General features: G+C 34.9%; 3 protein-coding genes across 6 annotated transcripts; 1 reads left to right on the forward strand and 2 right to left on the reverse strand.

Annotated features, from left to right (window-relative positions):
• The first annotated feature begins 14,010 nt into the window (after window positions 1-14,010).
• On the forward strand, window positions 14,011-17,011 carry LOC122300290 (vesicle-associated membrane protein 722). The gene is made up of 5 exons (XM_043110818.1): window positions 14,011-14,404; window positions 15,538-15,679; window positions 15,757-15,877; window positions 16,090-16,152; window positions 16,639-17,011. Exons 1-5 carry the CDS (start codon window positions 14,215-14,217, stop codon window positions 16,780-16,782), a joined length of 660 nt encoding a protein of 219 aa, XP_042966752.1. The 5' UTR covers window positions 14,011-14,214; the 3' UTR covers window positions 16,783-17,011.
• Window positions 17,012-36,226: 19,215 nt separating this feature from the next.
• LOC122300291 (ubiquinone biosynthesis monooxygenase COQ6, mitochondrial) lies at window positions 36,227-51,481 on the reverse strand. Of its 4 annotated transcripts, none has more exons than XM_043110819.1 (10): window positions 51,329-51,481; window positions 50,642-50,756; window positions 50,219-50,318; window positions 49,616-49,759; window positions 48,536-48,594; window positions 47,264-47,331; window positions 47,101-47,152; window positions 37,908-38,081; window positions 37,117-37,716; window positions 36,227-36,564 (listed from the first exon to the last, which is right to left on the reverse strand). In XM_043110819.1, exons 1-10 carry the CDS (start codon window positions 51,334-51,336, stop codon window positions 36,349-36,351), a joined length of 1,536 nt encoding a protein of 511 aa, XP_042966753.1. In that variant the 5' UTR covers window positions 51,337-51,481; the 3' UTR covers window positions 36,227-36,348. The 4 variants fall into 4 exon arrangements, with proteins under 4 accessions (XP_042966753.1, XP_042966754.1, XP_042966756.1 ...); XM_043110820.1 differs by having other exon boundaries at window positions 51,224-51,330; XM_043110822.1 differs by having other exon boundaries at window positions 50,215-50,318; window positions 51,224-51,330.
• A 10,167-nt stretch (window positions 51,482-61,648) lies between these two features.
• LOC122300292 (chalcone synthase 2-like) lies at window positions 61,649-63,804 on the reverse strand. The gene is made up of 2 exons (XM_043110823.1): window positions 63,488-63,804; window positions 61,649-62,902 (listed from the first exon to the last, which is right to left on the reverse strand). Exons 1-2 carry the CDS (start codon window positions 63,663-63,665, stop codon window positions 61,911-61,913), a joined length of 1,170 nt encoding a protein of 389 aa, XP_042966757.1. The 5' UTR covers window positions 63,666-63,804; the 3' UTR covers window positions 61,649-61,910.
• Between the last annotated feature and the right edge of the window lie 8,285 nt (window positions 63,805-72,089).

The raw sequence follows: 72,089 nt of genomic DNA on the forward strand, positions 1-72,089 counted from the left end.
CCCTCCCTCATCTCTGACAAAACTCTAAACCCAAGCAATTTGTTTCCGTTTCAAATAGATTCGCTTACTGCCATTTTAACCCAAAGCTCATAAACAAAACCTCCATTGATTCAAATGAAGAACTCAAATGCTCAACCTTAATACCCTTTTGTTATGAACCCCACATAGAGAAGAACATTACAAACAAATGGAAATGAGAATTATAATCAATAAGAGACATTGATAGAGATAAAATTGAAGAAGATGGGTTTTCAGTGAAATTACCTAAGGTTTGGGATGTTCGAGGCTCCTAATTCATCCACTAATTTCACACAACATACATTCCAGAATAATCCCCTCAAAACAACTCCATTCAATACATATGCTAAAATGCCATAAGGCCCTAGGCCGACAAACAAAAAGGCCGAAGGCTTGTTCTAAAATATCATACCTACTACACATAGACTAAAACGCTAAAAGACTACATAATATGAGCCCATCCGCTTGGCCCATTACGGAATTCCTCCAGCTCCAGTATTTGACTTAGGTCAAATCCAATTAGTTGGTTCATTGAATCATTACACCTTTTCTGAAAGAGCTAATCAAACCCTAAAACTAAGAGGAAAAAAATAACCAAATTGGAGAAAAAATTAAGAGCAGACTACTCTGTCGCCTGAGTAACACCGCTCTAATTGATAATTAATTATTTTTTTGACATTTTTAATATATTTAATTATTTTTAAAAAATAAAAAACACATTAATATTTTTAAAATTACTTCCTTAATTACTAAGTAACAAAAAATTTACTGAGCAATATATTTGATCGGTACACATTGCGAGCCACACTAGTTTTTTTTTTCAAAAAAGCATACAAGGTAGCCTGCATTGTGACCACGAGAGAGAACTCGATAATGACATCGATGAGCAAAAATTTCAGTTTAATTCAAGGAAGAAGATGGCGCCAGAGAAAATAAAAGCTAAAATGAAATTAGGCAAAACAAAAGCATTGGTAAAAGATAAACAGGAGGAAGGAGCAATGAATTAAAAATAATTTAGAGATCTGAATAATATCAGCTAGATGTATCGGGATCAATGTAGCTACTCGAAAAATAAAGATAAAATACATAATCGATTGGTCGACATTTTTGAGTTATTTTTTTAAAATTTTACAGAAATATAGGTTTTTATATAACCCATTGGCCCTTCAAATAAAAAAATTACATAATCCTTTGAGAATACTCTAAGATTTATATGTAGAATTTCTCTATACATATGTTATCTAAATTCTTTAATTGAATAATTGTTATTCAGGAATTGTCAACTAGGAGTCTTGGTCTTGGATGCAACCAACGACTTTAATTGAGCTCTGTTAAAAATTTGAACTTCTAGAAGGAATATTTTTCCAATAAGAATGCCAATACATAATTTCCTGAAAGCTTTTCACGATATTTTTATGATACAAAGAATATAATTTATTTGTACAGTTCATCCTTATTGTCCAAAAAAATTGTTTGTCCCTCTTGTCTTGGTGAATAGTAAAAAAAATTGTTATTCTTCCTATAAGAGGAGTTTAACTCCAAATCCGTTATGGTGTTAATAGGGGATTTACACCCACCAGTAATCAGCTAACACGTCATCGTTTTAAAGAGAAAAAAATATAACCGACCTCACTCAAACAGCCATCGATTTCAAGAGAAAAATTACAATTCATCCCGCGTACTAGGCTCATCTTTCTCCTCCCGCCCTCTCTCACCAAACCAAAATCCTTGGAGGCATGCCCTCTTTCTCGCCAAAAGGTTTAAATAATATTATTATCGGTCAAAATGGCTCTTTAGATGCCAAGAAACTCTAGGTACAACACTTGGGCACAACTTGCAATTTCAAAGCAGTTTTTTTTTTTTTTAAGAAATTTACAGAATAAAAATTAAAAAAATCCCTTGGAGCTTGCTATCATTCCGAAAAGATTATCCAAATCAGTTCAAAATAAATTAAAACGCTTCTTGAGATGGTTGGAGTAAATAAAAACATATCTTGGCCCAAACGTAGAGGAAGTGCATGTTTGGAATTACAGTGAAAAATATAACTTATAACTTAAGTAATAAGTTCTATTATTAAAAAATTATTTACTGTTTGGTAACCATATATTTAAAACACTTTCAAACATGTTACGTTTATTTGAAAATAAATAAATAAATAAAAATTTACTAGATAGAAATGATGATAATTTAAATTTTTAAATATTATAATCATATCTTTGAAATTTTGAAAATTATAATTATCTTAAAGTTATATGGATATTTTCGTCCATTAACAGTCTTTTTAAAATTCGAATTACGTTCTGCATTATCCAAAAAAGCACGTTTGAGAAAAAACATCAAAATGATTTTTTCTTCAAACATATTTTATTTTATTTTATTTGAGATTAAAAATATATTAATATGTAACACTCAAATAACTTAATTTTTTTATTGAAAAGCTTTCGAGAATACTTAAATATTTTTTAGACTCTTACGCAATTTCAAACAGGATCGAATAATCACAATGATTTTAGATAGAGAGGGGAGAAAAAAATGGAGAGAGAGGAGAGAAAGATGAAGCCGGTATGCACGTGGGAGTGGAATGATTGAGTGAGACCACTTATATTTTGTTATAGAATGATGACGTGTCAATCAGTTATTAGAGGGCGATTTTCACCAGAATTAATTCCTACGTCTCTCTTTGTAAGAAGACTCTGCGAGGGAAATAAATGAGTTTTTAATATATTTTTAGTGGGATTTATTTTATTTTTTTTATAAAAGACTTGCATATTTGTGTATTTGAAATTTGTAGATATCTTTTTTTTTTAACCCCACCCATAGTGCTAATTAATAATTATATTGATTAATTTGAACATAAACCATCAATCACATGTTTAGAAAATTAGAGGAAATGTGGAAATAAGTTGAGTTTGATTCTATTTTCAAAAAATCGGAAATACTAAACCCACCAATATGGGTTTCAAATTTGTGTCTTGATTCTCTTTTTTTACATAATGATTAAAGAATTATTTTTTAATAATATTAAGAATTTTTTTATTTTTTAAAAAATACTTAAAAATATATAAAAAAAGAATAAAAAAATTACTTTTCTCGAAACCAAGTTCATGCTACATCTTGGTGCACGTAGCACTGCTCCCAAAAAATAAATATGATTTATTTATTAATCGTCCTGTGCGATTAGTTCACGATAAGAATGTAGGGGTGTGCTCCGATTCCGACTAAGTCGGAATCGGAACCCCGACTTCCGATTCCGACTTTTGTCGGAATCGAAATCGAGCTCCGATTCCGATTCCGACTGGAATCGGAGTCCGCCTCTGTTCGGAAGTCGGAATTCCGACTACCGATGAGTCGGAATTCCGACTGGAGTCGGAATTCTGAATTCCGATCGGTAGTCGGAATTCCGACTTCCGACTTCTTTAGTATGATAGGTTTTATCTTATTTTAAATTTAATTATATACTAATTTATGTATTAGTTTAATGTGATTAATCAAAAAGTAAATTTTAACTTGAAATAATATTAATTTAAATTTATGATTAATTTACTAATTAATCAAACTTGCATTATGAGAGATATAGTACTTATATATATATAGATATCTGTGTGTGTGTGTATATATATAGGCGGCTCATGATCTAGTTAGCTCCCTTCGCATTTTCGGCTCATGAGTTTTATTACATACAAATGAATTTGCATACCGATCTGCGTATTAATATTATTATCTTACAATTCAAAATTTAGATTGATATAATTTTCATTAAAAGTCTGACTATATATTTCCTTTATAGCTAGCTAGGAGCTAATTATACATAATTCAGAAGATCATAAACAATGAATAATAGAAATAACAGCCGAGTTCAAAGTTTGATTAAACAGTCCATAAGAACAAACATTTTGATTCAAACAAAAAAGAAACATCATTTGCAGCATCGTAGTTGGTCATTTGAAGTACTTGAAATTAAGATAAAAAAAAATTCAATCAATAAATGTAACCAAATATTGATTCAGAAAATTGAAACGGAATTAAAAGTAAAATTTAATTACCATTAATACCAAGGACGGAATAAGTTAATTCTGATATCAACTTATCTTTATCCATACTCCATCAGTCATCAGCAACTATACTGGGGTTCACAATTACATCTGTGAAATGATAAAAAAATATAAATTAAATAAATTAGTATAATCATAAAAACAATTAAAATAATCAATAATAAAAAAACAAGTAAAATATGGTTACCATCTTCAAGCCTATAGCTCTCATCGTCAATGCCAATGCTATCTAGTCCAAGGGGTGTATCACTGATCCAGTTCTGTGTGCAAACGAGGGCCTCCACAGTTGACGGTGACAAAGAACTCCGGAAAGCATCCAACACTCGACCTCCAGTGCTAAACGCCGACTTAGATGCAACCGTCGTAATAGGAATGGCTAGCACATCTCGGGCAATACCGGAAAGGACTGGATACTTGACGGAATTAGCCTTCCACCAAATGCATATCTCAAATGCAGGACTAGGTGCCTCGACCTCTTCCATAAAATACCGTTCAACCTCTGAAGTACACCCCATAATATTCTTCGACGCAACAAGCTGATGATACTCATTCATGATGTCGTAATTCCTACGGCGTCGAGGCAATGCACCTACTGGGCTAAAGTCATCAGAGGGAGGTGTCGGAGTCACGTGTGAGGTACCCGCTGAAGATGAAGGCTGTCCACTATTTTTGTAATGGAAGTACAAGTCATCGAGATCAGTTTTAAGCGATGTAACAAACGATGCAGCCTTCATTGCCCCAAGGACGGAATTTGCCCAATATTCTATCACGGCCAACTTGAATCGGGGGTCAAGGATCACAGCCACAAAGAGTAATCTATTTATCTTCTCAACTTGCCCCCAATATTTATTATATTTGGACAGCATCCTCTGAGCCATACCAGATAGAAGTCCGCTAGGGTCATCACAACCATCTTCCAAGTGGTGGTGTAGTGTCGAGATCTGACTGAACCACAAGTTTGCAGTCGTGTATGCGGATCCAGATATTTTCATTGTAATATCATAAAAAATCTGTAAAAATGTGACAAAAAATCCTACACTCGTCCAATCATGTGTGTCCGGCGGACCGAGCCCCTTTCCGGCAGGCTCCAGCAAAGCATACTTAAGGCCCCCATCTTCCACCTCCATCCGCTCAAATACTTTCTGGTACCTCTGTGCCACATCTAACATCATATATGTAGAGTTCCATCGAGTGGGAACGTCCAAGCACAGCGTCCGTGAATGTTTTATCCCAAGTTGTTCTTCTATTGCCCTGAATTTTTTCAGCCGTTGGGGAGAAGCCCTCACATACCGCACAATGTTGCGGACTTTTGTAATGGAATCATCAACCTCTTTTAAGCCCTCAGTCACAATCAGGTTGATTATGTGAGCACAACAACGAACATGGATAAACTCATGGTCCCGGATGACATCATCTCTCACTCTCGTATTCCGCTTGAACCATTCAATTGCAGTATCATTGGCACTAGCATTGTCAACTGTAATGCACAAAACTTTCTGAATTCCCCAATCTTTCAAGCAATCATTCATTGCCGCCCCAATTGATGCACCCTTATGATCACTGATTTCTTTGAATCCAATAATCCGTTTTTTTAAAATCCATGAACTGTCAATGTAGTGTGCTGTAATACACATGTATGAAACATTCTGTATAGACGTCCATGTGTCAGTCGTAAATGAGACTCTCTGGCCAGTCCTCACAAACATTTGCCTCATCTCAGCCTTCTCTTTTAAATGTCTTTTCATACAATCCCGCATCACTGTATACCGTGACGGCATTGGGAATCGTGGCTCAATGAGTTTGACAAACTTTCGGAACCCTCTTCTTTCAACTGTCATAAAAGGCATCTCATCTTCAATGATCATCTCGGCAAGCGCATCTCTCAACAACTTCTCACTGTATTGAGGGATGGTCATTTTCTTAACTTGCGTACCATCAGTCGCAGTAGAAGTTTCATAACTCAGCGTTGTCTGATCTTTGGCCGCTAATCCCTTCGCTATCTTATACCTCTGGCAACCATTTAGATGTGATATCAATCCAGTAGTGCCTTGTTTCTTTGAATGACATCCAACTTCTTGGCCACAATGGTTGCACGCCGCGTGCGGTTCCGAGGGATCACCGTCAACCTTGGTGAAATGTTCCCACGTCCACGATCTTTTTTTATTTGATCGTGGACGTGGTGGCTTGGCACTCGCGGATGGAGGTGGTACATCCGACTCATCCCCAATACCCATCTCAGCCTCCTCATTAAATGTATCTTCATCTTCTATATTTACCGGCATTGGGAATCGACTACTTGCACATGAAGTTTGTGTTCTGGAAGAGGGTCTCGATCTCGGTGTTGGGGACGGCATTGTGGCATCCTGATCCTGTTCTGGGGTCTCATATGGTTCTTCCTCCATAGCTTCAAATCTGTCACATATATAGAAAACCAAATTAATAAGCATGGTTTATCGTCTTACATTCAGATACCCAAAAAAACCATGCTGCCAAGTGACATAGAAGCCAAAAATGAATGAAGAATTGTGAGAAAGAATGAAGAATGAAACTCCATAGAATGAAGAATGAAGAATGAAGATACATCAAATTGGTGTGTATATATACATATATATATATACATATATATATATATATATATATTCAACATTCATATATATATATATATTGGTTGAGAAATATCCACGATGGAAAGTTCTACAGAAGTTTGTAATGAAAACGAGGCTACCATTAAGATTTGACTATATTTTACTTTTATTTTAAGTTAAACGGAAGCAAGTCAACGTGAGCTTAAACTAATTTAATTTGCAGTTATTTGGAGCAAAGACAGGCTGTTAAGTGGGTAGGCTGCCTGCCTTTGAGCATTTAAGATTGAACTTATATTTTGTTTTTCTTGGATTCTTGTGAAGAAAGTTTTGACCATCCTTGCTTCTTGCTACAAACAATGAAAATACAAGTATGTGCATACCCTTTATCAATCCCATTAACATGAATTTTGGATCTAAATGGAGGCTTGAAAAACCCTATTTATTTGAATATTCAAAACAGCTGGAGATTGAAATGTTTGAAACATCATTCTATTTTTCTCTATTTTATATTTGAGTTATACCTGGCATCCCTTGATTCAAAATCCTAGTTCTGTCATCTTGGCAGTCCCCCATTGAGCAACTGAAAGGCTATCCATGGTTACATTCTTAAAACAAAAGCAAGATCATGTCAAGTTGGAGCTAAAAGCAATTGAACTATAAAGGGGGCCATTTTGTCTATTGAACCATGATGAAACTTGGAGACAAGATTAGACTTTCAAAAATAACTTAATTATATACACATTTTATTATTAAGATCCTCACAATCTTCCAATGGACCATCCACAAGAACATCATTAATTCCCATTTGAATGTCACATGAGGGGGTTTCACACCAATGCAAATCTGTTAGCCACATATTCCTTGTGGAATTTACACTAACACCAATAGGATTTGGAGAAGCATTCATGTGCTATGAGTTAAGTAACTTTCCTTGAAATTAATAATCTTGCAATTTGATGACGGTTGTCGTCGTTTCCTTTATAAAAGATATCTAGAGATCAAATTCTCAATATTTTCAACTCTTTAATTACAAATTGAAAAAAAATAAGTCATGGGTTTAGAAAAGAATTATAAAAGAACATAATTGCCACAATGTTTATATCCTTCATTATCACGCTTCAAATTTCCTAATGAGACTACGAATATGTAAACAAAAAAATCGTTTCTTTGTGTAAAAGTATTTTTTAGCTAATGTATTATCAAAGCCCCAATTCACACAGTAAAATTTCTTCATATTAAGCCTATTTCGTTTCTTTGTGACATTTCCACAAATAGGTTGCCTTCAATGGCCAAAATCACAAACAAATAAAATACTAAAAATGAAAAACGGTTCCTCAATACATAATCATTTCACAACTCAGTTCACCATTCACAGAAAAATTCCATACATCCAATCTAATCCATTTAAAATTTTAAATTCGGAATACACATTACAATTTACACAAGTCACCAGTTTTTACCTTTTGGAGAAAACTGGTCGGATTCGGCGGACGGAGTCACGGTGGGGGGCGGCGATGGCAGTCTACGGCGGACGGAGTCACCGTGGGGGGCGGCGGCTTCGTGTGGCGTGCGGCGTGAGAGCACTGAGAGGTCTGTGAAGCAAAATGGTTTAATGGAGATCGGCAAAATGGAGGTCTGTGAGGCGTGAGCTGTGTCCGGAGTCCGGACTGAGGTAAGTCATAAGTGGTTCCTCAAAACGGCGTCGTTCCCATTTAAATGGAACGACGCCATTCCGTTTTACTTGCACAAATATTCCAGTTGCAAAACGACGTCGTTTTGCAGCTGGAATATTTTTTTTTTAAAAAGTCGGAAGTCGGAATTCGGAACCAACTGGGTACCGATTCCGATTCCGACTTCCGAATCGGAATCGGTAGTCTTCCGATTCCGATCCCAAGTACCGAATATTCCGACTCCGTCGGAGTCGGAATCGGAGCGAAAATCGGTCGGAATCGGAAGTCCCGGAATTTTGAACACCCCTATAAGAATGGATGCTTGTAAGCTTGTTTTTAGAACAACCGCTTGCCACCTCCCTTCTCCACCTCTTTTTTTTTTTTAAACCTTTCGTTTTTTAAAAAATTAAAAACAAATGCTATTTCCGACATAACAACCTTATAGACGGCCCTATGTTTCTCATTAATAGAAATGTTTTGGATCTCAACTTTTTGTCTGGAAAGATTTTTTTTTTATTTATTTAATGATTCAGAAAGTATTATTTTAATGATATTATGATTTTTTTTAAAAAAATATTTAAGAATATAAAAAAAATTAAATAAAAAAATAAAAAATATAAAACAAAATTTGCTTTCTTTGATAGTTATTCTACATCTCTCGAGATGTTTCTCATTAATTAGAGTGTACTAAATTAATAACGAACGAGACTTTTCCAAAATTAACTTTAAACTCGACCACTCTTCAAGGGAAGTTGCCTTCCAATTTTTTCCAAAAAAAAAAATGGACAGTTTTTCAAATGGATTATTTCAATGGTTGAAAGTCAAACAAGATTTGAGTATTTAATGACTGGTTTGCACATTCGGACTATTTTAAAATTTTGTAAATCGGTAAAATGGTTTAAATTATGATGTTTTATTGAATTTTAGAGAAAACTAAAGTAAAAAAATTAAATAAAATTAAAATTATTCTATTATCAAATCAGTGTATAGAATACTAGAACATACTATCCACATTAATTAAATACTAAAATTAAATTTATAAGATTTAAATTTTAAGATTTTTTTTCAAATTAAATTATGTTATGTAAGTATTTTACTATCTGTGTTATCAATATCAACTTGAGAATATAATTTTTCATAAAAATATATTAAAGTTAAAAATTTATTTGAATATTATTTTTATTTTGAAGTTTGAAAAAATTGTATTGATTTTTGTATTTTATTTTGAAATTTATGAAAATTATAATGATTACAAAATTAAAAATATGAAAGAAATTTATTTTGTATTTGAGTGATATTTAAAAAATAAAATTGTGAGAAATTCGTTTCATTTTGTTACCAAACATGACGTTGTTGTTCTTCGATGCTTATTAATCGAATCATCCTCAATCAAATCCCAAAGCAAAAAACCCCTCCCTCACTTCCTGGGTTTTCCCTACGAAAAAGCAATTCAATGAGAACAAAATCAACCGAACAAATCATTTTAACAAACCATTTGTGGATCACTCCTCAATTCCATCTCATGATTATAAGGGTTGAACGTTTAATCAAATTAATATCCAACAATCTTAAAACTTTTATATCAATAATTGGATTATAACAATTAGTATAAGAGCAAAGGCCACGTCACGAGTTCACGTCACGGAGGGGACGACCTATAGGTCGGATTAAAATGTCTTAATGTTATATATGGATATAATGTTAAGTCATTAAATATTGATAGATGAGTGAAATTATCAAAAAGGACTACCTCCAGGTCAGTGTCGATAGAGTAGATCTTTGTGGATGTCATTGTCAAGCCTTTTCTTCCTTGAATATCCATGATTGGCGATGCGAAACAAGCTATACAAAAGAGGGATATCAAGCAGTTAAGTATGAAAAACTAGCCAATTAATCTTGGTCTTGCATGATAACACTTGCATGAAAAATGTTATTCTTCAAAATTTGTATGTTATTTTCAAATTAACTCACTTCACTCATGTCAAAATTTTAGTGGGGTCACAAGCAGAATGAGAATAGAGTACATTTGGGAAGTTGGTTTAAAATGAAAAAAAAAAAAAAAAATTAGGCTTAGGTTTCAGGGATATTGAATGCTTAAACAAGGCTATGTTTGCAAAGTAACGTTGAAGAATGTTAAAACAACCTCAATCCCTGCTTGCCACAATTATGAAGGATAAATATATCAAGCAAGGTGATATGTAAAATGCAAAATTGGGTAAGGACCTTCACTAATATGGAGGAGCCTACTTTCCTCTAAATAGTTGGTTAAGGCTAGTTCGATGTGGAATGTGGGAAATAGTGACCAAATCAAAATTTAGAAGGACAAGTGGCTGCTTATACCAACAATATACCAGGTTCAATCCCCTATAAATAATTTCAACAGAGATGCAACTAAAGTGTACTTATTGAGCAAGGGATGGGTAATGGAATGAAAATCTAATTAATGAGACTTTTAATAAAGATGAAGTAGAAATTATTAACAACATCCCCTTGAGTAGGTTGGATATTGATGATAAAATTATATGGATACATTCTAATAGTGGGATGATTATTATTAAAAGTGTTTACCATTTAGAGCATACTAGAAATAAATTGATGAGAGAGAAAACATCAAAACTAGCTGAAACAAAAGATCGCTGGAAGTGGATATAAGACTTAAAAGTGGAAGGTATGGTGAAACATTTATTTTGTATGGCTGGCCAACATTTACTCCGAACCAAATTGAACCTTTTCAAGAAGAATATCACTGATAATAGCTTATGCCCAGTTTATGAAATAGAAGTTGAGTAATTTGTGCATGCCTTGTAGAGATGTCCTGCAACCTCCGATGTTTGGGAAGAAACTAGGAACCCAATGCATAAGTGCTCCAATAATGAAATTGTTTTAATGGAGTTATGGATGAAACTATGAGAAACTAAATGCTGAAGAGGTTGAGTTAGTGGCTTAAACAATGAGAAGAATATGGTTAAGCAGAAACTTCTTCATTTTTTAAAACAAATTTGAGCATCCAAGAATGGTGACTTTGAATGCAAAGCAGTCTGGTACTCTAGCACAGAGTTATCAATAGGAGAGTATGCTATCAAGAAGAATAAAGAAAACCTTAAACAACTAGACAAAACCAATAAGTTTATTCTATAAGGCCAACTTGGAAGATGTTGTGGATAATCGGTCAAAGATTGTGGGGCTTAAGAGTGATAATCAGAAACATTGTTTGAGAGATTTTGGCTGCTTTGTGTTCAAACATAAAGCATAAAATGAAGCATGTTATAACAGAGGCACTAGCCTTGAGGAGAATTATGGATTTCTACATTAAGCTGGGGCTGTCAAGGGTGATACTGAAAAGAGGTTCTCAGACAATTGTGAATGATATAAATAGTAGGGGAGATATTTCTACATATTATGGAAATGTGATTGTTGGTATTCAAAGCATGCTTATTAAAAGATCAAGCTGGAGTGTTTGCTTTAAATATTGGGAGGCCAATAATGTGGCACATAAATTGGCAAAATTAGCTCTTTCATGTTTAAAATAAAAAGTATGGATAGAGGAAGGTCCTGTATGGGTTTTAAATTCAATATTGAATGAAAAAATCTATAATGACCGAGTTGATTTGCATATGATGAATAAAAATTCTATATGATTTTTTCTTTTTTTAAAGAAAAAAGTGCATTGGCAACAATTGCGATAGATTGAATAGTTTCGAGATCTACTGATTTCAGTGCAGGGCTCTTGGGGGATGTTTGGTAATAATTTTCATTTCATCCCATTTCGTTTTCTTCCCAAATATCACTCAAACATAAATATTTTTAAACAAACAATGATAAAATTTTCAAACTAATCATTACCATTTTTCCAAACTTTCAAACAAAAAATAAAATACAAAATCAATTTTTTAACAATATCTTAATTTTATTATATTTTTATTCAACCTTTCTATCCCATTTTCCAAAACTCAAAAAATACGTAATTCAAACTATCTCACTATTATTTACAAATCATATTAACTTTTTAGGCATGAGCAGTCACCTCATACATATCCATTTATTTCAACAAATATTAGGGTCATTATGTGTAACATATTAGTAGATTGTGTAAAGAGAGATGATTTAGGCCGAATAGGTGTAAAAAAAACTTTCACACTAGCCAATAGACAAATACCACGTAGACACTCTAAAAAGATGAGAAATTAGCCCGCATCCATCTGATTGTCTCCCTCTCCTTCTTTGAATGCATCTATTTCCAATATGCTCATACTCCAACACTTCAGCACATTGAAAACCAATAAAACCTCATTCAAATATGTCCCTTTAATGCAGAAAGAATTAATGCAGAAAGAATCAAGCAATAGAGGAAGCAACAAGCAAGTCACAACTCCATTCAACAATGTAATTGCAACTTAACAGAGTTTTTGCAATATTAATCATACTTCTCTCTCCATGAGTACACGAGGAAAAACATCCAAGAAATTGCTAGCGCAATATCCCTAACAACCTGCCTCGGCCAATCTTGAATGCGATCCTCGAGCTTCCTCTCAAAGTACACTCTCTAAATGACCATGGAAATGTGAAGAAGCACACATCCCTTAGCAAAGAAGCTCTAGAATTCCCTGTTCTTGACAAAAGACACCATGAACAAAAGCAACCCAATGGTAAATAAAAGCAAGCCCAAGAAGGAATTCGAGGTCTAAATCAATAATTGATCCTAGGGCGTGAATCCTTGAAGCTTACATGCGATCTTAGAGTCATGGCCAAACACTCGATCGTGAGAGTAGGGATGGTGGCAATTTTTTTTTTGGACTTGTCGGCGTCGGGTACAAAGCAAGGACGGATGGGGGAGGGAGAGAAAGAGAGAGGGATTTTTAGAAAAATCATGCAAATGGGAGAGGGAGATGCATTCGAAGAAGGGGAGGGCGACAATCGGGAGGATGTTGGCTCATTTTTAGTCTTTCTGAAGTGTCTACGTGGCATTTTTGTATTAGCTGGTGTAAAAGTTTTTTTTGCACCCATCTAGTGAAGGTTATTCTTTGTGTAAACTCTGTTTTGCACTCATCCCAAAACTATTATACAATGAAAATTAATATTTTTTAAAAAATTTAATTGTCGAATATGAATCTGACAAAAATCTCAAATAAAAAAAAAATTACTTAAGTAAATTTAAGTTATACAAATCCTGTACAATTTTTTGTTTAAATTGAATCTATATAAATTTTTTTAATAATAAATCATATATTTTTATCAAATGACTTGTATAAAATTTTTAAATCTCAAACGCATTATTAAAAAGGAATTATATCGACAATTGTCAGAAGTCACGTAAAGTTAAAAAAATAAAATAAAATAGTCATTATTTATATAAGCATCGTAGATTTATTTTTTTAAAATTAAATTAATCATAAAAAATTAATTAATTTTTTTTTATATAAATCTCACGCTGATTATAAATACCATTTCTTTTAAAATAATGGGATAAATGAGAAGTGTAGGCTACAGTAGTGTTCAACATGGCAAAAGAAACCCCCGAATTCAAGCCAGCCGTATTTATTGAGGCTGCATGAAAATTTCAAAAGAAAGAACCGCGTGACCAAAACTTTTTTCTTTCGTATTTCCTCTCCGACCTTTCTAATATCACATAATTCCACTTTAGCCCCAAACAGAACCTTCTTCTAATATCACATAAATTACCCAACACCACCCACCTCTCCTATTTCCTATTTCAAAGCAAAGGTCAGAGGTCCTCTCTCTCTCTCCATCTCTCTCTAGATTTATTCACATTTCCTTCGCCGATCTCGTCGTCTCTCTTCTCTATCTGAATCTCCTGCTACGATTCTGTGGTCGGTTTGGCCGTCTACGATTGTCAGAGATTATCCGCGCTTTCTTTTTTGTTTCATTTACATGGGTCAGCAATCTCTGATCTACAGCTTCGTGGCTCGGGGCACGGTTATCCTCGCCGAGTACACGGAGTTCACCGGAAATTTCACCACCATCGCCTCCCAATGCCTCCAGAAGCTCCCGGCTTCCAACAACAAGTTCACCTATAACTGCGACGGCCATACCTTCAATTATCTCGTCGAGAACGGCTTCAGTATGTCCCTTATCTTTTTTATCTCTTTATTCCTATTTTTTGCCATATTTATAATCGGCACCAAATTCTGATTCAGATCTCCATATCTTAGATTTGTTGATTTCTTTGCGTCTGGCCCGTGTGTTTGACCATCTGATTGTGCCGAAGTCCGGAACATATAGACATATGTTTGTACGTATATATATGCATGAGAGTGTGTTGCGTTTAAAGCCAGGATTCCTAGTCATAAAAAAAATATGTACATGGATATGTGTGGAAGCTTGTATGTTTATGTGTGAATTCTTTTTGAAGGTGTATATTATTTGGGATTGTTTCTTGATGCGTGATATATCACTGTTGTCTGAATAAATATGGTTCTTCAGATGTATTTTTTTTGATATTTTGTTAAATGTTTTGTCCTGAAAGAGAGAGCGTCGTGCGCGCGCGCGCACACACACACACACATATATATATATATATGCTTCGCTAGTTCGCTTTGCTTTGAGAAAGTGGAGGGGATTCACTCCATATGAAGGGCAAGCTCATTGCACGTTGAGCCGAGGGTTGGGTTTAAATCTTCGAGTGTTTATGTTTGTTTTCTATTGACTTAACATCTACATAAGATTTTAATGCGTGGTCAGTGTTAGTTTTTCTCTCATCATTTGTCATATCTTTGGAATGTTACGTGCAAATTAGATTGCTGCAGTATGCATTATCAAATGGGACTAAAATAAAAAATAAAAGAAAAAAGGAAACTTTGTAGCACGATTGTTGTAGCACACGGTCAGATTTTGAGATTTATATTACCTTCCAAGTTTGATTTCCTATGATATTTTAATTTCTTACCTTTTATCTTGCTTCTTAAAATTGTTAAGAAGGAAGAAACGGGGTAAGTGCTTAGTTTCCTGATCCAGTTATTAGGAATGGAAGTGTGGCATCTTTTGCCATTATGACAATGAGAATTTGAAAATGATCACATTTTTCACTGACAATATCAAGTCAATTACCCTAGTTGTATACCTCAAACCTCTTTGTTGAATGTAGGCATTTGCGTCACATTTATTATATGATGTTAACATTCTGAAGTTATTCTAGCCATCCCAGACTCTGGGATTGAGGTTCTACTTTTTAACTTTTACTTTTAAATGCTGCAGCCTATTGTGTAGTTGCTGTTGAATCTGCTGGCAGACAAATTCCCATTGCCTTGTTGGAGCGAGTTAAGGAAGATTTCAACAAGAGATATGGTGGAGGGAAAGCTGCAACTGCCGTTGCCAACAGCCTAAATAAAGAGTTTGGGTATGCATTATCCTTTCTTTCATTCCTTAAAGACGTGTCATTCCAAAAGGATTTTGACCATTTGATCAATATTATAGACCCAAACTGAAGGAGCACATGCAGTATTGTGCGGATCATCCTGAGGAGATAAGCAAGCTTGCAAAAGTGAAGGCTCAGGTTTCTGAAGTCAAGGGCGTTATGATGGAAAATATTGAGAAGGTATAGTGGCATTGCTGGTTGTTCTTGAAATGTTATGATGCAATTTGCAAGTAAAAATACTGAATTGCATGTTTTTGGTAAAAATATGTTATTGCTAATTGGTATGAAATATTAGACACTGATGTTAAGAATTGAAAGCGGGTTTTTTCTTCCCTTTTATGTTTCTATTGAATAACACTGCATGTGCTGATTAAGATTCATCTGTTGTGCAGGTTCTTGACCGTGGTGAGAAGATTGAGCTGCTGGTGGATAAAACTGAGAACCTTCGCTCGCAGGTTAGTCCTAGAAACCTTTTTTTTACCTCTCTTTGTGATTAATTGACTGCAGAAAACACTTTTTCACTTGGGCTTGGGTGCAACTCTTTATCCTCAAGAAATTATTGGATTGATCCATGCAATATTTAAGTAATGTTATTACATCCTGCAGACACTTAGGCAGTTTTTTTAAGGTTGGATAGGCTATTGTGGATCCTGTACTTGTTTGTTTGTTTTTGTGGGCTTGGGGCTATGGGGACTCAATCCGCCAACTTTTCTCATGAGAGCGGGGACAAATGCCATCAAGTTACGGCCATGGGTGAATCTGTGTTTGTTTTAATAAGTCATTATTAGATTCTTCCCAGTTTTATATTTTCTTCCTCCTCTCTATGTTGCATGACCTGATCCTTAATAGTTGGGATTGTCGCTTGTTTTATCTCTAGTATTTGGGATTAACACTTACTTCAGCATATAGGTTGATGTATTTATATTGATTCTGCATTCCAGGCACAAGATTTTAGGCAGCAAGGAACTCAGATCAGAAGGAAGATGTGGTTCCAGAATATGAAGATAAAATTGATTGTTTTGGGTATTCTCATTGCCTTGATTCTAATTATTGTGTTGTCTATTTGCCGTGGCTTCAATTGTTAAATTGCCTGGAACTTCCTGGACACTGCCTTTCTGGCATGCTGATTCCAATTGTCTAGGTTTTCCTTTCCACCTTGCTATTTGGTGTTTGATGTATTAGGTTATACCATCCCCTTCTGCTAGCCTTTTAGGAATGGGGAGCACTTGTCTTTTGGATTGTTGTATAGTTGATATGCTACAACTGCTACAAGTAGATAAATTTTCTATATGCTATTTGTTATGGTTTTATTTCTTTTGTTTGTTAAAGATGTAACGGAGAAATACTTGCCCGCATATTAGTATTCCGACTTTTCTCCAATGTTTTTACTTCATATAATTTCTTTCCCCTCAATTGATTTAGAGATTAGCTAGTCGGGTTGTTTTTTAGAGCGGTCGAGCTAACAAACAATAATGGATGGGATGCAATGTTATTGTTTCCTTAAGGTCTTCTAGAGAGGCGTAGTTACATAATTCCTTCCCTCTTGAACTTTCAGTTGATTTTCAACATCTTTGTAAACTAGTAATTGTAATTTGTTAACTGGATATATTTCATTTTTTAATATCATTCTTGGGCCATTGGCGTTAAGAATAATTCTTTTTACTAGTCGATTTATTTATTTGATTTATTGATGGTTCTGTTTTTCTAGTTTGTTTGAGATTGTGTTTGTTATTATTAATAATGCAAAGATAGGAGGATCGGTACGAAGCACGATGAATTTCGTCCACTCATCCATTCATTCGTATGATTACCTAGAATAGTCTATAACTTCGGCTCCGTAATCAGGTGGTAGAGCTCAAATTTCTCTCCTCTGCCTGGTCAAAATAAAGCTGCTTCATTTCAGCCCCTTGGCTTTGTACACTATCTTGACGAAATTGGTTTCGACTTTGGACACAAGTTTCAAATATGAAAGTCCATTTTAGTAATTGGACTAAAACAAATTATCAACAATTAAACAAAAGCAGCATCCCTAAACACAAGAAAGACAAACAACCAAACCGAAAATGAAACCAATTCCAAAGCCCTATAAATGCAAACATAAAGAGATTAAAAAAAAAAATTGGGGGCGGGGGGGCTGGGGAGATTAATGAACGCAAGAAAAGAATGTTGGAACTTTTTAGTTAACTAAAGAAAATTCAGTTTTGCGTTTAATGATTAATCTCGACCATATAGATATCTCACAAAAGCTTGTCTGCGTTTTATGCATCAAGACACCAAAAGTTCAATTCACTAATATCTGTGGTTTTATTTAATATTTTATCATGTTTTCCCTCAACCGGTAAAAAGACACCGCTAGTCGGAATGGTGTCCCCCTTATCAAGAAGCCATGCAAGAAGAGTTTATTCTTTACGAGAAATCCAAGAAAAATGCAAAAGGGGTGTTGTGGGGAGGGGTGGGTTTGGTTTCAAGGCGGATCAAACAGTGATAATTACAGGAAAGATGGGTAGAGTTACTCATTTTGTAAGGTTGAGCGTAAATTGGACATAGATTCCATAAGCTAAATAGTTTTGGACATTAGGCACTTGGGAGTTGGGGCTGATGCTTTTGTGCTTGGTGCAATCTTCCAAAAATGAGGCGAGGAAAGGGTGTAATGACGTCAAGGGAGTTACCTTCAATAATAAGGTTAACAATTCCGTTTATAGTAAGGACTGCATCCTTGCCTTCACCGATATTGGGTTCATCCAAGTGGAATTTGAGGGTACAGGAATGGAGAAAATACTTTGAATCATGGTAAACATAGCAGCATAGGAGGTGGGTAATGCCAAATTTCTTGTCTTGTATATGTGAGACGATGGAGTTCCAAGCTTCCTTATTGGTATACTTAACTTGGGTGATCTAGGTCAAAGGATTTGATGTGAGTTGGCTGTGGTGAGCTTTCTTTTCTGATGATAATCCTCAGGATGAATACCTAATGTTACAATGTTGATGGAATAATAGTGAGATGGAATGGGATGTACGATGACTGTAAATGGACTAAACTTAATGAAGAAGATGATGGATGAAAAGTATTGAAATTGCATATACTTGAAATTTCGAGGAATCCAAAACCTCCCAAGAATAGAGACTACAAATTTTCAAGATTCCAAAATGATCCACTTTTTCCCCTTCCGTTCCCACATAATCTATCTAATCCTAACAAATTTAAAACAAAATGACTAAAAACACCCTTGCATAACTGTTGTTAAACACTGTGTTTTGGTTGTAAATAACAACATAAAACTACCCCATTTTATCCCTTACATTTTCTACTAAAACAAAAAATGTCGTAGACTCCCCTTACAAACTGCACCGATTCGTGAGTCCCAAATCCCCTTTCAGCCTTCATAAACTTCACTTTGTCCTAACTCTTCTCTCTCTTCGTCTTCAACCGCACAGCCCAAAGATTGCTCATTCCTCGTCTGTCGTGCACTGATCCTCTTGCTTGAACTTTCTAACAATCTCCCACTCTTATAAAACCTTGCCTACAAGGTGTGGATACACAATCCTCAGCCTTCACAAGCTCTTCCAGGTGTTGTCCTTCACGAGGGCCCCAACTCATTTGACCAAAACTTCAGTTATGGCACGATGGCCCTGTTGCTTCATGCAACGCTCCAAGATCATCTTGGGCTCAGGTATGACTTCCCTTGACTCATTTGTGGGTTGTAAAATAGGAATGGAATGGGTTGAATGCTCTCACCAATTTTCTTCTTTAAGCATGAGACGTGAAAAACAAGGTGGATCTTGGATGTGGGTGGGAGATCATTTCGGTAGGCCATAGTTCCTAACTGTTGGATAACCTTGAATGGCCCATAGAAATTGGGGGCCAATTTCAAGTTGTGGCATATGGCCACTGACTTCTATCAATATGGCTAAAGTCACAAGTAAACAGACTCTGTTTGAATTGGGAAGTGATCTCATCTCATTTTATCTCATCATTACAACTTTTTCAAATTTCCACACAAAATATAATAAACAATTCAATTTTTTTAAATCTCAATTCAACTTTTCATATCTCAAAACAATAATAATAATATTTTATTCAACTTTTATTATTCATCTAAAATCATCTTATCTCATCTCTGAATCCAGTCTCCTTCATTAAACTCTCTTTCAGTTATCTTCATGTCTGCATATATCTTCATTTGGTTTTGGGCTATCTTGAGATTGTTCTTTAATAATTCTAAGATCTGGCTTCTGTTTCTCATTAATTGATCAATAGTGTTGTTGTTTGAGGTGCAGAGGATATAAGTAATTAGCTTTGAGGGTGGGTACCAATATAAAGCCTCGAAGGGCGACAGCTTTGTAGAGCTGTGATAGCTAATGTTATACCACCACTCTACAAGTGGTAACCACTGTCTCCATGTCTTAGGTTTTTGTCTTGCGTAGTTTCTCAAATAACCTTTTAGGCTTTTATTTAAAGTCTTGGTCTGTCCGTCACTATGGGGATGGTAGGCTGAGCTAAAATTCAATGTAGTTTCCTGGAGAGTAAACAAATTCTTCCAAAATGAGCTGAGGATCACTGGTTCATGATCTGACACAATAGTTCTTGGAAACCCATGTAGTTTAAACATCGAGGAGAGGAACATTTGAGCTACTTCTTGGGCTATGTAGGGTTGGGACAGAGCCATAAAATGGCCATCTTTCATGAATCAGTCATCCACTACAAATATCACAGTAGCACCATTGGAATTTGGAAGACCCTATATGAAATCCATAGAGATGTCCGTCCAAGCTTGTTAGGGTACAGGAAGTGGTTGGAGTAGACTAGCTGGAGGGATAGTCTCATATTTAATAACTTGACACGTGTCACATTCTTGCACCCACATTTTAATATCTTTTTCATGCCCGATCAGTAAAAGTCCCTATTGGCCCTTTAATAAGTCTTTAGGTAACCTAAATGGCCCGCCATTGGGTCTGCGTGTATGTAGTGGAGCACATTTTTAATGAAAGGAAATCTCAGTACTAACATCACCCTTCCCTTCTTCACAAGCAGTCCTTGCATGATAGAAACCCTCTTAGGAATTTCCTGTGATTCCCCAGCCTTTGCTAAACAATCTGAGAACTCTTCAGACAGCTGGTAACTCATTTTTAATTCCTCCACCCAATCAGGTTTTGGAAATGTGATCTGAGCCAAGACTCCTTCCTTGAAGTGGTCTTCCTCCTCTTTCTGAGAAAGCATTGAAAACTCTGTTCTCCTGCCCCTTCTTATATTCTATCTTAAATTCATACCCAATCAATTTAGTGAGTCATTTCTGTTGTGCTTCCGTGCTTACTCTCTGCTCTAACAGAAACTTCAAAACTTGCTAGTCAATTTTCACTATAAATGACTGTCCTAATAAATAGGGATGCCACTTTTGGATAGTCGTCATCAAAGCAAGTAATTCCCTATCATAAGTAGAGAGGAACAACGCCTTACTCTTCAACATCTTGCTTAGGAAGGTTATAGGTTGCCCGGACTGCATCAATATAGCCTCGATGCCTTTCCAACTAATATTGAATTTAATTTTGAATGGGCATGTAAAATTCAGGAGTCTCAATATCGAGGGTTGGGTAATCACTTCCTTAAAATTCACAAAAACTTGCTCAGCTTTCTTGCTCCAAATGATTTTTCTTCAAAAGACCTGTTAGTGTGGCTGCCAACATTCCATACCCCTTAATGAACTTCCTGTAATAGCCCGTTAGGCCTAGAAACCCTTTCAAGGCCTTGGTGTTTTTAGGAGTAGGCCATTCCAACATCGCAATAATTTTGTGAGGATATGCCCTTACTCCCTTGGCAAAAATAATGTGATTGAGATAATCCACTTCCTCAACTTTGAACTTACATTTGGACAGCTTTGCATAAAGCTTGTGATCTCGTAGTAATTTCAGCACTTGTTTCAAGTGATCCAAGTGTTCTTTCTAGCCGCCACTATACACTAAAATGTCATTAAAAAAATACTAACACAAATTTGCGTAAATATGGCTTAAAAACATGGTTCATCAGCCCCTGAAAAGTGGAAGGGGCATTAGTGAGCCCAAAGGGCATCACTAAGAACTCATAATGCCCTTCATGAGTTCTAAATGCATTCTTTTCTAAATCCTCTGGCACCACTCTTATCTGATGGTATCCCGACCTTAGATCCGACTTTGAAAACACAATTGCACCACATAACTTATCCAGTAACTCATCTATTACTGGGATGGAAAATTTGTCCTTTACTATTTGCTGATTTAGTGCACGATAGTCAACACACATTCACCAACTTCTGTCCACCTTGTGCACTAACAACACCGATGAAGAGAAAGGGCTAGAATTGGGTCTAAGCACCCTAGAATTTAACAAATCAGCCACTATTTTTTCAATTTTAGATTTTTGATAATAGGGGTAACAGTAGGATCGGTTAGAAATGGGTGTGGTGCCATCCCTTAGGATTATTTTATGGTCATGGCTTCGTGGAGGCGGGTAACCCCTGAGGTTCCTAAAAAACTTCATCAAATTGCTCCAACAACTCTTTAACTTCTGTATTTTCAACAACACTGCCTTCCCATTTTTGCTCCACTAGAATTTGTAACAAAAACCATTTTCCCTTGGTCAATGAAGCTAACATCTTCTTCTCTCATTCATAAATTTCATAGAAAGTTTGGAAAAATCCCAAACAATTGGCCCAAGAGTTTTTAACCAATTCACTTCCAACACCACATCACAACCACCCAACTAAAGTACATAAAGAGAATAATAAAATTGAGTACCTTGCACTGTAAGGAGGATTGAAGCATAGTTTCCTTCACTCTGACTTACTGCCCCATTTGCCACCCTTATGGCCAGCCTTGTAGACTGATTTATCTTTAGTCTGGCCCTTTTTGCTACTGCCAGGTCTAGGAAGCTATGAGAGCTTCCAAAATCCACAAGGATCACCACTCGTTCCCCACTGATCTTTTCCAACAGTCTCATCATACTCAGGCTGGGTGCTCCAGCTGCTATCGCATTCAAGGAAATTTATGAGGCTACCTTCACTTAGGGGCCACTACTACTTCGACCATCTCTTACTTTTCCTCATTTTCATTGTCTATTTGTTTAACTTTAGCCTCCTCATAATCATGCAGAAAATAGATCTTTGGAGTTTTACACACATGCGTCGAGTGCCACTTCTCATCACAATGGTAGCATAGACCTTTCCTACGCTTCTCATCCATTTGACTGGAAAATATTTTCCTAGTAGGTAACATGGGTTTGGACTACTTATTACTTTTTTCCATGGACTGCCCCTCATATGAAGTGTTGTTGGCAGAAGGCAATCCACTCTTTTCAACCCCCATTTTTTTTTTACTCTTTTTTGTGTTGATGAGATATTCTTCCTGTAATTTGGCCAAACTAAAGGCTGCAATTAAACTGACTGGATTGAATATCTTCAATGGCAAGCGAATTTCATCTCGCAACCCACTAATGAAGTAGCTGAGTTTGTGCACATCTGAAAGGCCCTTAAGCCTGTTAGATAATGCCTCAAACTGTGATTTGTAAGCTGCCACTATTGTGCTTTGTTTCAGTCTCGTCAAAGACTCCATCTGATTGTCGTAAGTGGTGAGGCCAAAGCGGGTTTGTAGAACTCAGGTAAAGGTCTCCGACTAGAGAAATGTCCGCTATCCCATGCATCTTGGTACTAGATAAATACCTCACGATGCATATGATAAGTAGCCATTAATAAACGTTGTGTTGGATGTGTTTCATGAAATTCAAAACAATTATTTATTTTAAATCACCAACCTGCTAGGTCATCCTCATCGAATTGTGGAAAATCTAGTTTAACTCCTCTTATTAATGCCCTTCTCGGACCAGTACCCTCCAAATCACAATCTGATTTGTTTTCTGGTTGTGGTAAGGGTTGTTGGTAGAGTTCCAGACTTACAGTTTTTGGTGTCTTGCTTGGATCTGGTGCTTTTTGCCATAGGAATTGAAGGCTCTGGGATACCACTTGTTATAATGTTGATAGAATAATAGTATAAATGGAATGGGATGTACGAATGATTGTAAATGGACTGAACTTAATGAAGAAGATGATGGATGAAAATTATTGAAATTGCATATGCATATACTTCGATTTTCGAGGAATCCAAAACCTCCCAAGAATAGAGTATAATTTTTCTAGATTTCATAATGATCCACTTTTTCCCCTTCCATTCCCACAGAATCTATCCGATTCTAACAAACTTAAAACAAAATGACTAAAAACACCATTGCATAAATGCTGTTAAACACAGCTTTTTGGTTGAAAGCAATAACATAAAACTAACCCGTTTTACCCCTTACATTTCCTACTAAAATAAACGACGTCATAGAGTCCCTTTACAAACAATACTGTTTCATGAGCCACAAACCCCCTTCTAGCCTTCGTAAACTTCACTTTGCCCTAACTCTTCTCTCTCTTCGTCTTCAACCTTAGAGCCCAAAGATTGCTCCTTTCTCCTCTGCCATGCACCGATCCTCTTGCTTAAGCCTTCTAACACCTAATGAGGTAGGGTTAAGAATGAGTTTTATTTAGTCAACAGAACCCTTGACCCTAGTTCTTCTTTTAATATTCTACTAGAAAATACTGTCTCTTTCCTACTCTTTGTAACTATATCAATGGATATGATCAGATTCCTCAAGAATAGTATCTACAATGGACAACTAGCTCCTGAAATTCTTGAGTGAATCAGTCGTGTTAAAATAACTCATAATAATGATAGAAAAGCATGGTCAGATATCCAAAGTCCCGAAAGAGAGATGACAACCACCCTCCCCAAACAACATTAAGCTAAACTTCAATGTAGCGGCTGAAGACAATTTTTCTCATGGTGGCAGTTATTTTCCACAACTTTTAAGGATCGCCAATACATGCATAGACAACAAAACATGACCCAAAAGACCCATAGGAGGGTGAAGTTAAGTATAAGCAATGTAAACGAGATTTGATGAAATAATACTTTGTATATCTTATTATTCACAGTGTACACACAAGTATATATATACCCTAAATACAATAGACCCATATACCCTTATACAAACTCATTATAGACAGTATATTCTAACACTCCACCTCAAGCTGGGGCATATACATCATATAAACCCAGCTTGAAACAAATAGGTTTTAATCGACTCCAACACAAGGATTTAGTAAACACATCTGCAAGTTGATCTGCAGACTTCACAAAAGGTGTAGCAATGTCACCACTTAGTATCTTATCTCGAATGAAGTGACAATCAATTTCTACATGTTTAGTCCTCTCATGAAACACAGGGTTAGAGGCAATATGCAGTGCAGCTTGATTATCACAAAATAGCTGGAGAGGGATAGGAGCTGGAAACCCAATCTCTTGAAGAAAGTGTTGTAACCATGTCAGCTCACTAGTAGTATGTGACATTGCCCTGTATTCAGCTTCCGCACTAGATCGAGCTACTACTGTTTATTTCTTACTCTTCCATGTACCCAAGTTATCTCCTACAAAGGTACAATATCCCGTAGTAGATCTTTTATTTGAAGGAGATCCTGCCCAATCAGCATCTGAAAATGCTTCAACTCTAAGATGTCCATTTGATCGGTATAGTATTCCAAGGCCAGGTGCTCGCTTGAGATAACGAAAAATATGAATTACAGCATCCCAATGTGAGATCCTAGGCATTTGTAAAAATTGACTCAGTACACTCACTGCATAAGAGATGTCTGGTCTAGTGATGGTAAGATAGTTCAATTTTCCAACAAGTCTTTGATACATACCTAGATCTCTAAACAACTCCCATTCTTCTTTCAAGAATTTATGATTGGGATCCATAGGGGTGTCAATAGGTCGTGCACCCAACATGCCAGTTTCTTCCAAAAGATCAAGTACATATTTCCTCTGAGATAGGTTGATGCCCTCTTTAGATCTACTAACTTCAATTCCAAGGAAATATCTAAGCTTGCCCAAATCTTTCGTCTGAAACTGATCATGTAAAAATTGTTTTAGTCTAATAATTCCAGTAGAGTCACTCCCAATAATTACAATATTATCCACGTATACAACCAACAAAATATTACCTGCATCATTATGAAAGTGAAATACCGAGTGATCTGTTTGGCATCTGTGAAGACCAAATGTCAATACAGCATCAGAGAACCTTCCAAACCATGCTCGAGGAGATTGTTTCAAACCGTATAATGCCTTTTTCAACCTGCATACAGTACCTCGATACTCCTCCTAAGCAACAAACCCAGGTGGTTGCTCCATATAAACTTCCTCATGCAAGTCGCCATGGAGGAATGCATTTTTTACATCCAGCTGAAATAAGGGTCAGTCTAAATTAGCAGCAAGAGAGATTAGCACTCAAACAGAAGAGATTTTGGCAACTGGAGAGAATGTCTCTTTGTAGTCAATGCCATAGGTTTGAGTGTAGCCCTTTGCAACCAAGCGGGCTTTCAGACGTTCTACAGAACCATTAGGATGAAATTTGATAATGTATACCCATTTACAGCCAACAAGTTGTTTACTAGGTGGTAATGGAACAAGATCTCATGTGCCATTATGATGAAGAGCATCCATTTCATTTTCCATAGCTGTCCTCCATCCCGGATCAGATAATGCATCCTGAAGAGTCTTAGGAATAGAGAGTTTTGAAACTTGAGATGTAAAACATGAGAATGAAGGGGATAAGGCATAATATGAAACAAATTGACTAATAGGATGTTGAGTAACACAAGAACATTTACCTTTGCGAAAAGCAATAGGTAGAGAGTCCGAAGTACTGGACAACTCAGGATCTGAAGATGGAGGCACGACTGGTTGGGGCATGGGAGCCGGCGGCCTCAAGCGACATGAGTAAACCTGTAAAGGAACTAGGGAAGGTTGGGTAAGGTTGGGTGAGTGTGAGGGAGATAATGTAAGAGTAGGTAATGGTAAAGGATCACACTCAACACTCGAAGATGTATTTGAAAAATAAGGTATGGACTCAAAGAAGGTAACATCAGCACTTATGAAATAGCGTCTAAGAGCAGGACTATAGCAACGATATCCTTTTTGAGTCCGAGAATAACCAACAAAGAGACACTTGGTAGAACGGGAGTCAAGTTTATCAAAGCCTGGACCAAGGTTATGAACAAAGCAAACACATCCAAAGATTTTTGGCGGAAGAGAAAAAGGTGAAGATGATGGAAACAAGATGAAGAAGGGAGATGAACCATTAAGAACTGATGAAGGCATACGATTAATAAGATGACAAGCAGTAAGAACACCATCACTCCAAAACCGTTTAGGAACATGCATATGTAGCAATAGTGCTCGGGTTACATCTAACAAATGCCGATTTTTGCATTCAGCCACCCCATTCTGTTGGGGTGTATATGAATATGATGTTTGATGAACAATTCCTTTGTCACTTAGGTAAGTAGCAAAGGCACTAGATAGATATTCTCTAGCATTATCAGAACGCAAAATCTGAACTTTTTTGTTAAATTGAGTTTTAATTTGTTTCCAGAACACTTGAAATATGGAAAGAAGTTCAGATCTGGCCTTCATAAAAAACAACCATGTCACACGAGAGTAGTCATCAACAAATGTAACAAAATATTGAAACTTGTTTGATTCAATGTTGATTGGTCCTCATATATCAGAGTGAACCAATTCAAAAGGACTCGATGCTCGTTTATCAATACGAGGAACAAAAGACACACGATGGTGTTTACTAAGTTGACACGCTTCACAAGAAAAGGGAGAAATACTTCCCAAGTTCCTAATTTGACACTTCAAAAGAGAAAGTGAGGGGTGACCTAGGCGACAATGCCATTCCAAAGCAGATGATGAGGGGGTTGTAAGGGCTCGAGTGGGTGACTGTTGAACATCAAGGTAATACAGACCATCAGCTTTATGCCCCGTACCAATCTTGTTCCCCGTCTTGAGATCCTGAAAAATACATGAAGAGGGATAAAAGGTTACTGAACATTGTAGATTTTGAGTAATCTTACTAATAGACAATAAACTAAAAGGAAAACTCGGAGCATGTAGGACAGATGACAAGGATATGGAGTCAGTGAGTTTAGTGGATCCAGTGCCTGTTACTTTAGCAAGAGTGACACTTTTTACAGAAGGTATAGTATTTAACTTAGACAGGGCAGAAGACAAACCGATCAAATGTTCATTAGCTCCTGAATCAATGATCCATGGACCTTGAGTGGATGAGACAAGACATGCGGATGCTATACCTAAGTGGGTAAGAGTAGCTGTGGAAGATAAAGCCCCTGTGTGACCCAAAAACCGCTCATACTCATCCTTTGATATACTAATCATATTTGAAGATCGGTTGGAGCTCGTTGACTGTGGATCGTCTTGGAAAGTGGCTTGATTAGCAGACCTAGATGCTCTACCATGTAGATCCCAACAATAATCCACTGAGTGGTTAGTGCGACCACAATGGGTGCACTTATGAAATTCACGACCTCGAGTGCGATTATCTCTTCCCCCACGTGCACCTCTACCACTCCGACCTCCACGCCCAGCAGGAGCAACATAGGAAGCAGTTAAAGTAGATCTCTCATTACTCTGATCAGAAGACAATGTAGCTCGCGGAAGTCAAGAGAATACATCAGGAAATGAGGGAAGCTATGGACTTGCCAAAATTTGAGAACGCACTGACTTATACTCCGGTTTTAACCCAACTAGAAAGCGAACAATATTAAAATCTTCTCGTTGTTTTAGCATACTTGGAACATCAAAAGTGACAGGTTGATACATTTTGAGTTCTTCACATATGCCCATTACTTGAGAATAATATTCTTCTAAGCCCAAAGCATTATGTTCCAACACGAAGAATTGTTTACACAACTCATAAATAAGAGTTATGTTTCCAGCACCTGAATACATCTGTTTGAGATGCCCCCACACCTCTTGAGCAGTGTCAAAATGTATTAAACTTGAGTAGATACTAGGTTCAATACTAGTCAACATCAGAGATAATATTTGAGCATCTTCCTACTCCCATTGAGCAAATGTAGAATTAGTCGAAGCAGGAATTGGATCAATCAGATGAGTACGACGAAGACCCTTGCCTTTCAAAAACATTTCAACGGATCTTGAGCACAACATGTAATTCTTTCCATTTAACTTCACCGAAGTCATAGGCATACTAATATTTGGTGCAAGTGACATTGACTCAAATTTAGTTGCCATGGAAAAGATACCAAGATATCACAACAATCCACTTAGAAACAAAGATTTCACACAAAAAACATGAAATATGGACGAAAAACTGGAAAATACAATATGGAAAAGTAGAAATCCAGATTAAAAATCCAAATCTCGAGCTTGTATCAGGTGAAACAAGTCTGAACCGGTCAAAAAGGTGTTGTACCGATTCGGAACCGGTATGTATCGGCCTGAAAGTGGCCGGAACCGGGATGTATCAGCCGAAATTGGCTCTGTATCGGCCGGTATCGGGTTTGTTTCGGCCGGTACGGACCTGTCTCGGATCGGGTCCGGGTCTAACTCGTTTGGATCTTTCTTGGATAAGCCTATCCTAACCCAGGATAGGTTTAAGCTATCTGTGTTACCAAACGCGTTTTATTCCAACCTGGAATAAAACCTTATACAGGTTCAGGGTTATGCCTACTCCAGAACTGGAATACGAGCTTACCTGCAACCAAACGCTACTGGATCAGCGACGGTGACCCCTTCCGGTCGCTGAAGACGACGGCAAGAAGGTGCGGTACCAACAGAAACTGCCGGCGAGTTGACCCCCGGTGTCCAGTACCGGAGATGATGCCGGAAAGTGTTTCAACCACCACACGACGCCGGCGAGCACCCAAACCACACGGAAACACGCCAGGGAACACGGTGAGCTCACAAACTACACCCGAAAAACACTCTCAACCCATACATAACTCAGATTACTGAGAATCGCGCTCTAATACCATGTAGACGAGATTTGATGAAATAATACTTTGTATATCTTATTATTCACAGTGTACACACAAGTATATATATACCCTAAATACAAGAGACCCATATACCCTTATACAAACTCATTATAGACAGTATATTCTAACAAGCATCGCTTGCAATTCAAGAAGCACATACGAAGGGATGGAAGCACATCATACTAGAATGAGACTCTTTAGACGTCATTATGACCATTCTTTACAGTTATCTAGTAACAAACTGAAAGATTTCTTCAATCATTAAAGATATAATAATACGCCTTATAAACTTTGATTACTCAATGCGCAATCTCACTAAGTGGGCAGCTTTCCAAACCAAGTTGGAAGCATTTTCATTCAAAATATCCCCCCTCATGGACTGGTATTCTCCAAATTGGATGAATCTTGCTAGGTTAGTTTTGATTAGGAGGACTTCCCAAGCAACTTTCCATGTTAAAACCTTAAAGTGGTCATGAATTTTGGATATCCATAGAGCTTGCCAATCTTTGGTGCTGAAGGGATTAGGGAGGGTTATTCAAATCTTTCTTTGTTTCTTGTGCCAAGTGGCTGTTGATGATGTAATCAACCAAGATCTAATCAAAGAGGTGATAGATCTTTGCTTTGGACCGTCATTTGGGATGAGCTCAGAGACCCAAGAGATTTGGTTATTAGGGTTACTCCTCGGCATTGGGGTAAAAATTAGGAAGCTTTGATAACATGGATAGATCATTCCAAATTGTTTATAGAGTTGCTATAAGGTTCTTGCAAGAACCCACTACAACCCAACACAGAATACACACACTGGAAGCAACTAACAATCACTTACAGCAGTATAACACTCAAGGATGTATGAACATGATTCCATTGCAAATCTTGTTGAGAATCTTCGAGGGATTCTCAACCTCCAAGAACTGAAAACTTACTATCAAACTGTTCAAAAACCATGCATGATCACTTCTGCTTATATACTCATAGAAGTGAAGTAAGAAATATCAAACACACCTTTTTAATCCCAAAACACAAACTACAAATAATTAAACACAACTATACAAATTACAACAAGTTACAAAACATGCCATTTCATTAATTCCCTACATCAAAATGCAATAGCTTAAAACACTAAATGACTTCCTTCTTTTCTTCAAAACTCACTGTTTCACTTATTCCCTTCATATAGTTAATTTTGTTATTCTCTCTTCCACAACACTTAGCATCAACGACATTCTTCTTCCTCAACACTTCACTTCTTCAAGCCTTGCCCAAGGCACCCGTGACGATCTCCACCTCTTCAAGGCCTTGCCCATAAGGCACCCATGACAATATCCAAGAATTGTGTTTACCAAATAAGGATACAAAGTTTTGAGATTCCAAAGTAATTCCCATGAACTCTCTTCAATGGAAGCCCCCACCCATTTAACCAATGCTTCAGTTGAGGCATGATTGCCCACTTTCCTCATCCTTCTCTCCAAGATTGTTTCAGATTCAGGCTGTACACTTCCTTCACTGTCAACTGGAGGCAATGTAGGCAATGGAGACATCTGACCATCAAGCTTCTTTTTGAAACATGAAACATGAAAAAATGAGGACTCTTTGAGGAAAGCAAATTCAACTTATAAGCCACCATGCCTATCCTCTCAAGGATTTGGAATGGGCTATAGTATCTAGGAGTCAGCTTCATATTGTGTCTTATGGCCACAGACTTTTGTCTATAAGGCTACAATTTGAGAAAAAATCCAATCCCTAACTACAAAAAATCTCTCAAACCTTCTTTTATCAGCATACAACTTCATTTTATACTGAGCCCTCTTCAAATTCTCCTTTAAGAGAGACAATACCTCATTACTGGACTTCAACTGCTGGTCCACTGTTGCATTAGTAGTAGTGCTTGGAACATATTTCAACAACTTGGGAGGTGGAAACCCATATGAGGCCTGAAATGGTGAGAAACTAGTAGATAAATGCATAGTAATATTATAACACTACTCTACCATAGGCAACTAGCTACTCCAATTCTTTAGCTTAGATCCAATGTAGGATTGCAAGTACCCTTCCCCACACTTATTCAATGTCTCAACTTGACCATCAGATTGAGGATGGTAAGTTGAGCTGAAGACTAAAGTAGTATCCTAGATCTTGAACAATTCCTTAAAAAAAAAAAGGCTAGTAAAAACCACATCTCTATCAGACACAATTGTTTTAGGTAAGACATGGAGTCTGAATACACCAACAAAGAAAACCTCACTGGCTGTGTATGGATGAGTCATTGGAAAAAAATGGCTAAACTTAGTCAATCAGTCCACCATAGTCAGAATCAATGTCATACCATTTGAGCTTGGAAGGCCTTCCATAAAATCCATGGCAATGTCGAGCTAAAGACTTTGAGGGATAGGTAAGGGTTGAAGTAACCCTGCTGGCAACATAGTCTCATGCTTGTTCATCTGACACTCTCTCACCAATTTCTTGATATCCTTCCTCATGCCTTGCTAGTAAAAATCCATCTTAGCCTTCTATAAAGTCTTGTGATATCCAACATGGCCTACTTCTAGGCTATGATGGATGTGCTGCAACACTTTTTGATGGAATGGTGATGAAGGGACTGTCACCAATTTCCTTTTTATGAAAAAGAGTCTTTGTTGAAGGGAAAACTCCTTAGGAACATGCTTTCCTTACTACAATGCAACAATAAGATTAGTGACATCAACAGAAAATGCATAACTTTGCTTAAACTTTTCTAACCACATAGGAGTGGGAAATGAGATAAGGGCCACTGTAGCTAAATCATTCTCCTCCTTTCTTGAAAGTGCATCAGCTACTTTATTGTCTCTGTCCCTCTTATACTCTACTCGAAAATCATATCCCATAAGCTTGGAAATCCACTTATGCTGAGATTTGGTAGCCACCTTTTGTTCTAGCAAGTGCTTTAATGCCTGTTGGTTAGTTTTAATCTTAAAAATCTGACCCAACAGTATGGCCTCTACTTTCCCATTGCACACACCAGTGCTAAGAACTCTTTTTCATATGTTGACAAAATTAGCATTTTTCCCTTTAAAGCCTTACTAAAGAAGGCTATAGGTTGGCTGTCTTGCATCAATATAGCTCACAACCCTACCCCCTAGGCATCACATTCAATGGTGAATTCCTTAGAAAAGTCTGGCAACCTTAATACAAAAGGGTTGGCAACAATAGCTTTCCAATGTTTAAAAACCTCTTCAACCTCAACAGGCCACACAAAAGAGTTCTTCTTTAATAACATGGTTAATCGGGTAGCTATGGACACATAGTTCTTGATGAACTTGCGATAGTACCCAGTAAAGCACAAAAAACCCCTTAGAGCCAGCATTGTCTTAGGGACAGGCCAATCCAACATGGAGGAAATCTTGGTTGAATCAGCCCTCACTCCACTTCTAGAAATAATATGGCCCAAATAATCCACTTCAGTCACCCTAAACCTACATTTAGATCTTTTTGCAAACAAGGTATGTTGCTGTAAAACAGATAAGACTGTTTTCAAGTATGCAAGGTGCTCAACAAAATCTTGACTATAAACCAAGATATCATCAAAAAATACTAATACACACTTTCAAAGATAAGGCTTGAAGACAAGATTTATCAAACCTTGACAAGTGGCATGTGCATTGGTAAGCCCAAAAGGCATTATCAAGAACTCATAGTGGCCCTTACGAGTTCTAAATAATGTTTTAGCAATATCTTCCTCTTTCACCCTTATCTGATGATAACGTGATCTGAGATCAAGTTTGAAAAAAAACTTGGCATCATAAAACTCATCAAGTAATTCATCAATGACAAAAATTGAAAACTTATCTTTGATGGTCTCTTGATTGAGGACTTGATAGTCAATACACATCCTACAAGTTCTATCATCTTTTTTAACAAGCAGAACAAGTGAGGAAAATAGACTCTGACTAGGCCTTATAAGCCCATTCTTTAACAAATCCTGTACAATCTTCTCAATCTCAGACTTTTGGTAGTGAGGATATCGATAGAGTCTTATTGAGACTGGTGAAGTGCCATCTTTCAATACAATCTGATGGTCAAAGGTGCTAGGTGGTGGTAAGCCCACTGGTTCATCAAACACTAACCCAAACTGCTGCAGAACTCATTCTACTTCAACTTGCAATTTAACTTGTTCCACCTTAGGCTCTATTGCCACCAACTGCAACAGCCACCCTTGCTTCCTAATAAAGGAAGACTTTAACAAGTTAGCACTAGCTTTCCATTCCACAACATCATAAACAAGACCTTGCAAAGACAACTTCTTCTCATTCACCTCAAATTGCATAGACATATCAGTAAAATCCCACTGGATGGGACCCAATGTTTTAAGCCACTGAACTCCTAAGATAATGTCACAGCCACCAAGAGTCAGTACATGGAAATGAACCATAAACTTAGTTCCTTGAACTCGTATCATCTCCTCACATCTGCCTCGACCGATTATCTTAGTGTCATTTGCCACTTTAACTTGAAGGCCTCCATCTTCCACCACTTTCAAATTTGTAGCTTGCATCACTAATGGATCTAGAAAGTTGTAAGTACTTCCTGAGTCCACAAGGATTTCAACAGAATATGAAACAATTTTGCCCAACAGCTTCATGGCATTACTATTGATACATCCAGAAATGGCATGGATTTAAATTTCAAGTTCTTCAAATTCCTTCTAGACCACTTCTTCAAATTCTGGCAACAACTGTGCCTCAACACTTTCAACTACCTCCTGCTCAGCACTATTTTTCTCATGTAACAAATACACCCTAGGGATCTTGCACACATTCTACTTCTCATCACAGTGGTAACACAATCTATTTTTTCTTTTCTCATCCATTTGAGAAGAAGTGATCTTTCTCATAGGAATTGTATTCTTTTGTACCTTATTAGCTATATCAACAATATTGTCAATAGGCCACTTATCAGCATAGTGCCCATTCTGCCTCCAAAATTTCCTAGAGGACAGCACATACTCCTTTTGGATCTTTGCCAACTCTTGGATCTTTGCCAACCCCAAAGCAACCCCAAGATATGGCCCAAAACTAACTTGCATTGTCATGACCAAGGATTCCCAAGAATTGAACTGCCTAGAATCCAAGGCATCTTGGTACCAAACCAATGTCTCACATTCCATATGATGCGATACCGCCATTAACTGTTAATGAAATGGTACTTGATAACAATCAAAATATTGATTGGCCTTAAAGATCCAACCAACAAGATCATTACCACTAAAATTTGGAAAATACAAACGATAACCTCTTTGAAACACACCCCTATCTTCATGACTTTTAGGTTCATTAGACACCTCTTTATGAGAATTGACGTGCAGATTCAACCAATGAACGTAATATATCAGAAACTTAGTCTAACCTTTCTGCCAACCCATTAAGGGCTTGCTAATGATTCTCCAACTGTTTCTAAATTATTTCTTGTTGCCTTTGTAATCTATCTTGCTGACCTTTCAAGGCTCCGCTCGTACCCTCTGCCATCACAGAATTGACCACTGCTGATACCACTTGTAAGTTTCTTGCTAAAACCCACTGTAACCCAACATAGAATATAGACTCAAGAAGCAACTAACAATCACTCTCAGAAGTATAACATTCAAGAATGTGTGAACAAGATTCAATTGCAAATCTTGCTAAGAATCTTCGAGGGATTCTCAACCTCCAAGAACTGAAAACATACTATCAAATTGTTCAAAAACCATGCATAATCACTTCTGCTTATATATTCACATAAGTGAAGTAAGAAATATCAAACACACTTTTAATCTCAAAATGCAAACTACAAACAGTTAAATGCAACTATTCAAATTACAAAACGCGCCATTTCATTAATTCCCTCCATCAAAATGCAGCAGCTCAAAACGCTAAACGGCTTCCTTCTTTTCCTCAAAACTCACCATTTCACTTATTCCCTTCATACAATTAATTATATTATTTTCTCTTCCACAAAACTTAACATCAGCCACATTCTTCTTCCTCGACATTTCGCCACTTCAAGCCTTGCCCAAGACGCTTGTGATAGTTGCCTGTACCTATCCTATGACAGCATCCATTACCAAGTATATTGTTCATTTTGGGAATGCTTTTTCACATCCATTAAACTCTTCTTGAATTTAGGGTTGTGGATTAGTAAACAGAGATCCATCCAACTATTTTTGTTTCATAGCTTGAACACAAAAGGGCAGTTTTGGTTGTTTTGAATGCTCCATCTGACCATATACACATTGCATGCGCCTTGTACCAAGTCCTCGAATGTGCTTTGGAATCTCATAATTCTGAAGTGAAGTTCCAACTTTTTGTGTAGCTCTACCATAACTTTTAACCAAGGGAGGGATCCGATTCACTCCCAACAGAAGGGAGGATGATTCATCTTCCGATAAACACCCACTCTCTCTTTATGCATGCATGAGTAACATGCTTTATAGGGTTACTGTACCTGTGTGGGTGCGTTCGTGAACGTGTGGGAGGGTGCCTCACCATTTTAGGAATTTCAAGCAAGGATGCAATGCCACTACGTCAATACGATCGCCTGAGAAGATTAGCCATGGAAATTGGCTTCGTGACCTCTCAACTGATACAGCGAAATTCATCTGCTTCTATACAAGATTGATGAACAAAAAAGATAATTTATTCCAACATGAAGAGCGAAACTATAGTCCTTTAACAACCTTTAGACAGGGCATTTACAGTGTTTAGGTCAAGAGAAAAGTGGCAGTCTCTGGTCCCCTGATGCATACGAAATAATATTTCTTTTAAGTGGAGAAATATAGTTTGCCCCATGGAATACTGCAGCTCGCAGGATATTTAGGGGTCCAAAATCAACAGAATATGCCTTCTGAAAGCCATCCAGGATTGCCATCATCATAATATTCGTCCTTTTTCTCTCTTCTTCGTATTTCTTTAACATCGTTACCTGCGTGTAGTTTTATCTCTGCCAAGTCAGCTTATACATCCAAGGAGTAGAACCAAATAGCATCTCAAAAGGAAATAATTGAATTGCACAGATCTTGTGGTTGTGAGATATAGTTAAGATGTTCCGATAACATCATCGGGGGAAACCAAAGAAGCCTGTAATCATGTCTCACAACACTTTCCCAGAAAACAATTTCGCAAGACATGATTTGGACAGTGCTTAAATGATCCCATCTATTACTCTGTTCAGGTCAGTGATGATACAGTTTTAAGGTGTGCAAGCCCTTAACAATCCTTTTGAAAAAAAAAAAAAAAAAACGCAGGGTCTAGCGGTGAGTTTTTTTCATGTGGATCCTAGGTGTGCCCCATTTTTTTTAAAGGACTATACAAATAATTTTCCTGGAACATAATAGTGATTTATGAGTTAAACCCAACTTTGTTATCTTTTTAAAAAGGAAATGAATAACTTTGAAAACACAAAATTAAGGTTAATGTAAGCAGATTCAAATAAGGTCTCTTGGCATAATAAGAAAATATTTGCAAAAGCACATACCTCTCCTATGTCAATGCCTACAGCTATACCCTCAGCAATGACTCTTGAAAGAGCCAATGCATCTCCAAAACCCATATTGACTCCTTGACCAGCCAGAGGATGAACTGTGTGTGCTGCATCACCAATTAGAACGACACGCTTTGATGCATAGTCATTGGCATGCTTCAAAGACAATGGAAATACCATTCTTTCTGAAGCCAGCTTAACTACTTTCGGCGGAACTTCAAAACCCTCAGTAGCTGATAACGTCACATCTCCTCTGAGCCAAGAAAACATGTCTCCCATTTCTAATAAGCTTGACTTAGGATGAGGACCATATCCATAGTCAAGAGCAGCATTTGTATCTTTCACAAAGTCATCCTCATTCATTAATTTACGGTTCCCTGCCTCTTTTGGGTTCATGGTCCATACAATATTACTAAAATTATTTCCCATTGGCAAAAGTGCAATTGGACCTGCAGGTAGAAACCGTTGCCATGCACATCGGTTTTCAACAGAATGTTCTACCGTGCATATGACTGCATTCTGTGAGTAGTTCCATCCAGTTGTCTTGAATCCTGCTAACTCCCTGACGCGTGACTTGCCACCGTCGGCTCCAACCTTCAATGAACATCAAGAAACTTGATTACTAGATAACAATTGGTATGTAATCAGGGACAGCTATCTAATCTATTTTAGTAAGTTTTTGATAAGTAGCTATTATCTAATCTTACCACTGAATAAAATGGACTAGCACTCATCCTACTATTATCAAATGGCAGTATAAAGTTCAATTCAGCCAGTTAACTAACCACCAGCTTTGCAAATATGCTCTTGCCATCACTCAGTTCCAGCTTTGCTAAATGCCCCAGAGAAGATGATGTTGTCTTTAATAATGTGCTATCCATCCCCATGGATGAAGAGCTTTGATGTAAAGTCATCGAAGTTAACCTGGAAGGATGGAATGTCTTCTGGAAATCTGTAGTCTGTTAAAAAGTTTCAATATTATTAGTTTAAAAAAAATCAAATTTACAGCAAGTAGGTAAGAATCAGCGATGATAAACCTAAGAATTCATCTGTTCACGAGTTAGTGAGGGAAAGAAATAGGCTGGATATATGCATAAATGACCAGATCGGGACCATGCTAAAACAGGACATATAAATTGGAGGTCATGGTAATATATGAAATTGAAAAAATTAGAACTTGTACTTATGGAAAATGGAAATATCTTATGAAACATACCAAATAGGAAAGCAAGATATTCATCAAGGGATAAGATCTATCATAATGGATTCTAGATGGGCATGCACATTGTGAGTTCTCAGGTTTACAGGAAGTTTGCATGGAACACAGATATATGAGATTGTTCAGGGGAGGCTTGGTCATTGCAACTACAAGGAAGGGCCGATGACATGACATTATATGTGTTGTTCTAGATCTAGACCCAGCCCTCAACATATTCATTTAAAGTTGTATCAAAATCCTTTTCAATAGAACAATACCAGTCACTAACAGCCATGGATGATGGCAATTATTCATAACAGGAAATGAAAATACTTCATAGACTCACCAAATTAGTAAGAATATTATGCACATCATGAGCACAAGTGTGACGCCCCCAAATTCCGTTTGGGATTGGACGGACATTTGAAGCGTCGAGACATGCAACACAAGGTTACCTGCCCCCGTTCATGACATATAAGATGCAATAATCCTAACATGCATCTAACATTATGCAATATTCGCAGCGGATAATTTTTTTTTTTAGCAATACTATGCACCAAACTGAAAATATCTCAATACTTAAAACATACTTCATACATAAAGATCCATTGAATAACTAAGATCACAACACTATTCCAAAATAGTTATGATCCAAAAGTACTGGAGATGCAACTCCATCGTACAAATAGTAATTTAACTACTATATTAACATTAACGACACACCGTCGTTCAGTCGACTGTGTCTAGTTGGTCAGCTCCTGATCCTCCTTCAGGTCCTGTAACAAGATCTACCATTCGGGGGAATGGTAGTTGGGACTACCACAGTGAGATTTGATTACAAATCTCAGCAAGTTAACAAAAAACTTCCATACAGACTAATGATGCATGTATGACAGTAAAAGCATAAATGCATAATCAAATTCATAAGTAATTAAAGCATAACTTAGCGTACAACATAGCATAATTGACATAGCTTAAATTGAATCATGAACTGAACTTGACTTGACATGAACTTGATCTGAAACTTGACTTAGCATGAACTTGCTCTGAAACTTGAATTAACATGAAAAATACATACTCCACAGTTGTTGTGGCCCCATGTATTCTACGTGTAAATACATACTCCACAGTTGTTGTGGCCCCATGTATTCTACACAAACTTGACTTAACATTAAAAATACATACTCCACAGTTGTTGTGGCCCCATGTATTCTACACAAACTTGACTTAACATGAAAAATACATACTCCACAGTTGTTGTGGCCCCATGTATTCTACGTGTAAATACATACTCCACAGTTGTTGTGGCCCCATGTATTCTACACAAACTTAATGTACTCAAGATGAAACGTGACTTGAACATAACTTAGAATACATGACCAACTTGAGATAGAAACATTTCGTAACATGGCATAACATATAATAGACAACATATTTAACATGACATACTTGCAACAGTGAATATTACATGACTTGACTTACATGTAATAGATGACATACTTAACATGACGTACTTGTAATGTACAGTAATACATAACAGAATATATTATGTAACAGATAAAAATTGATGACAGAATAAATTCTGTATAATAGACAATTACATGATAACTTGACATGGCATGACATATATGATAACATACATACATACACTGTAGTTCTTTTACTTAGCACACATACACAGTAGACTGCTAGTAAGTTAAAAGCTAACTTACCTCGATCTCCGCGTTTCTTATAAAACTTCAAGTGCGATCACGAGAAACTGTAATTAGTGATTCTAAAAGTTAGTACTAAATCACTAATAATTTGAAATATGAAAAAATACTAACTTAAAGAGTAAAATTTCCATTTTACTTCCTACATGTAGGAAAATGACCGTTTTACCCATAACTTAAGGATTTTGCATACTAACTCCAAAAGTCACCAAAATTTACATGCCTCATGTAAATTTTATCCTCAACTCAAATATCAATTTAAAAAAATTTAAAACTAATCACAACTATTAAAACTCCATAGGGCCGAAATTTTCATATGCTATTTCTATTGATTTTTGTTTCTAACTTGTTTTGATCAACCTTTTGATCTATGACTTATAAATATGTGATCTTCAAACCAAACCATCACATGATTTAAAAAGATGTCCTAAAACATATATAAGCTTCTAATTCAAGATCACATGGTTAGAAATTAACCAAAATATAAATTTAGCCAAGAATATCCACACTTTGGCTTATTTGAATATCTCTTTGCATAAAATTTCATATCTTTGAAACTAACATCAAATATCTTCAAAATAATAATATAACATGTATATAAGATACTTAGTATCCTCCAATAAAATTATTAAAGTCATTAGAATAGGTTTAGACCACCAAAGAGTTAAACTTTCTCAAAACAGAAACTGTTTTTCCTCTTCCAGTTTCTAAGTTTCTAAATCTAAGAAAATCTTTCATCAAAACCTTTAGTCATGCAAAAATCCTCAACCAATAGTCATATATACATGTTAACAATACTCCATAAAAATTTCGGACCAATATCTATCCATTAGTTTGGTCAAAAACTCCAAACTATAACATACTCTCCAGATTCACGCCCAGAATGACCTTTCCATGGTTAAAAATACTTTTGACCGACCAAATGACCATGGAATGATACGAAAAATACATCTACGGAAACTAGACTCAAAGAGGAACAACTTATATGAAGGAGACTTTATGATAAAACACTTACAAAAGCTTCGAAATGGGTGTGCAAAAGAACTCCTAAAAGCTGTCCGAGAGAAAGTGTTTGATATTCTTTCAATGGAAAGCATAAATGAAGATAATTTCGTGGGGAGGGGTGGCTGGAGATACTTGTGGATAAGATATGGATGAGATGAGGCTGGAGTGAGAGTTAAGTGTAGTTTTCTCCTACCCAAAAAAAATCTATAAATGATTATCTTATAATATTCTATCCAATAATATCTAAAAAAAAATCAACTTAAGATATTTTTATCTAATAATATCTATCAACTCAAAATATTTTTACCCAATAATATTCACAAAAATTACCTCAAGATATTTCTTTTTATCTAATAATATCTACAGTTTTGAACAGACGTTTTGTCCGAAAATATGAAAAAATGTTATTGCGCCATAAGACTTTAAATAACCCTCCGAGTCTAATGACACAAACCATAATACATTTTGACACTTCTAACTATCTCAAATAATTAAAATCGCATTTCTGGCACCATAGTGAGTGATAACACTAACTATGTTGACAGGCTAAAACCTATGCGATTAGTCGATTTGTGTAAACTTACGGAATTTTCACGAGGTTCTTAAGGTCAAAAGAAATTCCACAATTGAATTTCTAGCGGGCTGTTACAATCTCCCCTCCTAAAAAAAAGATTTCGTCCTCGAAATCGAAGTAAGTAAGAAATAGCAATTTAATGAGGAGGTGTTGCTTACCAACTTACTGTCTATCCCGTATATATTTGCCTTTGAGATTATGTCATTCCTTAACTCTCTTACTTTAATCAACAATTAGATTATACTTCTTTGCACAAGGTTGGCCAAGTTGTAACGACGTACTCTCCAAACCTAAAACTTTAAGTAATTAATCTTCCGAAACTCTTCTTTAGAAAAGCATAGGTGATATACTTTAAATGTTCTTGTAAATACCATAGTTAGTAAAGAATTCATCAAAATTAAACCGTTAACCTCTCTCTTTTTAACAAAATCGGTGGCACTCTGTTTTAGACCAGACAACTCTGATCCGCGTGATTTTTATAGGTCTTCTGTAGTTGTCAGGCGCCGCATAGCTACGACACTACTTTGTTCTTCCGTAATTGTCAGGCACCGCAGCTATGATACTACATTGCTCTTGTCTCTTGTAGAGAAATGATTCACGAGAGGTGATTCGTCATAATTTTCTCTATAAAAGAATTATTCAGTTCATCTTCTTTCTCATCTCATCTTCTTCACTTTTCTGAAATTAATCTGCATTCTTACTCTGCAATCTCTTTCTGCTTACTCACTTTGCAATGGCTCAGCAATCTTCTCATTGCCAAAACATGAGGTATTCTGCACCTCGTTCCCCAGTTGTTTCTGCTTCTTCCATAGGTGCTATTATGCAATCAAATAATGATCTGACTAATAAGTCAGAAAATGAACTTATCTACGAGCTTGTGAGTCTCGGTACTCGATACTCATCAGCCATTGTCGCATATTCTCAGAGACTGCAATCTAGGACTGGTGGGGTTGACAAACTCCACGAGAGTATTTCTCTGCTTCAGAGGCTTCTTATGGAATCCAACATGAAGATAGAAGCAGTAAAGCGAGAGAACAGAGATTTAAAATCTTTGCTTAACTCTTCTTTTCGAGTGGCTACTCCTTTAGATAGGAGAGGCATGCAGATTTTTGAAGAGCAAGAACGTTTAAAGATTGAGGCAAAGAGCCTCAAATTTCTGTAATTTTGCTTTATGATAATAAAATAATACTTCACAAATATTCATATTTGTGTTTCTATCTTCTGGTATATGTTTTATGTACTCCATTTTATTTCTTTCAGGGATTTTCATATATATGACATGATCCAATGACTCATATAAATATGCATTTAATCATGCATATCCAAACTCTCAGTAATCTTCAAGTTAATAAAAACCTCAAGGAGTTCTACTGGTCTAGGACTAACTTACTTCTTTATAATCGCAACAATCAGTCATCTTCCTAGGTGGTACTTTGATAACTGACCAGTTAATAACTTAAACTTGAAACTTTCTCTCTTATGATTGTCATAACTCTTCTATCCATCATAAATTATCAATTATTCTAACTCTAAATGATTTGTTCCTAATGTTCACATAAATCCTCAAGACCAAGATTTTACTCTCCATATAATAGTCTTCAAAAGAAGATCGATCTATGTATCCATAAAGATAGTGCTTTGCCAGAAATCATTTACTGGCGGCGTGGTAATACTATTATCATAAATGAATCCTACTAAGGCTAAAGCTTCTCCTAATCAAATTACTCTTCCAAACACAATTTCTATCGTATTTTTAGAATCGAAACAATTCTCCAAATATGTGAAATACCATTCATCAATCCTACATATCCTTTCTCATATTACTAAAATGTATTCTATATCTACATTGGTATGAACAATAATACTTCTAATGAAAATTTTTTACTCTTACCACTAGAGTAACAATTCAACTTCCAAGCTGAATTCTCAAGCACCACAATTAATAGAAACAATGACTCGTTTGAATCAAACAATGTACACTTTACCAACCCCAATGACTTGACCTACTCCAAAATAACAATAATGCAATACTACCATCAATTGCAATCAGATCAACGTTAACTATGTTTACCTCAACTAATCCTTCATCCATCGGGAAATTCTGATCCTCTTGATTATTATCTCCCTTAGGATTCCGAGGTATTCTATCACGAGTCATGTGTCCCTTCTTGAAACACACGAGTATATGTATAAAAACCACATACTACCTTTCATACCTTAAGAAATTCAAGCCTAATGTTTGGTGCATTTCCTAAGGACATGTGGATTTACTGCCCAGAGACGTATTGCTCTGATACCACCTTGTGACGCCCCCAAATTCCGTTTGGGATTGGACGGACATTTGAAGCGTCGAGACATGCAACACAAGGTTACCTGCCCCCGTTCATGACATATAAGATGCAATAATCCTAACATGCATCTAACATTATGCAATATTCGCAGCGGATAATTTTTTTTTTTAGCAATACTATGCACCAAACTGAAAATATCTCAATACTTAAAACATACTTCATACATAAAGATCCATTGAATAACTAAGATCACAACACTATTCCAAAATAGTTATGATCCAAAAGTACTGGAGATGCAACTCCATCGTACAAATAGTAATTTAACTACTATATTAACATTAACGACACACCGTCGTTCAGTCGACTGTGTCTAGTTGGTCAGCTCCTGATCCTCCTTCAGGTCCTGTAACAAGATCTACCATTCGGGGGAATGGTAGTTGGGACTACCACAGTGAGATTTGATTACAAATCTCAGCAAGTTAACAAAAAACTTCCATACAGACTAATGATGCATGTATGACAGTAAAAGCATAAATGCATAATCAAATTCATAAGTAATTAAAGCATAACTTAGCGTACAACATAGCATAATTGACATAGCTTAAATTGAATCATGAACTGAACTTGACTTGACATGAACTTGATCTGAAACTTGACTTAGCATGAACTTGCTCTGAAACTTGAATTAACATGAAAAATACATACTCCACAGTTGTTGTGGCCCCATGTATTCTACGTGTAAATACATACTCCACAGTTGTTGTGGCCCCATGTATTCTACACAAACTTGACTTAACATTAAAAATACATACTCCACAGTTGTTGTGGCCCCATGTATTCTACACAAACTTGACTTAACATGAAAAATACATACTCCACAGTTGTTGTGGCCCCATGTATTCTACGTGTAAATACATACTCCACAGTTGTTGTGGCCCCATGTATTCTACACAAACTTAATGTACTCAAGATGAAACGTGACTTGAACATAACTTAGAATACATGACCAACTTGAGATAGAAACATTTCGTAACATGGCATAACATATAATAGACAACATATTTAACATGACATACTTGCAACAGTGAATATTACATGACTTGACTTACATGTAATAGATGACATACTTAACATGACGTACTTGTAATGTACAGTAATACATAACAGAATATATTATGTAACAGATAAAAATTGATGACAGAATAAATTCTGTATAATAGACAATTACATGATAACTTGACATGGCATGACATATATGATAACATACATACATACACTGTAGTTCTTTTACTTAGCACACATACACAGTAGACTGCTAGTAAGTTAAAAGCTAACTTACCTCGATCTCCGCGTTTCTTATAAAACTTCAAGTGCGATCACGAGAAACTGTAATTAGTGATTCTAAAAGTTAGTACTAAATCACTAATAATTTGAAATATGAAAAAATACTAACTTAAAGAGTAAAATTTCCATTTTACTTCCTACATGTAGGAAAATGACCGTTTTACCCATAACTTAAGGATTTTGCATACTAACTCCAAAAGTCACCAAAATTTACATGCCTCATGTAAATTTTATCCTCAACTCAAATATCAATTTAAAAAAATTTAAAACTAATCACAACTATTAAAACTCCATAGGGCCGAAATTTTCATATGCTATTTCTATTGATTTTTGTTTCTAACTTGTTTTGATCAACCTTTTGATCTATGACTTATAAATATGTGATCTTCAAACCAAACCATCACATGATTTAAAAAGATGTCCTAAAACATATATAAGCTTCTAATTCAAGATCACATGGTTAGAAATTAACCAAAATATAAATTTAGCCAAGAATATCCACACTTTGGCTTATTTGAATATCTCTTTGCATAAAATTTCATATCTTTGAAACTAACATCAAATATCTTCAAAATAATAATATAACATGTATATAAGATACTTAGTATCCTCCAATAAAATTATTAAAGTCATTAGAATAGGTTTAGACCACCAAAGAGTTAAACTTTCTCAAAACAGAAACTGTTTTTCCTCTTCCAGTTTCTAAGTTTCTAAATCTAAGAAAATCTTTCATCAAAACCTTTAGTCATGCAAAAATCCTCAACCAATAGTCATATATACATGTTAACAATACTCCATAAAAATTTCGGACCAATATCTATCCATTAGTTTGGTCAAAAACTCCAAACTATAACATACTCTCCAGATTCACGCCCAGAATGACCTTTCCATGGTTAAAAATACTTTTGACCGACCAAATGACCATGGAATGATACGAAAAATACATCTACGGAAACTAGACTCAAAGAGGAACAACTTATATGAAGGAGACTTTATGATAAAACACTTACAAAAGCTTCGAAATGGGTGTGCAAAAGAACTCCTAAAAGCTGTCCGAGAGAAAGTGTTTGATATTCTTTCAATGGAAAGCATAAATGAAGATAATTTCGTGGGGAGGGGTGGCTGGAGATACTTGTGGATAAGATATGGATGAGATGAGGCTGGAGTGAGAGTTAAGTGTAGTTTTCTCCTACCCAAAAAAAATCTATAAATGATTATCTTATAATATTCTATCCAATAATATCTAAAAAAAAATCAACTTAAGATATTTTTATCTAATAATATCTATCAACTCAAAATATTTTTACCCAATAATATTCACAAAAATTACCTCAAGATATTTCTTTTTATCTAATAATATCTACAGTTTTGAACAGACGTTTTGTCCGAAAATATGAAAAAATGTTATTGCGCCATAAGACTTTAAATAACCCTCCGAGTCTAATGACACAAACCATAATACATTTTGACACTTCTAACTATCTCAAATAATTAAAATCGCATTTCTGGCACCATAGTGAGTGATAACACTAACTATGTTGACAGGCTAAAACCTATGCGATTAGTCGATTTGTGTAAACTTACGGAATTTTCACGAGGTTCTTAAGGTCAAAAGAAATTCCACAATTGAATTTCTAGCGGGCTGTTACAACAAGTCTACATAGTGACCCAATACTGGACAAGGGAAAATATATCTTGAGAAAAACAAGAGATCTACTGAGAGGAAGACCTTCTCCAAAAGAACATGACAACTGTGAGAGCAAAGCATTTAACAGAACTCCTGACAAAAACTATGCACATGATGATTAATAACAAGTACCTCTATACATTTCTTTTTTGATAAGTAACAAGTACCTCTATACATGACAGCAGAGAATCGTGAAGGACCTTATTTTCCACTACACACCTGTAGCACAACTTAATCAGGCCATTAGGAATTGCATGACACACATCAAAAGTAAAAATAAAAACAAAGTAGAAAATAGAATATTTATCTTCTTCTGAATTGTATGCTTACCCTAGGACTTCTTTATTTATATCTCTTGCATTGTATCTTGTGTATCCTAAGCCAGTATAATCCCAAACCTACAAAAAAAATCGAAGCATAGAAGAAAACTTTAAACAGATTTTATCTAGAGGCATGATCAGTCTATTTAGAAACAAAGCAGGCCAATGGGAGAGAGAACTACACAGAAATGCAGCAGATAATTTTCTATATATGGGATTTGGATCCCCTAAAATTTTCACCCGAACTCTAGGATTTTGAATCTCTATATATGTCTCTGAATGTATATATGTACAAATGTTTGTGCTTGTGTTAGCATCTGTCACTACTCGAAGCACAAGAACCCCAAGTTAACTTTTATATTTTTTTTATCAGTCAGAGTTAATTTTTATATGAAATACCTAAAACCAATGGCAGGGCGGACACGAGTGCAACACCAGCTGCACATCATGCTAAATTGACATAAACAATGTCAAAATGACAGTAAGGATTTTTTTTTCTCAGCAAAATGATAAGGAAAAAAAGTGAACATCGACTTCAGCTCCCAGGCAAGTAGGAAGTCCAATGTCCTCTCTCAGTCCTGTAGTTCAAATCTTCTTCCTACACTAGGTGTCTGAGAATAGCATCCCTCTTAATCCCGAGGGTGCATAGGCCCTTGATAAAGAGTTTCCCACAAGTGCACATCAGGTAATTTAAGGGAAAAATACCACCGTCCAATGGCCCTTAGGAATTGTTTGCACCCAAGAGGCTTTGAACCTTAGACCTGGAGGGAGCATACCGCCAAGACCAAGGCCTTTACCACTTGAGCCAACCCCTAGGAGTTACATGTTCTTATTTCTCTAGGTAAATGTACTCATAATTCATTCTTTCTAACATGCATTCTAATATTATGCACGGTGTAAAACAAAACTATTATGCATTCTAATATTAAAAAAAAATATCAGTAAACAAAATTTTATTGATCAGAAAAGTAGACAAAGGCCCAACGGGACTTATATACAAGAGCATCGCCTATGCATGCTAGTTTAGTGAGCATTCTCATATAAAAAATTAACATGCTGACACATGTAAGAACTAAGCAAACATAGGAATTGTCGAATAGTTTAATGAGTCAACAGGGATAGCAATGCATCAAGTCTATAGTTCTCTGGAACTTCCAAGTATTGCAGAACATCATACTACATTGAGTGCAATTAAAAGAAAATCACTAATTAAAACCAATGGATAATAAATAATTGAAGTGAATGAATTATGCCACAACCAAAGAAAAATAAAAATGATTACCTGCATCTTATGAAAATATGCATGTCGATTCTGTTCAATGTATTGCCAAGCACCAACATCTGCAAAGTACAGGTGTTGTTATTCTACCTATAAAACTATGCTAAACCTTGATTTGTCTCCTTTGAAAAGAAGAATCACTTCCAGCTAGTTGATTTTTTCAAGCATGATGCAGGTCCATTACACTCAACAGAGAGTGTGCTGAGTTTTATAGCTAAAAATCATTTATGCACATCCTAAAGGAAGTGTGCTGAAGCACACAAAGGGACTTCCCTACAAGAGTGTTCGTGGTGCCAAATTTTTTTTTGATAAGTAGTGTTCGTGGTGCCAAATGGCATGAACAAGTTAAAAAAGTACAATTTGCTCATACACGTGCATAAGCAGATAACAAAAGCTTGGCTATGATACATAGTTTCTTAAGGATTTTATGGTTTAGATGATTGAAAGCAAAAATTAATGGAGACAACAAAACAAGAATTAGTCAAGTGAAAAGGAAAATAATGCAATAGCAAGCATCAAAATTCACCAGCAAAAACCATAAAGAGAAGTCCCTTGTCCAATAACGGAAAGGGATGAACTCCAACAACAACAGCATGAAATTCAAAATATTGGAGTCTGACCAAAAGGTTTAGGGGAACATGATAATAACATCAGATAACAAAGTATTGTGTGTCGGACATTAAAAGCACCGAAACCTTTCTCTTTTTCTTTTTGATGATGTGGAACCTCCAGAAGGGTGCATCCGGAGAAAAAGGGAAGGAAGGGGGAAGGGGGGGGGGGGGGGGGGGGGGGGTCGAATTTGGTGGGAGAGTAAGAAGGGAGGAATTGAAGTCTAGTAAATCGTTTATCTTGCATGTCAAACTAGATAAACTGTCATCATAGAATAAAACCTAATATCAGCTGCTAACAACATAGAAATGGCAAATACCAGGGTAATGATACTTAGCTCAAACCAATCTAGTTTACAAAGAAGTTGTTTACTAGCACTGATCAACTGCGCACCATATAATAAAATGAAAATTAAGAGCATTTTGAAGATGGCACAGTGCAAGATTGATTATGAGAAAATATCAAAGTTACTACCTTTGAAAAGAGATATAGTTGCAGGTGTTACTGTACTGACCCTTGCATCTGGGGGGTCTCCTTTTTTTAAGCGGACTCTACTCCCCAATGCAGGATTGCTATCAATGATGGCAACATTCAAGTGTTTTGTCAATGGCATGCTAGCTGCAAACACACATACAAGATGATAATCGTTGAACTTGAAATCAAATTTTGGGAATGAAAATCTCTACAAACTTTTTGATGATTACAATAAATATGTAATAATGATGAAAGAGGGTGTTACCCCAATACCCAGGAAGTGTACAAGAAATCCGCCTAACATCGAAAGGAAGAAGTGCTAGAAATTCCGGAAAATTAGAAATAAAAAGAGCAACACTATCTTGGGCTTTATCGTTAAGGATAAAATACAGATACTTTAGCTCCAAACATCAATTTTTCACAATCCCCAATACTGCCCTGGTTTCTTTCTCTTTGTGAAAACTGAACAACACATCAAATTGAATAAGAAGACTGCCGCAAGGTTCAGTCAACCCCTCCCTGGTGTTTCTATCTTATTCACAATACAGTACATTATGGTTTGAAGAATAAAGGTAAGTAAATTTAACACACATCATTACCTACCCAAGGAACAAGCTAGAGCCATGCCAACCATGCCTCCTCCAACTATTGCAATGTCATACTGCTGAATGTTATTAGCGAAATCATTTTTCTCCTTTTGCTCCTAATATTTCAAGCAAACTAATTAAATTCAACATTACAATTAATTGACAAAAGTAAAACTCTTTAAACCAATAAGAGCCATGTTAACATATCATTTTTCAACGTAGAACTTGTACTCACTCTACCAATAGTCGTAAGAGATCAAAACTCAAAAACCAATAAGAGCCATTTAACATATGATTTTTTTTATAAGTAATAATTTAAACAAATTAATTTTGGTCATGTTAACATATGATATTAAGTAGTTGGCATGAACGGGGAAAAATACTCAAGACGAGACAGCACATAAATAAACCTGTAAGTCATTTATGGTGAGACTATTACTTGACTGGATTGGCCACGGTTAAAACCAGATACTCCTGCAGCTGCATCAGTGCAGAAATATTCCTGCCGAACTTTTAACCTGGAGACATTTGCAGCAAGCTTTCTCGCAATCACCCTGCTTGAGTAGATAATACATTAGATGTAAACACGAGGTAACTGCGATATAAGCAACCATGAAAGAAATCCAGACAAGAGACAATTGAAGATTTAAATCGTCAACAATATCCGAAAGACTGGCATACAATTCCCACAGAAGAAACCCTTCAGACGCGCATCAGTGACCCATGACTAGCAGATATGATGAAAAGAAAAATAAAAAAACTTAGAAAGTTCAAAGGTTTTAGGTATTCCAATAACCTCTGAAATGAAGCCTGATATACTAACAGCAAATATTATGAGAAAACAATAGAAACACAGCGAGCGGCATAACAACAATACAGCGACTTGTGTTACGCAAATTAATGCTTCCACAAAAACACAGACGCACAGGAAAATCACAATCACAAATGCGCACAGATAGATGCATGCTTTTCAAATCTTTGAAAGCACGAAAGGCGAAGAACAATAAAAAGGAAACGGGACCTTTTCAAATCAAAATAGGAGCCGAAAGCAATTCAATTTCTCTTATAACCGAATGATTTAGTGAAAATCTAAGTGTTTGGTTAGTGCGAAATGTAAAATTTATACCTATTCATTCTTTCCACTGCGCAAGCTGACTGGCTATTGCGAGTTAGAGAGAGGTAGAGAGCGCGCTGGGCGAGGATAGGTTGGAAGATGGAGAGTCTAGGCGGAGTTTATTTTTGTTACTTTTGGTCTGAATGGCTAAAGTGGAAGGCTCAAGTCCTTGTTGAGGAAGGCTTCATCTTGAAATTTTTATTTTATCTCATTTTATTTATTTTTTAAATATATCATTTAAATATAAATATTTTTAAATTACTCATTATAAATTTTTTAAACTTACAAACAAAAAATAAAAATAAAAAATCAATCTTTTTAAATCTTCAAACAAAAATAATATTAAAAAATTATATTATAACAATATTTTTACTTTATAATATTTTTTATTTAATTTTTTTCTCATTTCTCAAAACTCCATAAAACTCAAATTATCTCACTACTATTCACCAGTTATCTTACTAATATTTACAAAATTATCATCTCATCTTACTCTCTAAGCTTATCCAAATATATTGGATTTATGTATAAACCCCAATTAATCCAAGTCCAAAATTCTCTTAGGTCCCGTTTGGATACAAGTGTTTAAACTCATTTAATCTCATTTCATCATTATAAATTTTTTAAATTTTCACATAAAATATAATAAACTATTCAACTTTTTCAAATCTTAAAATAATAATAATATTAAAAAATAATATTCTAAAAATATTTTATTCAACTTTCATATCAACTCATATCATCTTAACTCAATATCTAAACCGTATCATATTAAAAATTCAAGTATAGGGTGCTACCCACACCCCTGAATGGGGCCACCCCAGTCCTGCCTGGGGGCTCATGTTGGTGGGCGGGGGGAGAGTTTGGCACCAGGGCCTCCATCTATATGTCAAGGGACCCTTGGCCCCCCACCCAAAAACCAATGTCAAAACTACAATTCAAATCACCGCCGAAACCACTATCCAAAATTAATCGAAAAACAAAAAAATCAAAAATCAAAGTCATCTAAAATCAAACACTAGCAGAGAGAGAGAGATAGGATTGGGAGGCCAAGTGGAGCAGCCTGAAGAGATAAATATATAAAATGGGTTTAAATAATCATATATCTTCCATTTTATGTCCTTAAATTCGAATAAAAGTTTGAGAATCTTGCACCATACATCAATAATTGTTAAGACTCAAAAGCAAAGTAGCATTGAGAAAAAAGATGCACATCCCTTACTGTTAGTAACAGAGAATAATATCCCACAAACACAGGAAAAGTTGAGACCATTCTCTCCCATCTGTTTCACCCACTTTCACCCTCACTAATGAGTGCTGAGGCAAAAGCAAAAAGAAAACAACCCTTAGTGGAGGAGGCATGCAACATGACTGTACCTCCTCCCATATCCAACCATCTTTTTCCAACCTAAAAACCAATCACAACCCCACATCCCAAAGTGGCTATTCCACTCTCTCATATGCAAAGCAAGCTATAATAATTAGGAGATAACCCTCACATCAACAACACGCAATATTCTATCCCTCTCATGCTTCACCATTTCATTTGATGGATCTGATGCCAATTCAAAACCCCACATAGCTCGTAAGGCTGGCCATGTTATCTTGAAGTCGAAACGGTAGGGATAGGTAAAATCTTCTTGTTTGTACTCCTGGCGGCGTCGGCACAGTACAAGTGCACTGCTTTAGCATGCTATTGCTATGTACCATCAAGGAATTTGGACAACAGGGGTGAAGAAAGCAACAGAAACAGCAATAGCAACAATCCTAAGAAGCAATCTCCTGCAGACAAGGAAGATGGGGCCATGGAAAGGTTCCATAATCATGAATTACAACTTCAAAATAAGAGCAATGAGAGCAGCTACTGTGGGAGAGGTGGGACTAATGGGCCTCAAGTTGAATGCCCTAATCTCAAGAGTAATCTCAAGAAAAGAACAACAGTGGATGATAATCAACAAAGGATAGAAAAGAGGAAAGTTAGTTGGCCTGATGCTCATGGCAAAGATATTGCTCATGTCCATGAATTTGAGCCAAGGTAAAACCATCCCCATAAAATTTCCTTCCATGATGGAGACTTCTTTTTCTTGGATGATTGTTGTGTGAAAAATCCTAGGAGAAGCAAAATATCTAGAACAATTTCAGCTGTGTTTTAGTCAGACTTAAAGGCAATTAAGAACACATTAAAGTAATAATGAAATGTGGGACAATAAGAGAAACTATGTCTTTTAGATTTACAAGCTAATTAGTAGCTGTGCTGATGAAAGAGTCCCACCCATAGTTCTTCACAACTGGGCATTCAAAGCTTAAGTTACCAGAAATACATATATTTCTAGTACATCAACTCTGCTATATTTCTCACTATTTCATATGTCTGTAGTGTCTCTGAAGATGGGGAACTTGGAGGAGTGAGGAACTCGTGTGTGTGTGCTATTCAGTGAATCAAGATGTTCAAATGTATGATGCCCTGCTTCTCCATGATCTATGCCAGTTTTTTAAGAATTTCAACAAACATTTTAAGTGTATACTTTTATAAAATCTCTGGATTTAAACATGTTGTAAGATTCAAACAAATAATATGGTTATTTCAAAAATGATTATCCTTCTCAAAAGCTATATCTATTGCTGGACCATACACATCATGAATCTTCAAAAGCTCAATGGAGAAGGTTATGTAACATCAAATCAAATTGTTATATAAATTAAACTCTTTACTCCAGTCAATGCAGAAGGTTTGACTTAAAATCAGATTTTTACTTATGTATAATCAAACTCTTTGCTCCCATAAAAGTTTGACATGTCTCACCTAGCATGCCAGACCTGCAGCATGTTAAGTGACACATGTCAAACTCTTACTAGTGTTGATGTGGCATTTCTAATTGCATATTAATGAAATTTTGACAAGTTAGCATTCTCCATATGATATATCTAAGGTCACTTCATCAAATGTCCGCTGATTCTATGAAGAGAAATACTGACGTGAACATTTGTGTCTGCCAATCTTATAAGGACACGTGTCAAAATAATTTAAAAATCAAGAAATGCCTAGCCAATGCACTTGTTAATTTTATTTTATTTTTTTTTCAATGGAATATGATAACAAAATTGTAAACTAAAAACAGCCAGAAAACCAAGAAAAATTATAAATATAAAATATAAAAAAATAAAATAAAAATTCTGGGAGTTGGGAAGATCCACCAGCAGCAGCAGGATGAATATGCAGCAACCCCTTTAACCTCCGACAATTTCTGGGTAATACGCTACATCATGGGCTTAAGTAATATACATTGTCATCCTAAGCCCAAATAAATTCGAGAGCACGTCACTATGAATGGGCCCAAACAGAAAGACCACTCAACTAACAACTTACTGCTGACCTTTCTTCTTTCCATTTTAATTCCATGCTCCTTCTTTTTATTTCACCCTCAATTTTTTCTCAACTTGAAATTGCTGGCGTAGTTGTTTAATCGATCAAAAATTATTGAATCACGAGAGTAAAACTTGAGAATTTGCGAGTTTTTATACTCTTACTATTTAATAAACAGTACAAAACTTTTGCTGCATCTCGTAAATATTCTATGATTTTCTTGAACACTCTTAAATGCCGGTTTGGATTCATAGTCAAGATAAAATGGTTTTATATAAAAATTATGATGATCCACTTTTACGTATATTTTTACTAAAGGATTATTTTTAATTTAATTAATATATTAGTTTATTTATTTTAAATTAATGTATTTTAATTAGTTTTTAATTTATTTAATGTTGTGTTTAATTTATTTAATCGTTTTACGGTTTTTAAAATCATTTTCGGTGGATCTGTTTTTAAGTTCCGGAGTGAGGATTGAACCTCATTTCTTTTCTTTTCTCTTTTTCTTTTTCCCTTTTTCCTTTTCTTTTCTTTCTTTTCTTTCTTTTTCTTCTTCTTTTCCTCCCCATTTTCTCTCTCCCCGCGAGCTGCCTCTTCTCTTTCTCCTTACCATCGCCGCCCCTTTGACCGCTCGGTGCGTCACCGTCTGGCCATCGTGTAGTACACCACCCCCACCATTCTCTTCCCCTCCCACCAGAAATCATCCCCACCAATTTTCTGAACCATCGGACTAGCCGTTAGCCGCCATGAGTCCCTGGAAGTCACGACACCAGCCTTGTTTTTCCCCCTGTCGCCAGTTGCTTTCGCAGCCCAGAACCACCGCTCGCGGCGGCATGGCCTACACCACCCACCTAATTTTCTTCCCCTCTCACCGGTAAATATCCCCACCGAGTTTCACCTCCATCCGAACCACCGTTAACCACCACGAGCTCCTCCAAGCCACACGGATTTTCACCGATTCCGGTGCCATCGCACCACCTCCGGCCACCATCTCTTTACAGCTTCTTCCTCTACCTCTTGCCGACCTAACCCACCTATTTCCAACCTCGATCCGTTGCCGGAGCAGCTCCCACGAGCTCAACTCTGATTTGGCCTTTTTCCGCTTCCTCCGCCTTTTCCACCACCACCCACAGCCAAAACTCGTTTCCATTAGCTTCATAAATATCTCAAGACCTTTCCCTATCAATTTCGTGCCTTGGTTTGTCCCTGTTCAAAAGTGGATAATTTATTACCCACAGTTACAGTGTAAATTACACTGTTACGTTGTTTTTCCTCTGTCGTTTGCAATGTCGCGAGCTTTTGAAAAATACCGTATAGCGCTGTAAGTATTTTTCAAACTCTACTTTTAGATTTAAATATATTTTGCTCTTACAATAAATATTTTTGCTGTTGGTTGGTTGATTTCGGACTGAGTCCAAGAAGTTCGAGGGTCGAATGGATTGAGGATGGAGTGCTTGGATGGTTATTTGTGCCATGAGGCGTGCGTTACATATTCATACATGTGCATTTTATTTTAATTGAGAAAATCATGTTTTGTTGGCGTAAATGAATTTTGGGTGCGTATGTCTCACGAGCCCAAGCCGGGATGAATTATTATCTCGGTGGAGCTCTTCTGGTCATTCGGGAGTGGATAATACTGAGTGACATCCCCTGGGTTGTCGTAGGGCGACGACCGGATCGCACAATACGGTAACGCTGTCATGTCGACTCCATGATCCCTAGAGTGGTGGGGACTAGAGGATGGCCTTGCCAGGGACGCACTGGGCGCGAGTCTGGGCATCGCTCGTTTAGGTGTCACACGCGTAGTCGTTACCTGCGGTGTAGCATAGGAGCCAAGGTGTGCGGATGATCCCTATGGGAGATCATGGTGCATGCATAATTGAATCGTTTTTATGGTTTTCAGATACAAGCCATTTTCTGGGAAAATGAAATGAATGTGTTAAGACTTTGTGATCCATTTTTTGAGAAAATTGTAGTTTATTGATTTGAGCCATTATCTGGAATAATGGCAAGACTTGGTTTTAAGTGATATGTTTTTGGGCCAAATGGGTTTTTGGCGTGCGTGGAAAAATGTGGCTTTTACGGGTCATGTGCATTGGCTTTTCTTTCATGCATATTGTTTGAGTTTTATATGTTTTTATCTAGTGATGTTTGGATTTTACTTACCTGCGGCACCATTTTTGGTTCCATAGATTTTGGTGCAGAGTTCGAGGAGGAGGAGGAGGCTAAGCCCGAGGATGCGGCTTCGCCGGAGTTCTAAGTTGGGTTATGCTTTGTATTTGGCTTTGGAACTATATTTGTATCTTGTAATATTTTATTATGTATGTCTTAAACAGTTTTGTATTAAATTAAGAAAAATTCTGGTACTTAGTTATATGACTTTACTATCCGCTATGTGTTTCTCGTGCACATTTGTTGCTTATACACACACTTGGCACTCGTCGATAGGGTGGTGACCCGTAATGTCACCATCCGGACGTCTCGATTTTCCCGTGTCCATGCGTGGGGATTTGAAGGCGTCACAAAAATTAAATTAAATATTGTTATTATTGTTTTAAAATTTGAAAAAAAATAAATTATTTATTATATTTTGTATGAAAATTTAAAAAAATTATACTAATAAGATGAAATGAAATATTTTTCAAATCCAAACGAGATATTAATCGATATTTTGGCTAGACTTACCAAAAGATATGCATGATTTCATTAAAATGCTGTAGTAGTACATGCCTAATATCAATTTGAATTTCCCTTTCTTTTTAATTTTTTGGTTTGTCCATGTATAATTTCTTTTTTCCCCCTTTTAAATACATCCAATTCATATTTGAAAAAGAAACAAAAGAAATCCACACAGACAAGAATAAACTTTATAGCTTCAAAAAAGTGTCAAGAAGAATAAAGAATCTATAACCTCACAAAGCCAAAGTGTTCATCTTGTTATAAAGAGAAATAATATTTATAATTTTAGAATATACAAATCTAGTATATTATTTTTTAGAAATAATGGTTATGGGATCAAACATGAGTTAGTCAGTAAAATGCAAGGGCTTTGGCTTTGGTTCACATCATCTTACACTACACATCATATTTTTTTTATTTTTTTTTTGTTTTATTCTTACTAAACTAATTTAAGTTATTTTGCTTATCTTCCATAAATCACACATTTTAGTACCGAGAAAAAAAAATTATTTGTGGTGTAAAAATCACGAGCAAAATTTTTCTTTTTATATATAATAATATATATCAATTATTAGAAATATTCTACTTATCATCATTTACACCACACGCTAATATGTAATTTGTTATTTTTATCATTCTATTTAAACACATATATACTGATATGTAAGTATATATATATTTAAATATAATGACAAAAATGATAAATCACATATTAATATATAATATTATATTAATATGGGAATAATAAGTAACATTTCTACCCTTATTAATATCACACTTGAAAAATTTTAATGATTAGTCAAACATAAAAAATAAAATAATATTTCAGTGTCGACCAATCATTTCATTAGTTTGCAAAATAATAATGATAATATAATTTTAATATTGAACCGGCCCTCATCCACCTATATATATATTGGTCAGTGTTACCATCAAAGTTTTGAATACCGTGCCAGTCAAGGTATTGAAACTAAATATTTCCATCAAAATTTTGAATACCGTGCCAGTCAAGGTATTGAAACTAAATATTTCGATACCGGTACAATTTCGTGTACCGTTTCATAATAGTCTATATATATTTAAATTATATATATACATAAACTATATTATAAAATAATAAAATAATAAAAAAAATAAGTCATAAACTCAATAATATTACTTCTCAATATAAGTCTTAAGTTTTAACATAATAGACGTATTTGTAAAATTAAATAAGTCTAAATCCAACTAATAAAATAAAAGCACTCGAGATCACATAAAAAATAAAAAAATAATACTACCAACTAAAATAAATAATAAAAAAATGTATTAAAATCACGTAAAATAATAATACAATTATGAAATTTCTAACTAGAAGAAATGATTAAAAGACATAATATATTATTTTATCTCAGTTTTTCCAAATTTTTACATAAAAAATAAAACTTCTCAAAAAAAATAATATATTATTTTATATAGAATAGAATATATTCATATATATTTTAAATTAATTAAAAAAATTAAAAAACTACTTTCAAGTGAGATCAGAAGGTGGTCTTTTTACTTTTCTTTGAGCAAAACGAGGTGCAGAGGCCAGATATAATAGTAACGTAACAGTCTTTTTACATTTATACCGTTGTGATTCTGTGATTACAAAAATGCCCCTGCATAGAAACGAAATTGCAAAATTGCCCAGAGCACTAACATTCTACGGTGATTATACGTACCGGCCGAAATAATCTGAAATACTGGTCGATATTGACCGAAACACACCGGTACGGCCGGTATTTTAGTCTAATACTCATTCTCTATACTGATTAATATTTCGATACGCTATATTTCAACCGCACCGTACGAAATTTAAAACAATGGTTACCATTCTTATTGCTCGGTGTTACCATATATTTTTTATTTTATATAAATATATATAAAAGCCACCTACCCTCTGTATGCATATGCTAGCTACCACGGTCCATGTCAACCTGAAGCTTTCCAAGATAATGACCTGCACAGGTCCATGCTCAAAGTTAAACAAAAATACTTTTCAAGATGGTCACGTGAACGGAAGACAAATTATTAAAGAGATTTTATAAAAAAGAAATGATATTTTTATTGATAAAATTCATCCATTTTGTATATATATATATATATTAAAAATTATTATATATATTTTAAAAAATATTTTTTTAAATATATATTTTTTATTATAAAGATAACTAAAAAATATTTTTTAATTTATTATATAGATAACTAAAAAATATTTTTTAATGAGTTAATAATTTTTTAAAATATTTAAGAGATTTAAAAAAATTTGAAAAAAAAAATCGGTCGGAATGTGGCTCCCCTAGCAGCGCCTTTTATAAAAATAAAGAGTTCCGCTTCTGAGCGGTCCAACCGATATTGTGTATATAACAGCGTCTCGTTCATCTGCTGCTACATCAAAAATTTTACCAAACCAACAATAGCCTCATTCACACAGTATAACTCTCAAAATAGAAAACAAATATAGCTCAAGCCGATAGCACTTCCGTCTGCCCCTCTCTTCTTTCGTTTCTTTACATCACCGCACGATAGCAAGTTTAGTCCACCACCACCCATCCGACCAGACCATCTGTTGCCTACCTTGATGTTGCCCACCATCTCAGATTCTTTGGTTCCCTTCTCTTGCCACTTTCTCTTCTATTTTCCCTTACGGTGATTTGCTATTCGATACTACCGCCAACCACCACGTCACTCACACCAGTTCCAGCCCTCAATATCTACTCCTTTGCTGCCATCTCCACGCCATGAGTTCATCCCCCATGATAGAACTCACAATAGCCCCGCCACACCAATTCCGAATCTGGAAGCCATTGCACACATACACATACATAAAGAGAGACTAGTACACTATGTTTAGCCTCCGTTAACCCACCCAACAATAACCACCATCATAGCAGCCCAAAACCCCATCGTGCCACCACCCCTTGTCACAAAAAGAAAAAAAAAAATTGCTGCATAATGAGACAATCGAGCATTGCGGAAAGTGCACCTTGAAGCCAACGTCTAATTCCGTAGCCAACCTTAAACCACCATGAAAATAGCCTAGATGTAGTATCCCAATCGCCCAACCAACCTCTATTTTTGCTCCTAAAATACAGAGCACAATTTCTTCCCATGCACGACAATCCCGCAACCTACACCCCACGGCCCCTTAGTACCTTGTCACATGATTAAACTGCCATAGTTGAACCTCCTAACATCACCATCGATAGCATCCAACACCACTGTAACACACAAGTCTCTTATGTTTTTCATATAAAAAAAAAAAGAGTAGTGAGCACCCTATGAAAAGCACACCAAAGGATCCCCACACACCACAAATTTCATGGCCATGAAGCTAGAACAATGCTAAACTCAAATTTGCATTTTCCCAAATCAACTTTGACGCACATTTTTCTCTTTCCTCTAACTCAGTCACCACTGTTGACTCTACTGCAGGTCACCCTCTAGGGCTCTGTCGCCATTGACCCCAGCTACGCCTCCGTCGATCTCCCCCTAGAACCACTGCCGTGCCCAATCCCTCCTCAGTGAGTAGCCACCCAAATCTCTCTCTCTCTCTCTCTCTCTCTCTCTCTCTCTCTCTCTCTCTCTCTCTCTCTCTCTCTCTCTCTCATGTTCTTCTTAAATGGTGGTAGGAATCGAATGTTGTGCATCTACATAATAATTATGGGGGCTTTGCTAGACGCGATAAATGTAGTCGGCATGCAGTCAGCTGTATGGAATAAATAAAAAAAATTATAAAAATATTTTTTTTTCATGGTTGTACAGAATGAATAAAAAAGAATTATAAAAATAATTTTTTTTTCATATAGATCCCATATTAATTCATTTTTTTCAAAGCGACTGCACGCTGACTGCATTTGTCAATTACAAAAATCATTTCTCTAATTATGTGGGAAGCCTACGTGTTACTTAACTATAGGCGAGCTTTTAATTGGAATTGATTGGTATTAAAATTTTTAAAAAAATAAATTTATAAATTAACATGAATTAAAAGTTACTTTTATTATAAAATAAATATAATATAGATAAAAAGAGAAACGTAAATTTATTTAATAGAATTCTTTATTGACCGTAACACTTTTCCGAATTGGAATATAAAATGATATGGGTTGCCTTCTCATTTTTTTTTTCTTCTTTAATTTTTGAATTACCAAAAATCGTCTTGCTCCTTAATTATTTTTAATGATCCCAATTCCTAACAAAATTAAGAGAGAGAGAGAGAGAGGGAGAGGGAGAGAGAGAGAGGATTAACTTCAAGTAGCTAGTCTGTAAACTTAATTTCCCAGCTTGTAGCTTGGGAATTATCATATTTACTTCCCCATATTTAGAAATGCAACAGAAATTATTTCATGAAAATATTATATAAGTGGGTACAAGATTTCTTCTTTGATTTGTTTTGAAGCACACGTCTCCAAATCATGGAAACGAACACACAAGCTTCAAAAGTGAGGGGTAAAAAAAACTGCAACAAGTAAAAGAGAAACAGGGGAACCAAAAGAAATCGATAATGGGGGAGGAAGCTAATTAAGCAGAGACACTGTGGAGCACGACGGTCTCCACCGTCAGACCAGGACCGAACCCAAACAGCACGCCCCACTCGAGCCCCTCTCCTGTGGTCTTCAGCCTATCCTCGGCCGACTTCTTCCTCATCTCATCCAAGATAAACAACACGCAAGCACTTGACATGTTTCCATACTCACTGAGCACGTGACGTGTGGCGCGCAGCTTCTCTGGCTTCAGCTCCAGCTTCGACTCTACCTGGTCCAAGATTGCAGGACCTCCTGGGTGTGCAATCCAGAAAAGGGAGTTCCAGTCTGTGATGCCCAGAGGTTGGAAAGCCTCCACCAAGCTCTTCTCAATATTCTTTGAAATGAGCCCAGGAACATCCTTTAGCAGATGGAATGTAAGCCCGACCTCGCGGAGATGCCCGTCGATGGCACCATCGCTGTCGGGCAGAATTGTCTGGTTCGCGGAGACCAGTTCGAACAAAGGCTTCTCGACCCCGGGAACTGGGTCGGCTCCAACTATGAGTGCAGCGGCTCCATCGCCAAACAAGGCCTGACCGACAAGACTGTCGAGGTGGGCGTCGCTAGGGCCACGAAACGTGACCGCGGTGATTTCCGAGCAGACGACAAGCACGCGCGCTCCCTTGTTGTTCTCAGCGAGGTCCTTGGCGAGGCGGAGCACCGTGCCGCCGGCAAAACAACCTTGTTGGTACATCATGAGGCGCTTGACAGAGGGGCGGAGACCCAAGAGCTTGGTGAGCTGGTAGTCAGCGCCAGGCATGTCGACACCGCTGGTGGTGCAGAAGACGAGGTGGGTGATCTTGGACTTGGGCTGCCCCCACTCCTTGATGGCCTTTGTGGCTGCTTCCTTGCCTAGCTTTGGGACTTCTACCACCACCATGTCCTGCCTCGCATCCAGTGAAGATGCCATGTACGCGCATACGTTGGGGTTTTCTTTTAGGATCTCCTCGGTCAGGTGCATGTACCGCTTCTTGATCATGGATTTTTCGCCTGGGATTTTTGCATTGCAGAAAGACTAGTTAGTAAACTGTACAATACTTTCGTACGTCATCGATTATTATATATACAATTGCTAGATTCATTTTCGGTTACTGTAATGACATCTTAATTAGTCTATTGAATCATAGCTAATCCCTCTATCTTTCTCTCTCTCCATTTTTACACGCATTTTCTACTCAAAAAAAAAAAAATTCTTATTATGGTTCGTTTCCTTGTATTGTTTTCCTTGTTTTATCAAATAAACTAGACAGTAAATGCCTCAATCTTAGTGATCCCCAAGCCATCGTCTAGCTTTGACTTTTGATTATAATTTTGTTTTGCTTTGCATGTAATCTACAATTCAGACACTGTTTCCTTCTTGGCCATGAAATACACAACGAAAAAAGAAAAGGACAAGAGGTAGCTAGTGAACATGAAGAGATCATAAGACTAGAAGAAAATTTAGGGGAGAGAGAGAGAGAGAGAGAGAGAGAGAGAGAGAGAGAGAGAGAGAGAGAACATGAAGAGATCATATATAAAACTAGATGAAAATTAAAGAAAAGAAAGAGAGATGATCAGCTCTATATAATATCTTACACATGCGCTTGAACTTCTCTTTGAGCTCAGTCTTGTGCTCACTGTTGGTGATACGGAAGTAGTAGTCAGGGTATGTGCTCTGGTCGACACAGTTGGTAGGAGTGGCCGTTCCGATGGCCATGATCGTGGCAGGGCCCTCAGCCCTTTGAGCCCTGCGGACATCTTCCACTGTCACCATCTTTCTGATCTCTTCAAAGGTTGGGCACTTAGCACCTACCTTGAATATGGCTGCGTGTTTTAGCAGGCAGGCCGCGGGAGCAAAAGTACTGGATTTGATGCTAAGACGCAGGATTGTGGTGGTAATGGATGGACTACAACACTTTGTGGCCAGAGGTTTTATACGGAATGAAGGAGAGGGATGTTAGCTGGGGATCACGTGCTTGACCAATACCCCTACATCCTAACTCCTGAGAGAAGTCCCAACAACTTGAAAACGTATCGGTGCACACGCGACATCATGTGGTGTTTGGTATGTTTTGTGGATGTTGTTTGCTCTCTCCTACCAAACAATATGAGCATCCTCTGTCTAGTTTTGGTACATTCATTTTGCGATAAAAAATATTTCCCAAAGTCAAAAGTTTCGAGGACTAGGCAGTAGGCATGGCCGCCAACTCGTTTCAGTCGAAACTCATAACTCCAAACTCCAACTATAATTAGTTGAACTCATTTTTGTTTCATATTAATGTTTGCTCTAAAAATTTAAGCCAAATTCAGAATCTCTAATTTAATGTTATATGAAGTAATCACTTGTTCAATAGAAAGAAATTTATTTAATTATTTATATTATATTTTTAACATTTTAGACACTTATTGACTAAAACGTAATTTTGAATCCATCTTATCCTGTCTCATCCCGTCTCATCTTGATAGTTCTATATTATCAAATTTTATGATAAGATTAGAGGTAATCTGGTTGGAAAATTGGGATTTCTCAACAATGACACTGAACTATTTTTATCTTTTAGAGCAGGTACTACTATATATGTAGGACCAAAATTATTATGATGAGGTGATACGAGTCACTAAAAGCGAGCTAGATAATTAAAGCCCCAATAGTTTGTAGAGAAACAGCCTTAATTTCTTGTCGAATAACATGGATGTTACGTGTTTTGCTCAATATTGTACGTGTTTCATATTTATTGGCTAACCCAGGGTAATTAACGTAACAACTGATCATTCTATGATATAATGATCGTAATTCAAAAGGGCAACGACTTCGGTGGTTTCTGGAGTTATATGTAAATGTTCACTTAATTCATTAACAAAAATTAATTGCTGTTGTGGCATATAATATACTTATAAGTTATCGTGTTATAATCATGGAAAATAATTTGTATACAGTCTTAAGATATATAAATCTCTCTTAAATATTTTTTAAAATAAAAAAATATAAAACACAAGAGATTCATATAATTTTTTTTTTTAATAATAGATCTCATTTTTCTTTTTTTAAACAACCATGGAAGCTTCCACATGATTTTGAAATTGTAGCTAGTATTACCAAGACCTCAAACAAATCAGTACAGCCTAAGGTTGCATTTGGATTATGAAACTATCTCAACTCATCTTATTTCATTATCATAATTTTATAAATTATCACATAAAATATAATAAATAATTTAATTTTTTTAAATCTCAAAATAATAATAATAATATTAAAAAATAATATTTTAATAATATTTTATTTTATTTTTAATTTTTATCTAAAACTATCTCATCTCACTTAAGAGTAAATACAAGGGATCATAAATGAGAGAGAGAGAGTTTACTTCCAAGTTCTTATTAATTACATGATGCAAAAACGACTGTGTAGTTTTCACTTCTCTATATTTTTCAGACTTTTACAAAAAAAAAACAAAAATCAACTTGATTCAAAATATCTCTTAAACCCACCAAAAAAAAAAAAAAATCAATTTCTAAAAATATTTTTCTAGAAGAAAATTACCTAGCTAAAAGGACTTTTACAAAAATCCAAAAAAGACCCCTTACAAAAGTTTTCAAAACACTTATTTGAAAAGTGAGTTGAGATGAAACAAAAGTTAAAAATTGAATACGATTTTGTTAAAATATTATTTTTTAATATTATTTTTATTTTAAAATTTAAAAAATTTAAATTATTTATTATATTTTATGTAAAATTTTAAAAAAATTGTAATAATTAAATCATGAGTTGAGATATTTTGTCAATCCAACTAATGACTTAAGGAAAGTTTGGATAATAAGTTGAATTGAAATGAGATGAGATAAATGTTGAATAAAATATTGTTATAATATAATTTTTTAATATTTTTTATTTTGATATTTAAAAAAATTTAATTATTTATTATGTTTTATTTAAAAGTTTAAAAAAATTATAATAATTAGATAATATAAAATAAAATGAACTGGAAGTATTTTTGAATCCAAACGTCCCCTTATTCATATCTACCTACTTTCATAAATCCCAACATCCTAAAAAAAGATCTTACCCAAACAGGAAAACAACTTGTTTTTCCTACTCATTTTGGCCAAATCAAACACAAGCCACATAAGTCCTAAATTTTACAAATTAACCCCCAACATGTTCAAAAAAGAAAACTTTCTCCAAACAAGCAAAAATCACCTTTCATTTTTTCTGCTCATTTTTGCAAAACCAATATATAAGAGCACTCCCAATAATTTTTCTATCGTATCTTTTAAAATACATCATTAAAATTTATTTTTTTTATTTTACATATTAATTTTTACAATATACCATATATCAGCTTATCTATTTTTTTTTTCATATCATTTAAATATTATATTTTTTATTCTTTTGTATTCATTTCAAATATTTTAAAAAATATCTACACATAAAGAGGAAATGAGAAATCACATGAGAAGAAAAGAGAAAGTAATTAAAAATGTTTACATTTAATGAATAGGATCCTCTACATATAGAACAGTAGAAGGATCACTGTAGCAAAATGTATAATGTTTTTAAAATACAAAATTCAATGAAGTAGCATTTTAAGAACATTTCTTTATATTTTAAAGGAAAATATATTTTACAAGAACTATTGAGAGTGCTCTTAAGACACATCCTAAATTTTCCTTCAAAAAGAAAAAAGGGATCTATTAATACAATTTAAGAAATGGTGAGAGGCCGTTGGTAGCTCCTGTTGGACTTTTTTTTTTTATATTTTTATTTATTTATTTATACTTAATGGTTAATTTAAAAAATATATATTTAAAAATTTTAAATATATATAAAAGTCCAAAAATAAATATATAAAATCAACTAATAATAATTTAGAACTATCAGCAGTGACTATAGAGCAAAGCATACAATTTTGGCACACCAAAGACATCCCAATCATTTTAGGAAAATCTGTATGGCAATTTGTCCACGAAATGTGATATAAAGCAGTCTCACGTTTAATACATCAAAATTTTTAAAGTATAGAATAAAAGCAGATAAAATAATAAAATCATATATTTAAATAATAAAAAAATGTGCAGAGCTTTAAAATTTTTATTTGTCCACAGAGGGCAATGATTTGTCAGCATTATTTGGGCCCCAATTTTAATGAATTTTGTTTTGGTCCGGGCGGCAACTACTTATCATTAATTATTTCCATCGTGTCCAATATCAACAGGTGTCCTCCGTGACAAGAAAATTTAAGGAATCCATGCATGGGGGCGGCAGCGCTACCTGTGGTCCTGTACTCGGTCATGTTATATTTTGTTAGAGTCTTGATATATATAAGTAAGTTTGTGTATTAATTTATATATTAATATTTTTTTATTTTAAAAAAATATAAAAAAAGTTTTAAGTAAAAAAAAAATTTTCTTATTTTATAAAAATTATTTTCTCTTTTAATTTACATTATTTCGTTAAATATATGCCTTACATATTAATATCAGTGCGTGAATTAGAGTGTGAATTCTGTTTATAAAAAAAATTTCTTATTTTGTTAGATTTTCAGATTCGAGGGTTGAGAATATATGAAAATTTTGTGAATAATAATAAGATAATTTGTTAATAGTAATGAGATATTTGTTTTCTTGGATTTTGAAAAAAATGAGAGAGAAAATTTTGAATAAAAAATATTATAAAGTTCAAATATTTTAAAATTATAGTTTTATAATATTATTTTTATGTAGAAATTTGAAAAATTTGGAATTCTTTTTTATTTTCTATTTGAAAATTTTAAAAAATTTTAATAATTATTTTGAAAATTTTGTATTTAAATTATGTTTGACAATGAGATAGGATGAAATAAAATGAGATTGAATAAGAATTTTGTATCTAATCCCAAGCCCAAAACCTACCCAAATGTATATAATGCCACAATGAGAATGCCACAAAATGGGTCTGGAGCTTCAAACAAAGGTCATAGTAGACCAAAACCTAGTAAAAGGGCTTTCAACTAATAAAAATATTAGAATGCATGAATTTGAGACAAAACATGGTTCGATGACATTGAAAATTTTGTATGAGGTAAAGGTAGCTGAAGAACTTTAAAATACATAATCCACGAGAGCGAGCCTAGTGTTAGCCAAATGCTCTAATATTATATGAAATCATAATTTATCCAAACTTTTGGGACAAGTAGTTATGTATCATGGTATCAGATCAAAGGTCCAAGCAGAGCCGGTTCAATGGTAAGGCCATTGTCTAAGGCACACACCCTATGTAAGGCCCCAAAATAAAAAATGAGGTATTTTAAAAAAAAATTGAAAAAAAAAATTAAAAACCATTTTATTAAAATGTGCAATGCCCCATAATACTACATTTAATATTTAATACAATGAATTATTTATATTTTAAATAATTTTTTAAGATTTTGTTAAATTGAGATACAAAATTTGTATTGAAACCTTATTATAAGTTGTTGCATTAAATATAAATTAAAAAAAAATTATTTCAAGATTTGAAATAAAATCTCATTTTATTGAAAATTTTAAAAATATTCCATATAATAACTTAAATTTTATTGTATTATAATTACAAATGATTAACTTAAACATCCGAGTGCCCAAGTTGTTTTTAAAATTGAAAGGAAAATAATAAATCTACCGATAATGGGTCTCAATAGGGGTTTTTTTTAACTTAATAATTAAGAATGTATGTTTTAATGGTGTTGTATTTTTTTAAAAATATTTAAGGTAATAAAAAAATGTATAACAAAGATAAAAATAAAAGGCCAAATGGCTTTTTAAATAGTCACAACATTTTGCTTTGCTTTTTTAAGATATTAAAAAAATAATAAAAAATAAAAAATAAAAGAATGGACGTTACTGCTACATCGGTCTGAGTAGCAATGCCCTTTTAAAATTAGGTACAAAAATTTTATTATTTTATAAAAATACTTTTAGATTGTTAAACTTCCAGACATGAAACCATGCAAGCACTTAAATTTAAGCTTGAAGTTCAACCGTTAATCCTCCAAGTTGTAAATTACTTAAGCTAGACTTAAGTTTCCCCCCCCCCCCCCCCCCCCCCCCCCCCCCCCCCCCCCCACACAAACACACACACACATATAAATATATATATATATATATATAACTATTTACACAACTATATTTTAAATGAGGGGTATTTTTGTAAAATACGTTATAAAAAACATCATGAAATAGCTATTTGTAAGTGTTTTTGTCAACCAAGGCCTTATTCACTTTTATAAAAATTTTCATCTCATTTCATCTTATTTAATCATTATAATTTTATTTTTAAATTTTTACATAAAATAAAATAAATAATTCAATTTTTTAAAATTTCAATACAAAAATAATATTAAAATAATATATTTTAATCATATTTTATTCAACTTTCAACTTTAATCTTAAATCATCTCATTCCATTTCTAAAACAAACGATGCCTTAACCAAAGCACATGGCTTGATATTATACATGAGTTTAGTGAGAAGTAATTAAAAAACGCGTAGAGAACATTAATACATGATTACATCATGAAAAGAAAGAAAATTCAATAAACTTGAATTACAACTTTGAATTAAGATGAGATAAGAAATTAAAGTATATTAATGTGATATATGGAAATTATGAATCACGACTTTATATATAGTAGCATTGGTATTTTTTTTTCTTATTTGGATACACAATTCAGATAAGATGAGATATTTTATTAAAAGTTGAATAAAATATTATTATAATATAATTTTTTAATATTAATTTTATTTTAATATTTGAAAAAATTGAATTATTTATTATATTTTATATAAAAATTTAATAAAATTATAATAGTTATTTTATATAACCAAACCAACCGAATTTTCGAAAGAAGCCTAGCTAGCTAGCTTCTCCTTTATTAATTAGACTAATATCTCTACGTTATATGGAATTAATTCGCTTTAATTAAAAACATCATAATTGGTGCAATATGTCAACCCTGTCTTAATTAATTTACCTATTCATCATCAATAAATGATGGGAACTAACCAACTAATTGTCACCTTTTTCTGATTTTTTTTTTTTTAAAAAACAAATTGTCACCATTTTTTCGTTTTCTTCTTTTACTTGTTGTACCTAGATGTTTGTACTTTCATTTTTATTAATTCAAGCGGCTTGCTGGCCTATCTAGTCTAGCAACGAACGTGTGAAATAAATCATCTATTGAATAAGAAAAATTATTATTATGTAATTAAAATTTATTTATATAATTTAAAATTTATCGTGTAATCATATTAGGGTATAACAAAAATGCTATATTTTTGTATTTTGAGATTATCTAATAAGAAAAATTATACACATTATCTTCACATTACGCATCATATATTATTTTTCTCTCTTATTAAATATATTATGTATAAATGATGAGTAGAAGAAATGAATTAGTTTAAAAAAAATAAAAAATAAATATTATATATAATGTAAAATGATGACTTAAAAAACTCGCCTAATAAATGGTCAAAATGAATCTGGCACGCATGCTTCAACTGACAATTCAATTTGATACATAAATACTAATTAAATGTAGTTGAAAAAATGGACTACTATTGGTCCAAACGACAGATCCGTAGAAATGCAAGAAAGATATAATAAATAGGTCATTATTTTTATTATTGTATCACATTATTTATTTTTTAAATCTATTTTAACGATCATATATAATTGAACAAAAATGTAAAAGGAAAGATAATTAGAGTATTAACAATAATAATTAGTAGATTTATACAATTTATCAAATAAAAAGAGTTAAAGCACCAGTACCTTATAAAAAGAGTTAAAGCACCGATACCCTTTTTTTTTTTTTAATGAGTAATAATTTATACTTTTATAAAATGTGTAAATTTCGCACATTCCATTTAAAAAAAAGAAGACATTTGAAATCTACATGAAAAAATCAAATCATTTTCATGGACTTTAGATTTTTAAATGAAGTGTATAAGATTTGCACATCCTAAATTATATATACTATTATTTTTTTATAGAAGTTGGTAATACGGTGTAGTCAATATTTAATTACACAAATGAAATGAAAGGAGATAAGATAAAAGTGAAAAATTGAATAAAATATTATTAGAATATAATTTTTTAATATTATTTTTATTTTAAGATTTAAAAAAATCGAATTATTTTTTGTCTTTTATTTAAGAGTTTAAGAAAGTTGTAGTATTTAGATAAGATGAATTGTTTTTTCTTTTATTTTATTTGAGAGTTTAAAAAAATTATAATGTAATTATTTTTAAAAAACATAAAAATTATTATTAAAAAACTAATTTCTTTTATATAAATTTCTTATTTATTTATTTTTTAAAAAGTAATTACACATATTTATACACTCACATTATAGCTGTCATTTCTATTTGTTAAAATCATTATTCGGTTTTGGAGGAATGTAGACGGGTCCCCCACATCACATGAAGTGGGGTTTCTGAAAAACGGTTCTTCTTTCGTTCACCTACCAATCACGAGGCGGCTTTAGCATCTATTCGCACTCACTGCCTAACCCCAGCTTCCCCACCTCACCTGCTAGCTGCAAAATAGGTTCCCGAAACGGCAAAACCTACGCATCCCTTAAAATAAATAAAAAAACTCCAGAAATATGGGAGTACTCTCACAGATATTATATAATAATGACAATAATTTCTATACAAATAATAATATACACATTTTTTTAATTTTATTTTAAATAATTCGTCATTTTATAAAATAATTTATAAAAATCATTGGTATTACTCAAATACTAATAATAGGGCCTCGTTTGAATAGTGAGATGAGATGAAATAATCTGTAAATAATAATGAAATGATTTATCAATAATAGTAAAATGATTTGAATTAATATATTTTTTGAAAATTTGAAAAATAAGAGAGAAGATTTTAAATAAAAATATTATAAAGTTAAAAGTATTATAAAAATATAAATTTTTAATATAATTTTTATTTTAGATTTTGTATTTTTTTGAAAATTTAGAAAATTTATAATGATTTAATGAAAAAGTTAAAAATTTGAAATTGAAAATTATTTGTGTTTATAGTATTTGGATATTAAAATGAGATAAAATAAGATAAGATAATATAAAATGGGATGAAAGATTCTTACCATGTAAACCAAGCCTAATAGCACTTTCAATAGTTTCTTTATCTTATCTTTTAAAATACATCAACAAATTTT

This window comes from Carya illinoinensis, chromosome 2, assembly GCF_018687715.1.
Source record: "Carya illinoinensis cultivar Pawnee chromosome 2, C.illinoinensisPawnee_v1, whole genome shotgun sequence".
Lineage (NCBI taxonomy): Eukaryota > Viridiplantae > Streptophyta > Magnoliopsida > Fagales > Juglandaceae > Carya > Carya illinoinensis.

What these genes read in the sequence shown, in the direction of transcription:
- LOC122300290 (XM_043110818.1), top strand. Translation starts at nt 14,215, where the DNA reads ATGGGTCAGCAATCTCTGATCTACAGCTTCGTGGCTCGGGGCACGGTT. An exon ending in AGCCTAAATAAAGAGTTTGG is followed by an intron (nt 15,680 to 15,756) that starts GTATGCATTATC and finishes TCAATATTATAG; the next exon opens with ACCCAAACTGAAGGAGCACA. An exon ending in TGATGGAAAATATTGAGAAG is followed by an intron (nt 15,878 to 16,089) that starts GTATAGTGGCAT and finishes TCTGTTGTGCAG; the next exon opens with GTTCTTGACCGTGGTGAGAA.
- LOC122300291 (XM_043110819.1), bottom strand. An exon ending in AACTATATCTCTTTTCAAAG is followed by an intron (nt 48,595 to 49,615) that starts GTAGTAACTTTG and finishes TGTACTTTGCAG; the next exon opens with ATGTTGGTGCTTGGCAATAC. An exon ending in CTCTGCTGTCATGTATAGAG is followed by an intron (nt 38,082 to 47,100) that starts GTACTTGTTACT and finishes ACTTTTTAACAG; the next exon opens with ACTACAGATTTCCAGAAGAC.
- LOC122300292 (XM_043110823.1), bottom strand. Translation starts at nt 63,665, where the DNA reads ATGGTGACAGTGGAAGATGTCCGCAGGGCTCAAAGGGCTGAGGGCCCT. An exon ending in AGAGAAGTTCAAGCGCATGT is followed by an intron (nt 62,903 to 63,487) that starts GTAAGATATTAT and finishes CAAAAATCCCAG; the next exon opens with GCGAAAAATCCATGATCAAG.